We start from the raw sequence: 72,089 nt of genomic DNA, 5'->3' as shown, positions 1-72,089 counted from the left end.
TCGTCTCCCCCTCCTCCCTCAGGTTAGGGGGCCTATAGCATACTTTCAGTATTATTTTCCCCTTAGATGCATCCCTTTGGAGCTCTACCCATAAGGATTCCACCTCCTCCCTAGCGCCCTTAGTGATGTCATCTCTCACATTCACTTGTACATTATTCTTGATATATAGGCATACTCCTAGTAGGCTAGGGTTGGGGTTTGGCAGGGGTTAGGCTAGGGTTAGGGTTAAGCTGGGTTTAGGGTCTGGCTGGGGTTAGGGTTAGGCTAGGGTTAGGCTGGTGTTAAGGTTTGGAGGAGTTAGGGTCTGGCTGGGGTTAGGGTTTGGTTAAGGTTAGGGTTTGGTAGAGCTTAGGGTTCAGCTAGGGTTAAGTTAGGATTAGGCTAGGGTTTGGCAATGGTTAGGGTTAAGCTAGGATTAAGGTTTGGCAGGGATTAGGATTAGGTTTGGTGGGGGTTAGGATAGGGTTAAACTAGGGTTAGGGTTAAGCTAGGTTTAGGCTAAAGCTAGGGTTTGGTGGTTGTTAGCATTAGGTTATGGTTAGGGTTAAGCTGGGGCTAGGGTTAGGCTAGGGATAGGGTTAAGCTGGGGTTAGGGTTTGACGTGATTAGGATAAGATTAGGGTTTGTCTAGGACTAGGGTTAGGGGTAGGGTTTGGCGGTGGTTAGGATTAGGCAAGGTCTAGGTTTAAGCTAGGGTTGGATAGGGTTAGGGTTTGGTAAAGGCTAGAGTTTGGCTACAATAAGGGTTAGGCTAGGGTTAGGATTAGGCTAGGGTTAAGTGGGGGTTAGGGTTTGGATAGGGTTAGAGTTTGGCGGGGGTTAGAGTTAGGCTTGAAATAGGGTTTGGCTAGGATTTGGCTAAGGTTACTGTTTGGCTAGGGTTAGGGTGTGGCAGGGGTTATGGTTCAGCTAGGGCTAGGGGTTGGTGATGGTTTGGATTAGGCTAGGGTTAAGCTAGGGTTAGGCAAGGGCTAGTCTAGGGTTAGGGTTTGGCAGGGGTTAAAGTTAAGCTAGTGTTAGGAATAAGCTAGGGTTAGGGTTAAGCTAGGGTTAGGGTTTGGTGTGGTTAGGATTAGGCTAGGGTTAGGATTAAGCTAGAGCTAGGGTTAGGGTTTGGTGGGGATAAGGGTTTGGCTAGATTAAGCATTTGGCTAGGGTTAGAGTTTGGTTAAGGTTAAGATTTGGTGAGGATTAAGGATAGGCTAGGGTTAGGGTTTGGCAGGGATTTGGATTAGATTAGGTTTGGCAGGGGTTAGGGTTTGTCTAGGGTTAGGCTAGGGTTAGGGTTTGGTGGAGGTTACCATTAAGCTAGAGCTAGGGTTAGGTGGGTGTTAGGATTAGGCTAGGGTTAGGGATTGGTGGGGGTTAGGGTTAAGCTAGGGTTAGGTGGGGGTTAGGTTTAGGCTGTTTTGGTGGGGGTTTGGGTCTGGCTAAGGTTAGAGTTTGGTGGGGGTTAGGCAGGGGTTTAGGGTTAAGATAGAGTTTGGTGGTGGTTAGGGTTAAGCTAGGGTTTAGGGTTAAGCTAGGGTTAGGGTCTGGAGGGAGTTAGGATTAGGCAAGGGTTAGGCAGGAGTTAGGTTAGGGTTAAGGTATGGTTTTTAGAGTTGTTTGGTGGGGGTTAGGGTTTGGCAGTGGTTAGGATTAGGCTAGGGTTAGGGTTTGGCGGTGATTATGATTAGTTAGGGTTTGGCTAAAGTTAGGGTTTGGCAGGGGTTAGGATTAGGTTAGGCAGGGGTTAGGGTTAAGCTAGGGTTAAGCTAGGGATAGGGTTAGGTTTAAGCTAGGTTTAGGCAAGGGTTAGGGTTTGGCTAGGTTTAGGTTTTGGCTAGGGTTAGGGTTTGGTGGGGTGTGGGTTAGGTTTAAGCTAGGGGATCAATGGAAAGAGCCCTGAGACCAGTGGGTCAGGCATGCATGGTTTCCTGCACCGGGGCCCTGAAGGTTCTAGTTACGCCTCTTATGAACCTGTACCGAGGTATAGCCTGGAGCTGGCTAAATTGTCTGTGTTATCAGAGTACACTCTGTAGCACCTGCCACAGCATGGCTGTTCCCTCTTGTGCTCAGCTTGAACTCTGCCTTGCCACATCCTGAATGCAAAGTGAGAGCTAAGAGAGGAGCAAAGGATCTTGGGACATGTAGTCTAAAGAGCCAAGTTTTCACCAAAGTCAGACTGTTATAGATTACAAATTCCAGCCAGCTGGAGGGAGAGAACAGAATGCCTGGAGAGGAGCATGAGTTGCTGTTGCAGCCTAGGCAGCAGGGAGAGCATCTGGCATGTGTGTGTGAGGGATGCATTCATTCATGTCAGCTTCCTGCTGGTCCGGTGACAGTTGGGGGTCACCTTCATCAACCTCAGTACAGATGAAAGAGCAGCAAGGCGTGCAACTGGGAGCATTCATCTGGGTACAGATTCTACAGGAGCCTGCTCCAGGATCAGTCTCTTCTTATTCCTGTGAGCCTGGTATTGTTTGGATTGGTGAGCAGGTGGAAGCCCACACTCTGTTTACCCTAGAGACACTGCATGCATACACCTGTACTCCATTTGCTTTACACCATGGTTCTAACAAGGAAACACTTTGAATCTCTTTCTGGGCCATGATTAAGCTAGCTGAAGATACAGAACGTCTACACCTCAAGGACACCTTCACCCCCCTCCCACTTAAAGGACTTAGTGCACAATATTTAAACCCATCTAAGGGAGAACTCTTCCAAAAAGTTCTAGTGTTATCTGTGTTTTTGGGCCTGTGGTGCCAGGGGTTGAAGTCTGATATCAAAGGTCATTCTACCTCCTTTCACACCTGTGGTCATAGCCTCACTCTCAGGTTGTCTAATCACTTTGATGAACTTGTCATTTATGTTCTTTGCAGTTCTGTGTTAACGGTACTAATTTAATACTGAGAATAATACCTGCTTAAGCTATTACTGTTCCATATACTTAAAGAACTTTATAGTAAGTACACTTGGTTACTGTATCACAGTTTGGTGTCTGTTATAGCAGTGCTATCTTTGAAACAGGTCCGAACTCAGGGTGTCAGAGGTGTCGGGAGGCTTGCAGGGCTAGGGCAATCTTTGGGGTCAGTCATCGCCTAGTGGCCCTCACAAAGGGTGGCAGCACTACATTTGGGGGCTCGTCCTGGATATCCCTCATGAATTACCCTATGTCAGGGCTGGGCCCAGCCCTTCCTTCTCTGAGCTGGCCACTCAGCTGTCAGCCAATTGCCAGCTCCTATCTCTCTACAGTGACTCACCTGTTGATGATCCTGCTCGTCGGTCCTGCCTACTTAAGCCGTCCAGTCCAGATGATCTCTGCCTTCACCTTGGTCACATCTCTAGAGACACTCTCCTGTGTTCCAGTTAAAGACTTGCTTGGCTGACATTCCTTCTGGCTCCCTGACGTTTTGGCTTGTCTGACTATCCGTTCCGGTTCCTGAACTCTGGCTATGTTTTGATTATGTTTACTCTGTTCACCTTTTTTTATTATTATTAAACAAGTGTGATTTAATTGTATTTCTGTCTCAGTCTGATTCATGGTTTCTGACACCCTAGCAAGCTGTGTAATGAGCCAGGAGCTGAAAAATAGGATGGACTCCATTGCAGCAGACGCTTGCGGTCAAGAGCAAGGCAATAGGCTGGAGTTGTGTACAGTAATAGAAATACTTGGAGTGGAGTGGACTGAGAAGGAAGTGCTGCAGCTGGTAAGGAAGGTAGTGCCCGAACAAGGAGCCCATCTTGTTGATATGTGAACCGAGTTCAGCCTAGTTTGCACTTGTGTCCTGTTAGAATGGAGAGTGGCTATATCTGTTTCCAGAAAGATGATGTGTGTTTGGTGGAAGGGCTAGAAGCTCAAGTGATACTGTTATTACTGGAAAGGGATCTGGAAGAAGATTGCTTGCAGTTTGGATCGATCAGCCCAGTATCAGAGGAAGCTGAGGTACCTACAGCTAACTTGCCTCCTGCCTCCTTCTACACCAACATGAGTAATTTGTTAGAAAGCTTGGTGAAAAATAGTACAGCTTCAGTCCATCAGGGTTACCGTAAGTTTCAGTTCTTCTCAGGGCGGATTCCAACCCCTACAGGAGAGGAAGAGTTTGAAAACTAGATGGATCAGACCATACAAGCTGTGGAAGAGTGGAATGCTCAGGAGGTGGTGAAAAGACAGAGGTGAAAGTCTTAGAAGCCCAGCAGTAGACATAATCTAAATTCTGTGAAGGGGAAAACCAGACTGTGTAGCAATAGTGTACATTAAAGCCGTGTGTGCTGTGTATGGCAGAATGGAGAAGCTTCCAGACCTGACGTTCAAACACTCCTATCAGTGTAGGGGTGAGAGAATCTGATTACGTTGCCGAGTAGATCGGATCCTGCATCAGACCCCCGTGATGCCGACAAAGTCTGCCTAGAATGAATTCCGTGGTGTGCTAGGCCCAATCACCAATAGTGGCCCTACTTACTCTGAGCTAGTGAGAGAAGAGGAGGCTTTGCTAGATGAAAAGAATCAGGGATCTAAGGAACTGCCGAGATCTAACCCCAAAGCCAAAAAGGTGTCTACACAGATGACTCAGGTCAAGAAGAGTATTCGGGGAGAGGATAGCGATGTGGAGACAGAGGAATACTTTAGCTCTCCCATTGTCAAGTCTGTCAGTGAGACTGCCCCAGTTGAGTTACTCACCCAAAGTAGTTAATGCTCAGGATAAGATGCAACAGACCTTGCTATGAACAATGGAAGTTCAAGCTTACAGGCAAGTGGTGAAACCTGATCCAAGAAGGTTCCAGGCAAGTGGTGAAACCTGATCCAAGAAGGTTCTTTCACTATGAAGAACCGGGACATTTGAAAGCCCAGTGCCCTCAGAAGAGGGTTGAGCCAGATCTTATGACTGAAGTGCTGAATGCCTTACAGAAACTCTTTCTCGCTCAGAAGGCAGGAAACTTCAATGAGCCTCTGTCGGAGGTTCCCAGCTGGCTCCCTCACTAAGTCAAGAGCTCCGAAAGTAGAAAGGATTGGAGGACCAGATCAAGGCACCTGAAGAGGGCCTTGGGGCATGTAGCTACCCCCCCCCCGCCTGAGATAGGCAGCAAGCCATCTATATTGGGAAAACAGGCACAGAGAGGCAATGCTCCCCCACCTCCCAAGGCTACTGTCAGGTCTTCTCAGCGGTTAATAAGGGAAGGAGGGAAGCTAGCGCACTCCTTCTCTTACCAAAAAATGTCAACCTACCAGAAAGGCCTAAGATTTATAGGCCCTTCCCCCATTGTATCAGTGCAAGTGGAGGGTGTCTATACCAAAGCATTACTGGACACCGAAGTTCAAGTGACATTACTGTATCGGAATTTATACGATAAATACCAAAGCATATCCCCCTATGCAAGCTGGAAGAGTTGGAGATCTGGGGAATTGGGGCTGAGAAATTCCCATATGATGGCTACATCCAGATCAAGATCACTTTTGGCCAAGAAGACAGAGATGTTTGACACATTGGCTGTGGTGTGCCCTCGACCCCTGGGAGCTGAACAAATTTCTATGCTCATCGGTACAATCACTGACTTGGTGAGGAGGCTATTGATTCTGTTGGCATGGGAGGAAGATTCTGGGCTTAGAAGAATACACCCCCAGCTACAACAAGCTTTTAAGCAAGCAGTTTAGGAACAGAGTGCCCCTATGGAGAGTGTAGGGAGACTATGGAAGCTAGGAGCCAAGGGGAACGCGTTGCAACCAGGCCGAGATAGTTTGTGTTAAGGCTACTGTCAAGCTGGGATCTTGGGATCAACCAAAGCCCTTTGTCATTTTAGAGACAGACACACAACCGAGTGAAGCAGGGGTGAGGGTAGTCCCGGAAGTAATACCCACCAAAGCCTGGTCCCAGAACGGAGGGAAAGGTGCCTGTTAGTCTTCGAAATGTCATGGACCACCTGGTCATACTAGGGGCTTGCATGTTGATTGGACGACTGAGTTTAGCTACCCTGGTGACCCCAGCGGAGATGGCCAAGGAAGAGGATAACAGAAAACTGAGAAAAGAGTTCCTCTCTTCCTTTGGGATGTTTGTTACCTTCTGCGTGGCAAGGAAGAGTGCAAGAGAAGCTGTCTAGGTAGGAGAAGATGTTTTCCAGGAATTACTTTGAGATGGGCTGCAGCAAGAGTGCTCAGCACCAGATTTGGTTACAGGAGGACAGACCATTCAGAGAAAGAGCCCAGCGGGTTCCACTCAGTGACCTGGAAGACCTTTAGGGAGTAGCTGGCTGAGCTAAAAAAGTTGTGACTCATCCAGGAGTCCAGAAGCTCTTATAATAATAAGAAACTGTACAGCGTTTGCCTCACCACACCTAGTTGTCAGATTAATTAATCTGTATATGATAACTCTATATCTGTGTTTGGACAGATGACTTTAAGTGGACCATTCTGTGCTATTGTAATCCATAGTTAAATAAATAAAATAATCCTGTGAATGTGTGACTGCTAAACCAATGATGAATATAATTAAATTAATAAATAAATGGATAGGGCAATAGTAAATATTAAAAACAATAATTAATATAATATATAGTGACTAGTGATGATACAATATTGTGACGTGGTACATGTGCAGACTATGCCTCACCACACCTAGTTGTCAGATTAATAATCTGTATGTGATAACTATATATCTGTGGGACTTTATGTGGACTGTTCTTTGCTATGTAATCCATAGTTAAATAAATAAACGAATCCTGTGAATGTGTGACTGCTAAACCAATGATGAAAGCAATTAACTTAATAAATAAATCGATAAGTCAATAGTAAATATTAAAAACAATAATTAATATAATATATGTAGTGACTAGTGATGATACAATATTGTGACATGTGGTACATGTGCAGACAAAGTCTATTTACAGTGGATATCATGATGGGACAGGACCCCCCAAAAGTAGTAACTATGGATTACATAGCACAGAACGGTCCACTTAAAGTCTCACAGATATATCGTTATCACATACAGATTATTAATCTGACAACTTGGTGTGGTGAGGCAAGTGCTTTACAGTTTCTTCTTATTATTTTTAGGTTCCCTCCCAAGGGGCAAAGCACTCACAGCAGCAGGCCAAACAATTATTCCATGCTCTTATGCCTCAACTATCATGGTGGTAAGGAAGAAGAATGAGACACTTCAAATGTACATTGACTACCACACCCTGAATAGAAGGACCATCCCTGACCAATACAACACCCCTTGTACTGAAGATACCTAGAGTGGACACTACCAGATCCCTATTCACCCCAATGATAGGGAGAAGACAACATTTAGTTGCCCACAGGGGTTCTATGAGGTCAACATGATTGTGCCTCAGGTATTATCGGGAGCTCTGGCCATGTAACAGCGGCTGATGGAGCGTTACATGAGGTTGATTGAGGTCCTGGTGTATTTGGATGACATTATTGTCTTTGGAAGGACCCTAGAAGAGAGTGAGGCAAGGTTTAAGAAAGTCTTCATGAAGAGGGGCTGAAGTTGTCATTAGAAAAGTGCCAGTTCTACCAAACCTCAGTAACCTACTTGGGGCATGTTGTGTCCACAAAGGGCATTGCCATGGACCCTGAAGAAACTAAAGGCAGTCACCACTTGGTCCTGGCCGAGGACTGTGACAGAGCTGTGGTCTTTCCTCAGATTCTGCTACTCTTGCCAGAAGTTTGTGGTGAATTCCGCAAAGAATGACCGGCTTTCAAAACAAGTTAGTCCAGACTGAGATGAAGGACAAAGGCCACAAGCTGTCAGGCGAGACAAGGGGCCTGGAGGCTGAGGGAGTAAATTCAAGAGCAGTAGACTCCCCACTGTGAGGAAGCTTTTCAAAGCCTCAAGAGAAGCCTCAGGGAAGCTCCAGTACTGGTCAATGCAGACCCAGCCAAGCTCTACGAACTCTACGAACTTCAAGGAGGTGCTAGGTGAGACAAGGGGCCTGGAGGCTGAGGGAGTAAATTAGAGCAGTAAACTCCCCACTGTGAGGAAGCTTTTCAACGCCTCAAGAGAAGCCTCAGGGAAGCTCCAGTACTGGTCAATGCAGACCCAGCCAAGCTCTACGAACTCTACGAACTTCAAGGAGGTGCTAGCCAAAAGGGACTGGGGGAGTCTTGTACTGAGAGCAGGAAGGTGGAGTCGAAGCATGACCCAGTCCGAAAAGGATAATACTGTGCACAAGCTGAAACTGAAGTGGGCTGTAGTGGACAAATTGAAGGATTATCTGTATGGAGCCTCTTTCGTGACGATGGATGACAACCTTTTAACATACTTGTTGACCTCAACCTTGCTGGATGCAACTGGGCACTGATGGTAGCGGCCCTGTCCAGGTTTCAGTTCAGCCTGAATTACTGACCTGGGTCAGGAAACAGACACTGATGCTCTGTCACGCAGGCCTCACAGACCAGTCAGAGAGTCAGAGGATGTGACCACGGAAGGAGTGCAAGCTCTGGGTCAGGGCATTGCCCAGAGAATCAAAGGGGCTGTTGGAAACGAACATATAGGAGCTACACCTTCTGTGATACTGAAGAGTTACTGAGACTTGACCCAAGTGAGAAGTGAAAAGCATCCTCAGTTCTCCAGGAGAGATCTGCAGAAAGATTAGAGTGAGATTCTGCTGTGTCAGTTGACTTTGAAAGCCTTGACCAAACAAAAGCCTGGTCTACTGCTGAAGAGTACCATCATGAGGTCCAAGATAGTGCACCGAAAATGGAATAGATTGCAAATGAAAGACAGGCTGCTGTACAGAAGGGGCCCCTCTGAGAACCTTGAAGAAAAATGGCAACTGTTCCTTCCGGAAAAACGCAGACAGACTGTGCTGGCTGCACTCCAGATGCACATGGTCCATTTAGGCCCAGATAGGACCTTTAGATTAGTCAGAGATAGGTTCTACTGGCCTAATATGAGAACTGAAAGAGGGAGCTAGTGTCTCTCCTGCCTGCCATGCATCCAAAGAAAGACCTTGCCAGTCAGAGCTGCACCCATGGGACACTTACACAGTCAAGGGCCTGTGGAGTTAGTTTGCATTGACTTTCTGTGCCTGGGACCTGATGCTGATGGAGAAGCAATGTCTTGGTAGTGACCAATCACTTCACTCTATACGCTCAAGCTTATTCCACCAAGGACCAACAGGCCACCACTGTGGCGAAAGTCTTAGTGGAAAAGTTCTTTATGCACTATGGCCTGCCTGCACGAATAAATTCAGATCAGGGCAGAGACTTCGAGAGCAAACTTGTGCATCAGCTGTGCCAGCTGCTGGGCTTAAAAAATCCAAAACCTCTCCTTGCCACCCACAGGGAGACCTTCAGCCTGAGAGGTTTGACTGTACCTTACTGAACATGCTAGGAACCCTACTGTCTGTGAAGAAGCAGCACTGAGGCAACTACATTGCCGCCATTGTCCATGCATACAACAGCACGACGAGTGATGCCACCAGGTACTCCCCCTACAGACTAATGTTTGGCAGAGAGGCTTGACTTCCTGTTGACCTAGCCTTTTGAAAGTCCACAGACCATACTTCCCTAGCCTCCTACAAAAGATATGTTGACAGGCTGTGGAAAAACCTGAAACAGGCTTATGAGAAAGCAATAGGGAATGCTACTACTCAAGAGCAGAGGAATAAAAAAATTTTGACCTGAAATTAAAAATGCAAGACTTCCAACTGGGAGATCATGTATTGTTGAGGAACCTGGAGGTGCCAAGAAAACACAATTTGGCAGATTGTTGGCGAACTCAATCCTATATTGTCTGCAAGAAACTCCCTGGGCTGCCAGTCTATCAAATACATCCTGAGGGGAGGACAAGCCCTTTGAAAATGTGGCATCAAAATCATCTGCTCCCTCTATCTAATGCTGTCTGAGTACCTCAATCCATGACCCCCCCGGTGGTGAACCACCATCTCTTAATACCCGATTGCACCGGCAGAGCTAGACCAACCAGCCAACTGGGACAACAGATGACAGTGATGAGGAGAAGATAATGCCTTGCTGGTTATGGCCAGTAGATCAGGAAGTTGGCCCTGGCCTTCATACATTTGAGGAGGAGAGTCAAAGTCCTTCAGGGCCAGAAGTGGAGATTCTACCTTGCACCAAAAGGGTGGGAGAGGTCAAAATCAAGTCAGTCAGTACATCTCAAGAAGAGAGTTTTGAAGACCTAATCAACTTCAAGGATGAAGATTGTTTGCACCCGAGGTTAGACGGACCTCTGGCAGCTGGAACGTCACTTGCAGAAGATAAGGTATACTATCATGAGAGAAGGGTTTGTACAAATCCTGGTGACAACATTACTGGGCTTTCGTGCCCTGAGCTGGAGTCAATTCAGCCACCCTTGGAATCTTTCAGCACTGATAATATCCAAAACATGAACTTGAACTTTGAATCTGTGTCTGACAATTTCTCGCCTGTTTAGTTGAGGAGGGAAAATAAACCCTCCTAAAAGACTAACCTATGACGTTTTAGGGGAAAGCTCTGATGAACTTATACCCACCATTCAACGACAGAATGTCATGCCAGACCCCACTACCATCTATTGGGTAGGGGGTGACCTTGACCCGCCCTCTGACACTACAGGGTGGGCCACACCAATAGCCCTGGCCTATAAGCAAACTGATTATGAGCTAACTGAAAATGTATATAAGTGGTTTCAAGAAAATCCAGATATATGGAAATACCTGCTGAATTTAGGTTATGGTTGATGTTGTTATAATTCGTGTGTCTGCTTTATCACTAATTACTAGTTAAATAGAACCTTGTAAAGTTTCTACCTCTTTGAAGAACCAAAGATTTCCTTCCCTGGGGTGAGGATGTAGCCAGGAGCTGGCTAGATTACCTGTGTTGTCAGGGGACACTCTGCAGCACCTGCCATAGTGAGGCTGAGTGAATCGGGAGAGGAGCAAATTATCTTGGGACATGTAGTCTGAAGAGCTAAGTTTACACTGAAGTCAGATTGTTGTGGACTACAAGTTCCAGCCGGCTGGAGGGAAAGAACAGAATGCTAGGACAGGTGATATATAGCCTTTGCTGGGAAGGGATCGCACTCTTGTGATCATGGCCTTATGCTGAAAGCAGAGCCTAGGTTGGTCGGAGGAGCTTGAGTTGCTGCTGTGGCCTAGGCAGCAGGGAGAGCATCTGGCGTGTGTGTGTAGGGACACATCCATCCCTCCGGTGACAGTTGGGGGTCACCAGATTCTACAGATGCCTGCTCCAGGATCAGTCTCTTCCTATTCCCATGAGTCTGGTATCAATTGGATTGGTGAGCGGGCGGAAGCTTATTCTCTGTATACCCTAGAGACACTGCATGCAGACACCTGTACCATTATACCATTTGCTTTACACCAAGATTCTAACAAGGAGACACTTTGCACTTGCTACTTACAGCATTGAAGCGATTATACAGGAATCTCTTTCTGGGCCCAGATACAGAACTTCTACACTTCAAGCAATCCGTCACCCCCCTCCCCACATACACACACACACTTAAAGTGTGACTCAGTGCACAATATCTATACCCATCTAAGGGGGTATTCTTCCCAAAAGTTCTAGTGTTACCTTTCTAACTGGTTTTAAATTTGTTTTTGGACCTGTGGCACCAGGGGTTGAAGGGAGCAGTCTGATATGTGGTCATAGCCTCACTCTCAGGTTGTCTAATCACTTATTTGCATTGCAAATGGTGTTCATGGTACTAAGTTAATATTGAGAAAAATGCTTGCTTTAGCTATTACTGTTCCAAACACTTAAAGCACTTTACAGTAAATACAATTGGTTACTGTATCACAGTTTGGGGTTTGTGTTATTTCATTGCTAACTTTGAAACATGGGGTCACAATCTTTGGGGTCAGTCATCTCCTAGCAGCCCTCACGAAGGAGGTAGTGCTACGGAAGGATTTGCTCTATTACCAACCCCCTATTACCCTATTTTAAACAGCAGTAACTCCTCATTTTGCACTTTGCAGACCAAAGTTCAACAAAAGAGTTTTAATATCAGATTTCAACAGCATGTCACACTTTTTGTGTGATCTAGATTTCCAGTCCCTGGAATATCCAATATAACTATTGAATGTATTAGAAGCTATATTAAATGTAAATCTGTTTTTAAAATACAATAGTGCTTTGAGAACTGTCATCACAAAACCCGGGTAAAGTTTGTTTTAATGATTTCTGTTCTGCTTTATTTTTATTAGCTATATAGATGTGATATGTAGCTATCTAACACTGGAACCATTGCTCAGTGAATACTAAAAGTTATAATACAATATTTTATAACAAATTTTAAAATATTATTTACAAAATAACACCTAAAATATGCCTATTCCCTGACCCGAACAGTTACAGGGCTGGTTCCCGCATCACACCTCTCCTGCAAGCAGTTCATACTGCCTTCTGCGAACTGCTGTGGGTGTCATTACAGAGTTACCAGATTGGTTCACAGATCGCAGTGCGTACTGTGAACTCGCACAGGAATCAGATCGCATAGGTGAGAACACCCATGCGATCCGATTCTAGTGCGGGGGAAAAACAAGTCCCTGGACCTTTTTCTGTGCGAATTGAATGTGAGTTCAGCCATACCACTGTACAGACATCGCATGTGATCGGCACCTGCGGTGCGGGTGCAAATCACATGCGATGTCAGGGAACGCAGTAGTGTGAACCTGGGCTAAAGGTCAGAACCCTCTGTGACCCTAAGGGGTCCATTTATAAATGGTTTTCCACAAGATTTAAAGAGCATTTACCCAAGATTCTAACATTGAAATCCAATTAAAAAAAAGTGTGAATTTTGAGTAAAAACTGGCAAGAGATGTGACAGGAGTCAGAAACTACGACTGTGCTGTGCTGTTCAAAAGAAGCACAATATGCATATGATCAAGTATGTCTGGACCCCATGTACATGTATAAATACATGCTAAATAAATTGAAAAACATTATTAAAAAAAGGTAGCCCATGTTAACATTATAATTTACACTTATTCTGGTTACATACATATGTTTAAAAAAACAATTAAATAGTCAATCATTTTACTGTAAGTACTTTTTTCAAGTTTAAAAAATTAGCACATCCAAAGTTAACCAACATCTTCTGGTTTCACAGGTTCGGGAAGTGGAATTATGGACTTCTTCTCTGTGTCTCTTGAGAGCGCTTTCCTCATATCTGTAAAAATACATACAGTTTAATCTTCAGATGTATTAAGAATCACTGCCCACTTTTTAATGAGGAAGTTATAAAATGTAGGCTGGTCTAATATGAAAAAAAAGTTATAAAAAACAGCCTTAGAGCCTGCATCCTTAACCCCTTCATGACCAAAGGTAAAAGCTTAAGGACCAAAACCCAATATTGCAACTTTGACATGTGTTAGTAAAACTGTACATATGATCGCAACTACTTTGTATATCCAGGTGGATTACCCCACCAAAGAACAACCCAAAATAAATTCTGCTTGTGATGATCGCGGCAATATCACATGTGTATGTTATTTGTTGTTTGTACCTGTAGTAGGGCCCAGAAACAATAGTGCTATTTTGCTTTTTTTTATCCTACCTAAAACACAGAAACACTAATGCCGCGTACACACGACCGGTTTTGTTGTCGGAATAAACTCTGAAGGTTTCTCCGACGGAACGCCGACAGAATTCCATTCAAGCGGTTGGTCTTGCCTACACCCGGTCAAACCAAGGTCCGACCAAAGTCCGACCGTCCAGAACGTGGTGACGTACAGCACGCACGACGGGACTAGAAAGAGGAAGTGCAATAGCCATTGCGCCACCCTTTTTGCTCCTTCTGCTAACCTCGTGTTAGTAGAAGTTTGGTTAGAGACGATTCGCGCTTTTCAGACTCCAGCTTTTTCAGATCGTTTTACTGCTGTTCAGTTTGTGCTTGTGGGTTTGTATCTGGTTTTCAGTGCGTGTAGTCATTTCGTATCTGGTTTGTCAGTGCATTCTGGTCCGCTCGTTGCTGATTTTAAGCTCACTCTTCACAGGCCTTGCTGTGCTTCAGTGCGTTCTGTTAAAAGTTCATTCTGACCAGCCGACTGTTTTGAAGCCATGTTGCGTGTACGTACTCGTCTTAGAGTTTGCGCTGTGTGGGGGCTTGGTGTTGGGGTTCATTCTTTGACCCAAGCCCAGTCCATGAACAGGGTGGGGAGGAGTTCATGGACCAAGAATTGGTTGCTCCAGCGTGACCAATTCTCGCACATGCCTTTGCTCCGTGAGAATAATCCTGATGATTTCAGGAACTATCTCAGGATGACAGACCCCGTTTTTCACCGTCTGTTGGCTTTGCTGACCCCTTTTATCAGCAGGCAGGATACCTGCATGAGGCAAGCCATCACTCCGGAGCAGAGGCTAGTCGCCACCTTGTGGTACTTGGCGACTGGGAGAAGCCTGCAGGACCACAAGTTCTCAACAGGCATCTCCCCCCAGGCTCTGGGGATCATTATTCCAGAGACCTGTTCTGCCATCATTCAGGTCCTGCAGAAGGACTATATTAAGGTAATTTTTGTATTTAATGTTTGCTAATGTATTGCGTTTCTTTCATCATTCCCTAATTACCATGATTAGAATATGCGGTGAATGTCCCCTTTATCCTCATGCATGCTGGAAGCTTTTAATGCTCTTTTTTGGCCTACATGCATATTTTCCTTCATTAACCTCCCCAGCATGCTATCCTGGGCCCATATACGCCTATAGCCTAGTCTCTTTACAATGTATATTGTCAGCTACATTGTACTGCTTTCCCCGAAACACCCACTAAAATGTGTCCAAATGTTATGTGTGTCCTTAAATTCATTTATCACCCTCCCCCACCCCCCCAAAATGTGTCCAAATGTTATGTGTGTCCTTAAATTCATTTATAACCCCCCACCCCCCAAAATGTGTCCAAATGTTATGTGTGTCCTAAAATTCATTTATAACTCCACCCCCTAAAATGTGTCCAAATGTTATGTGTGTCCTTAAATTCATTTATAACCCTCCCCCACCCCTAAAATGTGTCCAAATGTTATGTGTGTCCTTAAATTCATTTATAACCCCCCCCCCAAAAAATGTGTTCAAATGTTATGTGTGTCCCTAAATTCATTTATAACCCCACCCCTAAAATGTGTCCAAGTGTTATGTGTGTCCTTAAATTCATTTATAACCCTCCCCCACCCCCCCTAAAATGTGTCCAAATGTTATGTGTGTCCTTACATTCATTTATAACCCTCCCCCACCCCCTAAAATGTGTCCAAATGTCAGGTGTGTCCTTAAATTCATTTATAACACTCCCCCACCCCCCTAAAATGTGTCCAAATATTATGTGTGTCCTTAAATTCATTTATAACCCTCCCCACCCCACCCCCAAAATGTGTTCAAATGTTATGTGTGTCCGTAAATTCATTTATAACCCCACCACTAAAATGTGTCCAAGTTTTATGTGTGTCCTTAAATTCATTTATAACCCTCCCCCACCCCCCCACCCCTAAAATGTGTCCAAATGTTATGTGTGTCCTTACATTCATTTATAACCCTCCCCCACCCCCTAAAATGTGTCCAAATGTCAGGTGTGTCCTTAAATTCATTTATAACACTCCCTCGCCCCCTAAAATGTGTCCACATGTTATGTGTGTCCCTAAATTCATTTATAACCCTCCCCCACCCCCTAAAATGTGTCCAAATGTTATGTGTGTCCTTAAATTCAGGCAGAGTGCTGGAGGCTTTTTTTTTGGCTTCCAAAGTCACCTCAATCCCCCCCCCATACAATTTTATCAATGGGCCATCAGAGGGGGTAAGGGATCTGATAAGTGGGCCTTATAATTTTGTCTTTAAATACTCCTTAAAATAAATGTTATACTGATGTTGTGCAAGAATGTTTTTCTGTGTAATCTGCTTGCAATGTTATGTGCCAAAGTACTAGTATTTTTTTTCCTTGTTTGATTCCACAGTTTCCTTCAAAGCCACAGGAATGGCAGACTGTGGCCTCCCATTTTGTTGACCATTGGGACTTTCCCAACTGTGGAGGGGCTATAGATGGGAAGCATGTCCACATTGTGCCACCACCCCATTCGGGGTCTTACTATTATAACTATAAGGGGTTTAATAGTGTAGTGTTAATGTTGGTGGTGTCGGCACAATATGAATTCCTGTATGTGGACGTGGGGAAGAATGGCCAGATGTCGGATAGAGGAGTCTTCGCCCAGAAGGAGTTTTACCAGCGTCTCCAGAGTAGTGACCTGGCATTGTCACCTGATGCGGATAACGTGGAAGGACTCCCCTTCGTCTTTATTGCAGATGAAGCTTTCAGTCTGGGTGAGCACCTGATGAGGCCATTCCCCCAAAGGACCCTCACCCCAGAGAGGAGGGTTTTTAACTACCGGCAGGCCAGAGGGAGAAGAGTTGTTGAGAATGCCTTCGGGATAATGGCCAGCCGGTTTTGCCTGTTTCTGACAGCAATCCATATGGCGGACTACAAACAAATCATCCTATCATGCTGCATATTGCACAATTATTTAAGAAAAAATTCCACTAATTATCTAGCCTCAGTTGGGCCTGAGGCCGGACTTATTATCGATAATCCTCTGATGGGCCTGGATACTGGCCATACTGGCTTGGCCCCCCAAAGCGCCCGTGAAGTTTGGAAGAAATATGTAAATTATTTTATGGGTAGGGGGGCCATTGCAATGCCAGACAATGTCTAATTTTTATTAATAAAAAAAATGATCAGATAAAATCTTGAAATTTCTTTATTGCTTGCTTTTCTTTTTGGCTGTCTCCTAGGTTCAACTATTGCACTTGTAGTGCCAAGTGGATTTTCCTTTTGTAAATAGCCCCAAAACACAAAATCACTTACAAAACTGGTATTGAGCATTGGAAGAAGAAGCCACACATTGTTGTTTTTCAACATTTTTACTCTGTGCACATTCACATGTGCATTTATAAAATATTTACTTTTTTTTGTTGTTGTTTTTTTCTCAATATTTTTTTTTTTTTTTTTTACAAACAGGCATGTTTTAAAACATAACATACACAACTCTTGAACTTACAAAGTTCAATGTTTAAAAACTGAAGGCAAGATCAGACATTATAGTGTCAAAAATTGCTTGATATTGCCTTCATCAGATGGGGTGATGTCACCCCTGTAAATGCCAAATTTTGAAGATGCACACAACTTGGGATTCCAAATGGGTAATGTCAACATGTGCTATCTCCCATCATGGGGGATCAATGGACATTTTTTGGGGGTGCAACCCCTTCCTCTCACCTACTAGAGTTACGAGGAAGGGGTTGCACCCACAAAACGCATACATTGAGATCCCCTGATGGCAGATAACACATGTTGACACACCGTGCGCATCTTCAAAATTTGGCTTTTAAAATGTACAATAACTAACATTTATGGGGAATCTAAAAAAATAAAAAAACAGGATGTGATTAGGGAAAACTTTAGATTCTCCCCAACACATCTATCATGTTCTTCATTTGCTGTTCCATAATGTTAAGTCTATTTCTAATATAGTCGATTTCCCCATTCCATTTCATTATTTCCTGGATGAGGCTTTGGGCGCTGGCCCTAGTGAAAGGTTTCACCGCTTCCTCTTCCACAACCAGCACATCACCTAAAAATTGGTTAAAAAACATGTATTTAGAAATATGCAGGCATACATAGATTACCTGAAGCTGGGGTGTCAAACACTCACCCGTTGGGGTGCCCATCTCGCCCACTTCCTCCACCTCTCCTTCCTTCAGATCCTTGGGGGGGCTTGGGCTAATTTGCCAATCTGGTTGGCGATGTCAGGGGTCCCGGGTGTCTTCTGAGTGCTGTCTGAGTCTTTTCTCCCCTATGAGAATGAAAAAAAGGGTATACTTAGCACACAGATATTTGAGTCCAGAAATAGGAATATGAAACATTGCTTTGAAGTGGTGCACAATTGTCTGTTTGGGCAGAGATGCAAGTTGAAGATATGATTAATTCCCTTTTAATCAAGCTGGAATACTTACCTATTTTGACCAAGTTTCGCAGACGGAGACACCCCAAGTATCCACTGGAGCACCTGTGTGGGTTACTGTAAAAAATGTGCTCTGGTGTCCCACACTAGTGCTCCTGAGTCCAGATGTGTAAACAGCTGCTGAGTGTCCTCTCCTTACATTCCACTGAATCAAGTTTGCAATTCATTCATGTTTCAAAGACATCTAGACAACAATGTCCTAAACTTCTTTTAATAAGACAAATTAGCATGACCAAAACTTTTAAAGGATATGAAAAGGATGAAGGAACAGATATCCATGCAGGCTTCCAAAATGGAGGAAATGGAGAATAGGAGTCGAAGGGAAATGTGAGGCTGGTGGGCTTGCCTGAAAAATTCTTGGAAAAGTGGCTAGTTGAGCTTTTTGGAAGAGAATCTTTTTCATTAATGTTTTCAATTGTAAGAGCACACAGAGTCCCTTTTAGGGCCCCGCCAGCAGGAGGATATCCTAGACCATTAATAATGAAGTTTCTTAATTATAAGGACAAGGTGAGGTTGCAGCAAAAAACAAGAGAAGCGGGAAATATCTTTTTCAACTGTGTTAAAATATCGTTTTATTCTGACTTTTCACCAGAGCTGCAGAGACGTAGAGCGGAGTTTATACAGTCCAAACGCACTCTACAAAAATATAAGTTGACATATGCCCTCCTCTACCCTGCAAGGCTACGTGTAACAGCTCTGGGGGGGACTCAGATTTTTGACTCCCCAGCAGGGGTGGAGAAGTTGCTAGAGGAAAACAAGGGAAAATTTAAAATATTTAGGTTGAGAGGGGGGGGTGGGGGTGGAAGGGGGTAGTAAAGCACAGTCGTTGTATAAGGTGTGGTGAGTGGGAATGAGTTACGTGTGCAAATGTGTGGAACAGGTAGGATGGGATCTGGTCACCTTAAAAACCCCGGGGGTTTACCTGGTTAGGTGGAGGGAGGGAAGGGGGGAGGGGAGGAGGGAGGGTGAGAGGGGGGAAGGGAGGGTTTTTCGGTTAGGTGAGGGGTATTGGGTTGGGGGAGGGGAGGAGGGAGACACTATACGCATTGCCGAGACACCGATAATAGGGAAGGTTGGTTTAAAAGCACTTACAATTAGGAATATTAGAACACTGAAGAGGATCATTTGTGTTGGATCTAGGAGTATACACAATCTAAGGATCATAGGAAAATATTTGAAACCCACACTGGTTATGTTGGATACACTATTTAAAATTAATTTTAATTTTGGAATGGAGGGGCCAGGGAATGCCCGATTTAAAATATTATATAGAAGAGGGGTATCAAGTTGCCCACATTATTTAAAGTCACTATGGTTTTTAGTGGGAGAAGTGATTGGAATACACGGGTTAGAATATTGCATAGTAGAGGGGTGTTAAGGTATTATATTTTTAATGAATTTGGTCTTCTTTTTTTTCTTTTTGATGGATATGCCTTTTAGATTAGTACTTGTTTTCCTCTGGTATTTAGATGCAAGCTAAAATAATAAAAATAGGATCCTGGAATGTCAGGGGATTAGGCACTCCGCGCAAAAAGATGGCAGTTCTGTCCACAATGGAGAGCTGTGGCGTGGAACTGATCTGCCTGCAGGAAACTCATTTAACTAAAAACTCACTTCACCAATTAAAGTCAAAGAAATATCATTGTCAGTTCCACGTGGTTCACTCCTCCTATAGCAGGGGGGTAAGCATTATGGTGAAAATGGGGGTGAACTTTTCCTTCAGGCAGCTCTGTATTGATGAACTGGGCCATTATATTTTCATTCATTGTTCAATTGATAGTAGTATGTACGTAGTGGCAAATATATATATTCCTCCCCCCTTTAACTTGGATGTAATGTTTAGATTGAACGAATTCCTGCTAGATAAAGAAGGGGTGCCTGGAGCCTCCAGATACTGGATAGAAGGTTGGATAGATTTCCCGTACGGTCTCCTATTGAGCTTAATGTGAAGAGCTGCCTGCGGCAATTTCTGGATGAAGTGGGGCTAGTAGACCTGTGGAGGGTGAGGAACCCAGAAGCTTTGCAATATTCATGCTATTCTGCCTCGCACTCCATGCTATCCAGAATAGACCTGGTTCTGGGAAATAATAGAGCACTACAGATTACTGATAGAATTTCATATCTCCCAAGAGGTATATCAGATCACTCTCTGGTTGTGGTGACACTGAAATTAGGAGGGAACAAACTCCGGAAGGAGTGGAAAATTAACCCGTACTGGTTTGAATTATTCAAAGAAACGAACGGGGATCTCCCTAAATTGAGAGATTTTATAGAAATCAATGACGGAACAGTATCTCCTATAGTGCTGTGGGATGCCCTGAAGGCCTTTCTTAGGGGGTACTAATTAAGCAGGTGGCCAAATTTAATAAAGAGCCTATGAACAAGGAAGAAAAAATTCAGAAAGAAGTGTTTGAGGCAGAAAGCAAGTATATAATGGATCCAACTCCTGAGAGGGAAAAAACATGGCTAGACAAACAGCAAGACTACAAGGTAGTTGTCATGCAGAAAGCAGAGACCAGGTGCCTCCTACAACGACAGGTCTCTAGGGTTGAGGGAGAAAGAGTGGGAAAGCTACTGGCAGAGGTGGTAAAGTCCAATTCTGCCCCGTTGACGGTTCTTGCTGTCAGGTCCTTAGGTGGAGATACATTAGCAAAGACTTCAAAGATATTGCAAGTATTCAGGGACTATTATAGAAATCTTTATTCCACTCAGAAAAAAGGTATGGACGGGGTGATGGAGAAGTTTTTGGAGGGCCTGGCAATACCGACCATCTCGCAAGCAGAAAGAGACTTATTGGAAATGCCAATTACACTTGCAGAACTCCAGCAAGCAATAGCCAGTATGGCAAATCAAAAATCCCCTGGCCCTGATGGGCTCCCAATTGAGGCCTATAAAGAGTATGGCGAAGTATTAGTCCCAGAGCTACTAAAAGCCCTGGGAGGGGCGATTAGGGGGGGCCACTTGCCAGCGTCAATGTTGGAGGCAACTATCATAGTAATTCAGAAAGAGGGGAAGGATCCCCTTGATGTGTCCGCCTATAGGCCAATTTCTCTTTTGTGTTCTGATGCCAAGATCTTAGCTAAGGTTTTGGCATGTAGACTAAATAAAGTTATCTCTAAGCTGGTCCATATAGACCAAGCGGTTTTTATTGCCAGCAGATCCACAAGCTTGAATATTAGAAGGGCCTTCTTAAACTTACAGTCCCCAACGGATAATGAAGGCTCAAGAGCGATATTGATGTTAGATATGACTAAAGCATTCAACAGTGTGGAATGGGGTTACATCTGGCGAGTGCTGGAGAAATTTGGTTTTGGCCCCCGTTTTTATTGCATGGATTAAAATGCTTTATGATAGACCCAAGGCAAGACTAAAAGTTAATAACGACCTATCAGACTGGTTTGAACTAGAGAGGGGAACCAGACAGGGGTGCCCATTATCCCCCCTGCTCTTTTCCTTGGTGATGGAACCCCTGGCTATTTCTATAAGAGCGAGTTCTGAGATGTACGTGGACGATATCTTGCTTTTTCTAGGGGATACGAGCAAATCACTGTTAAAGGCAATGAGAATGATGGAGTTGTTCGGCAGCTTTTCAGGACTTGAGATAAATTGGGAAAAGTCTGAGTTATTACCCATAGACCCCATTGATTTGATAACAGTGCAAGAAATGCACCAGTTGGTAGTAGTGGACGCATTGAAATATCTGGGCATCATCATCACTAGGGATCCTAACCAATACATTAGTAAAGACCTTCTCCCACTCTTGTCGAAATTCAAACAAAAGATAGGGATATGGAAATGTTTTCATTTATTAGTGGCAGGAAGATGCAGTTTGATAAAAATGATTTGGCTGCCACAATTGCTCTATGTCTTGCATAATTCTCCAGTGTGGATTTGCAAGAAGTGGTTCAACAAAATCGAGAGCCTGTTCAGGGAACTGATATGGAGAGGGAACCAAGCTAGAATACGTCTACGGGTACTTCAGCTCCCGCTACGGGAGGGTGGATTTGCTCTCCCTCATCCTCAGCGATACTTTTTATCTTCCCAACTGCAGCAGTTAATGGGGAGCAGAGTCCCGGAAGGGGGTACCCCAAATGGTAGAATCGTATTAATGGGAGCCTCACATAATACATTAATAGAAGCTCTAAAAGCAAACTTGTTCCACGACACCTATCCAACAATTATAATGTTAACCAAAGTATGGAAAACAGTCAAGAACCAGATGAGATATAATGGGTGTAATGAATATACTCCTATTTGGAACAACCGAAATTTGCAGGAAATCCATAAGATAGGAAAAGTAAGAGAGTGGGAAGATCGAGGTATTAAAAAGTTGAGACAACTGTATAATGGTAATACTCTGAAGAAATTCTCAGAGTTGGAAAGTGAATTCAACTTGTCCTCGGGCTCCTTCTATACGTACCTTCAGCTAGAACACGCTCTTAAAACTCAATTTAGGAACTACAGTTTAGTATGGAATGAAAGGCCCCTACTCCATAGTATATTGCAGGTAGCCCCGACTAAGTGGTCAATATCCAAGATATACAATCAACTGAGTGAAGAAGCCAACAGTGAAGACTTACTTAACGGTGTAAAAGCCAGGTGGGAAGAGGATGTGGGGGTTATAACACAGGCTCAGTGGAAGAGAATCTTAGAGATGGGATCATTGATATCAGTCTCCCCCCCACAGAAGATATCACACTTGATGTTGTTAAACAGAGCTTATTATACACCTAAACGTCTCTTTAAGTTTGGAAGATGATCTGATGATAGATGTCCTAGATGCCGGGGGACGGGGGACCTCATTCACATGATGTGGAGATGTCCCAAGTTGTTTCGCTTCTGGGAGGGGGTGATTGATAGTTTGAGAGATATATTTGGGATCGTATTGGAGAAAGAGGCTAAAGTATGCATCTTGGGGTATAGACGTATACAGGGGGAGAGGAAGAGTACCACACTGGCAATTCTGAGAGGTCTATTCCAAGTAAGGAAAACTATCACATTAAGATGGCAATCAAAGGAATCCTCCACAGTGAGAGATTGGATGGTTATATTAAAGGAAACCCTTTGTAGGGAAAGAACAGAGTATATTAAGAGAGGCAAGGAATTTGATAAAATGTGGAGACCATGGCTGGAAAAGGTAGGAGGCTCTTAATAGGAAGTGAAGAATATAACAGTGTGGGATTTAACAATGAAAGCCCTAGGCAGCCAGGGATTGGGTCTATCAGTACATAACCTGTTGGGTACTTGTCTATATCTGAGATGTTGGGAGGGGTGGGGATGAGAGAGTAATGCCGCGTACACACGGTCGGACTTTTCGTCTACAAAAGTCCAACGGACGCCGACGGACTAAAGCTGGCTGGTAATCCGATCGTGTGTGGGCTTCTCCGGACTTTCAGCAGACTTTTTCAGCCTCAAATCCGACGGACTTTAGATTTGAAACATGCTTCAAATCTTTACGTCGTAACTACGACGGACCCCGAAATCCGCTCGTCTGTGTGCTAGTCCGACGGACAAAAACCCATGCTAGGGCAGCTATTGGCTACTGGCTATGAACTTCCTTATTTTAGTCCGGTGTACGTCATCACGTACGAATCCGTCGGACTTTTGTGTGGTCGTGTGTAGGCAAGTCCGTTCGTTAGAAAGTCTGCTGCAAGTCTGCCGAAAGTCCGCCGGAAGTCTGTCGGACAGGCTGTCGGACTTTTGTAGACGAAAAGTCCGACCGTGTGTACGCGGCATAAGGGGAAAGAGTGATGGAACTAAGTATATATACATATATCAATCTGGATAATATTGAAAATGGCTAGAGGAGCGGACGTGGGAAGTTCCTTAGTCTCTGTTATTATTGGCTTTGGACTGGTTATATGGTACCCGCATCGAGACTCTATAGGTACATATCAATTGGCAGTGAATTAATTTCTAATTTATGATCCTGTGTAATTTCAGCTCAAGGCTCAGGAACTATGTTGAGGGGTAGGGGGGGGAGTGGGAATAAGAAAATTTTGCCACTATGATGTGAATTTAAGAGGTCTGTAAATGAACGTCAAGCTGAATACGTTTCCAGACACTATTCTCTGATGTGGAAAAAAAAAAAAAAAAAAGTTTCAAAGACATCTAGACAACAATGTCCTAAACTTCTTTTAATAAGACAAATTAGCATGACCAAAATGTAGTTTAAACCCTGTATCAGCTAAATACATCGTATCGTACAACAATTTTTCCTACGAACAATGTTTCCTACGAACAATTACTGTGTCCACACACATGAAAGTAGCCATTTAAAACTGTACAACAGTAAAGAAAACACATGGAGCAGCATACAAGTTAATAATCATAATAGGAACACACGACAAGTACTTACTTTTTTGAAGCACCTTCTTTATTCTTCGATACTGATCCGGCTCCCTCAGTTTAAGGTCAGACCAGCATTTCCTTAAATGGTCTTTGGAGCGTTGTACCCCAAAATTCTGTTCCAGAGTGTTCACAACTGTTGTCATGATTTGGTCCTTGCGCAAATTGGGATGGGTGTACGGCCCATGTTTCCCATCATAATCCTCCCTCCGCAAGGTGTCCACCATCTCCACCATTTCTTCAAAGGCCATGTTAGTTGCCTTAAATCTCCTTCTCCTGGATCTGGACATTTGGGGCTTCGGGCTTTCCTCCTCGCTAGTTGAAAAATTAGCAACCACCTGTGCCTCCGCCATGTTGCTCCTACTGCGCACCGAAGAGAGAAGGGGCAGGGAATATGCTTGAAAAAGAACATCAGGGGCGGAGTTTCACGCATGCGCAGTGTATGTAAAGCTAACACGCATGTGTCGTACGTACGATCTGTGTGTGTGCGACGGAAGTGGCGAGTGTGCTAAACAAAGGAAAAATTTGAACTTGGCCCATCACAGTGGCCTATGTTGCTTCAAGATTGAGGCCTATATTGGGATAAGATAATGAGAGTTTAGGCTGACATTAGTGTTTTTGTCTTGTGTATTGTCTTACAGCAAAAATGAATCCCTTTATCATATTGTTTAATGTAGGAAGATTTAATCTTGTTTTATACTGTGTTGTTTGTTGTATGGAATTGTTGAAAAACTATAAATATTATATAAATAAAGAACTATGGCCACATCCATAATCAATGCATTAATCTACTTCTTGATCAGTCCTAAATGCTGTTGGTGGTGATACATTGATATATATAGACAAATATAACTACACTGACTTTTATAGGCAATAGGCATGGACTGGTCATTATGAGGTATACAATAAATACATTGTTGTATTTATGTGAAAATGGAACAATTCTGTGGAAATGCAATAATCCTGTCTTTATGATTTGAGATTTTCATTCAAATACTAAAGTTTTGATTATGTCATTAAAATTAATATATTTCTAATAGTACTTATATGCCCATAGGTTATTCTTTGCGAGGAAGCACCTTCACAAAAGCCCCATTCTTTTATTCTTTTTTTGACATACGTTTAAGGGAGGAGTCACTGCTTTGATGACACTTTTGAGTTCTGAAAACAGTGAGCTTCTTTCAGCAAGGCTAAAAACGAACCATGCTAATGTGAAATGGGGATTAGAGCTCCACCTACTGGCTATATCGAAGGCTAAATAATATCAATTTGTAGTATTTTTAGCCAACTAAAAGAAAAAAACAATGTAATAAACAAGGAAAAAAATGTAAAAAACAAAAAAAGACAAAAATAACCTACTATACATTCCCTTTAAACAGACTTTTCCCATCATTCTCCATGTCTTTACTACTTACCATAGGCATCTTCATCTGGCTCACCACTGCTGGTTGAATAGTACTTTAACACTGTCCGGTAAACACTATATCCCAGTTGTTTATACGTATTAAATGCAACCTGATTGGAGACTCTTACAAAGAGATCCACAAAAAAACCTCCTTTCCTGGGTGAAAAGAAAAGTCAGCAAGTTAGCAGAAGATTGATATGCAGTAGAGGTCACACTGCATTATAGTGAAAAAGTGACATAGTCACCTCTCAGAAATCTCTTCCAGAAGTTCCATTAATTTGGCGGCTAAGCCCAGGCGTCGAAATTCAGGCGCCACAGATACTGCGGTGACGTGTCCATGCCACTGTTCTCGAGCCATAGAGCCCTCAGCTTTTCCCATTACTACAAAGCAAACATTTATATAATGTGTACAGACTGTTCAACACAACCTTACAGTAAGTACAAAATACAGTCTCCTAAGTTTGGTCTATGAGCTCTTGCAATGCTATAAACATTATCAAAAAGGCAGAAAGATGATTAGAGGTTCTGTACTTAGTGGACTGAGACAGGGTGGAGGGTCTATGTATAGATACTGATAACAACTATATGTGCCACTAAAACTGTAAAGGTTTCACGGCACTAGTCTCTAAGGTTGGATAATGGAGAAACCTCCAATAGACTGCATAGGAAAATGTAAGTAGCTGCATCTCGACAGAGACAGAAATCTGGTTTTATAAGGTTACAACAAAGAGGGTAATCAAAATATGGGTGCCACATCCTCAAATAGTTTAAAGAGTAACCACTTTCGTGGGGGAAAAAAAAGCAAATAAAAAAAAAATAATATAGTATATACAATTGTGACTCAAGTCATATTGTAATTGAATGTTATTAAAAATGACCTTTCCTTTTCAATCTGCAGCTCTGTAATTTTCTGTAAAATGCTTTGCAATATGGCAACCTGGAGGTGTTCTGTACACAGAATGTGTACAGAACGCCCCCCAGAAACATCATTTCCTGCTTGTGTAATTGGCTCATTGATTTTCCACTAAGATACAAGTCAGATTTCCGGCTTCCACTGCAACAAAAATCTAATTTTTGGTGAGATACTCCCAATAGGAAATCACGTCTAAAGGGATGTAGACCCTGCAATTTTCCTGCTTAGAGTCCTGCAGGTGCAGCAGCTGATTTATAATTATGGAACCACTCCCATTAGATACACTTTCCACATGGACACAGAGAAACACACAGGGATTTCTTCAGAATAACAAAAGGTAGGAATCTGCAACAAAGTTTGTTAAAATCCTTGCAATGTATATAAATCACCCAGAGGGGAATGTTTTTTTCTCAACAAAAGTGGAGTTACTCTTCAACAGATTAGGGGTGCAAACATTTGGACTTTTAAGACACCACACGTGAAACTCCTATAACATTGATATTTCTTATTTAAAAAGGCAAGACAGTTTATTGCTACAGTGCATTAAAAATATATAAAAGCAGCACTGCCAGCTGCAAAATGTGTTGAGCCGTGTAGGCTACAAACTGATGTGGACAGTACTATGAAGATTTATCAGTTTGTAATGTGCTTAATGCTGCAAAAATAAACAGACCTCATCATTATCATGGTGATATAATAGAGCATTATCATGTATACAAACTACATGATGTCTTACCTTTTTAACCACCTCAATAATGGGCACTTTCCCTACCTTCCTTCCCAGACGAATTTTTAGCTTTCAGTGCTCTCGCAATTACTCAGTCATGCTACACTATACACAAATGAATTTTTTATCGTTTTGTTCACACAAATAGAGCTTTCTTTTGGTCATATTTATTCACCATTGTGTTTTTTATTTTTTGCGATATAAGTGAAAAAAGAGCAAAAATTTTGCAAAAAAACCCAATATTTTCTACTTTCTTTTTTTTTTAATCCAATAAAATCAAATTTAATCATAAATTTAGGCCAGAATGTATTCTGCTACATGTCTTTGGTAAAAAAAAAAAATCCAGAAACCTGTATGATAATAAGTTTGTGTGAAAGTTATAGAGTCTATAAGCTATGCTATGTATCATTGAAAATGAAAATATCATTGAAAATTGATCAACCCTGATGTACTGACTGCCTAGCTCATTTCTTGAGGCCCTAAAATGTCAGGAAAGTACAAATACCCCCCAAATGACGCCTTTTTGTAAAGTAGACAGTCCAAGGTATTTAGTAAGAAGCATAGTGAGTATTTTGAAGTTATAATTTTTTGCCCACAATAGTTTGGAAAATGAAGATTTAAAAAATTTTTTTTTTCCACAAAACTAAAAGTTATTTCTCACACATGGCATAGCTAAACTTGCAATTACACCCCACAATACATTCTGCTACTCCTCCTGAGTATGGCAATACCACATGTGTGAGACTTTTTCACAGCCTGGCCACACAGAGAGGCCCAACATGCAGGGAGCACCGTCAGGTGTTCTAGGGGCATAAATTACACATTTAGCTTCCTGACTACCTATCACATTTTTGAAGGCCCTGGAGCACCAGGACAATAGAAACGCCCACAAAATGACCCCATTTTGGAAAGCAAACACCCCAATGTATATTCTAAGAGGCATAATGAGTCTTTTGAACATGTCATTTTTTCCATAAGTTTGTGGACACAGCCGTCATGTGATCAGGAGGGCCAATCACAGAGTGACGTTGCTCTGTCTCTGGGGGACATAAGCACATTGGGATCCCTACTACTGCTCCTACCAACTCTTGCTAATTCTACATCCATATACTGATAAAACCGCAAGGACTCTGAGGCATGTTCCTTAAAATAAATCACACTACAACATTACCTCCCTCAGCCTCCTGCTTCTCCTAACTTCTGGTGACATAGCCCCAAAATCCTGGGCCTCCATCATTTGTCTTTGCCCAATGCTCCCATCTCGCTACACCCTCTGGCAGTAGCTGCAACCCACAGAACTTAGTCTCTATTCCTCTTCTTCCCAAAACCAGTCTCCCCTTTTCCTGTGCCCTCTGGAATGCCAGCTCTGTCTGTAAGAAACTCACTGCCCTACATGACCTCTTTATCACAAATTCCTTTAACCTACTTCCCATTACCAAAACCTGGCTTCATGAATCTGATACTACTTCTCCCGATTCCCTCTCCCATAATAGCCTTCTCTGGACTCACGCCCCCAGACCAAGTGGATGAAAGAGAGGGGGAGTGGGAATCCTTCTAGCCCCATGCAGCACCTATCAGGTACTCAAAAGCCCTGCAGCAAATGTCATCCGAAGTCTGAGGAGGGGAAAACCAGACTGTGTGGCAATGGACTACATTGAGGCCTTGTGTGCTGTCTATGGAAGAGTTGAGAAGTTACCTGATTGATGTACAATTTTGAGCACACTCACCAATTCAAGGGAGGAAGACTGTCTGACTATGTTGTCAGAGTGGATCAGATTCTGCATCAGACTGTTGTTACTAAAAGGGACACAGGTGGTCCTGACCTGTCCAGAACTTATGAAGCTGGCCAGAAAAGAAGAGGCTCTGTTGGATGAGAAGAATCAGGGATCACAGGAAATGACCAAGACTTCCTCCAAGACAAAGAGAGCGTCAACTTAACCAGTTCAAGTGGAAAATGGTGTGCAGGAGGCCGACAGTGATGAGGAATCAGAGATGGGGGTGTACTCTGGGACCACCATTGTACAGCCTGGCACTGAGGCTGCCCCTATTGAGCTACTTGCACGGGTGGTTCAAGCCCAAGATGCAACACACTCTGCTGCGAGTGATGGAGACCCAAACTAAAGCACAGGCAGGAAAGGCTGACTCCAGCATGTGTTTTCAGTGTGGAGAACCTGGGCATTTCAAAGCGCAGTGCCCCAAGGTGGAGAAGGAACCAGACATCTTCTCTGAACTATTGAAGGTGTTGCAGAAGCTGCTGTTGAGCCAGAAGGAAGGAAACTTCAAGGGGTCTCAGTGAAGGAGCCCGCTGAGAACCCCAAGGAAAAAAGGAGCTCCAGAAAGAGGAAGAAAGAAGACTGGGAGGTAACGCAGGAAGAAAGGTTTGGGCCAACAGCCCCACCATCTCTTCAGTCAAGCAACCCGTCACTGGGGTTGGGAAAACAGGCACAGGGAGTCAATGTTTCACCAACACCCAAGGTCATTGTTAGGTCTCCTTAGCACAAAACCAGGGGAGACTACAGAAAAACCCACCCCAAGAGAGGCTCAGACTTGCCAGAGCAGCTGGTGTGGCCATCCCAGATTGTGTCTGTGCATGAAGAGGGCATTTACATTAAAGCACTGTTGGATATAGGCGCAGAAGGTCACCCTACTGTACAGAGATTTTTATAATCAGTATCTGAAACATATTCCCCTATGCAAGCTAGAAGAACTGGAAATCTGTGGAATAGGGACTGACAAGTTTCACTACGACGGATACATTCCCATCGAGATCACATTTGGGCCAGCTGCCATGGGAAAGGTGGAGACGTTTGATTTGAGTAAGCGCAGGGTTACTGTGTGAAACACATCTACCTGCTATTGTTCTGCTATCATTCTGTGGTGTTTTTTCATGTTTATATAATTGAATAAAGGGACTTTACATTATTGGTGTGCAGCCATCCATTTCTTCCTTGCAATTGTGTACGGCCAGCGAGCCGAGGCATGCGCCCTTAGGAGGAGTCCTTTCCCCAGCTCACCTGTTCATCTGTCTTTCATCACTCACCTGGAGTGGAGTTTCCTTTCCTGTTGGAGATGTTTGATACCTTAGCTGTGGTATGCCAAGGCCTCCAGGAGATGAACAGAACTCCATGCTGATAGAGACCAACACTGACTTGGTGTGAAGGCTGTTGATCCCTTTGATAGGAGGAGATGGCTCGGTGCCATGTTGGATACAACCTAAATTACACTCAGCCTGCAGATGGATAGCCCAAGACAAGAGGGCCCCAGCAGAAAGGCTGAGAGAGGAGATTCTATCCTGGTTAGAAACCCTACCCCCTGAATGGCAGAAGAGGGTGAAACTTCAACTGTCCAAGTGGGAAAAGATTTTTTTCTCGGGACAACTTTGATCTGGGGTGTGCTAAGAGTGCCCAGAATTGAATCAGGCTGCAGGAAGACAAGCCATTCAGAGTGAGGGTTCAACGAGTACCCCTCAGTGACCTGAAGGACCTCAGAGAACAGCTGACTGAGCTGAAGAGAACGGGAGTCATTCGGGAGTCCAGAAGCCCCTATGCATCTCCTATTGTGGTGGTGCAGAAGAAGAATGGAGCGCTGTGGATATGTATTGACTATTGGACACTGAACAGTTGAGCTGTTCCCGATCACTATTCCCTGCATCGAGGACGCCCTACAGTGTCTTTCTGGGGCCTAATGGTTCAGAGTAATGGACTTGAAGAGCGGGTACTACCAGATTCCAATGCACCCCAAGGACCGAAAAAAGACCGCTTTCATCTGCCCATTAGGTTTCTACGAGTTCAACAGAATGCCTCAGGGACTATGGGAGCCCCAGCAACATTCCAGCGGCTGATGGAACACACTAAGGAAGACATGAACCTGATTGTCCTGGTGTACCTGGATGACATCATTGTGTAGCGGTACCCCCATAAGGGTTGCTAATAGACTCTGTACCCCACTGATTACCTGGACTCTGCAAATCCTTCCTTACCTCTTACACCCTGGGTTCCATCATATCACCAGCTGTGGTAGTAAATAGAGACTCACACAATACTAAAGAAACAGTTCAAATATGTTTACTGTAGTATCAAAACACAAGATACATATATTTATATCAACCTTGTCAATAATGGAAACACTCCTGTATACACCGCCCTTTATCTCTAGCTTATCTAGTAAACACAATATATTGGTTTAAAGTTCCCTTAATTGTGAATGAACACAAATATTACCTCAATACAGGGACCTATGTGAACAGGTTAATAGGAGAGTAGACACCTGGCACAATATCGTATGTGTCAGATCTCTCCCTTCTGCCTCCTCCACTCAAAGGCCAGCAATGCTGCATAATATTGAAAACAATATAAACAATATTATATTCAATAGGATGGCTCCCTTTAGCAGTTCAATGCAATTTGAGCAGACAAGGAGAGAAAATTATAAAAAAGGTGAGAAAGTGTATTCCTTGAAATCCAGATATCTTCAGCTAGCCTCTTTTAAGCTGTAAATAAAGTAATCCAAAAAGGCAAGGTGTAGCAAAGTTAGCAAAGCTGTGATTTATCCTGGTAGTAATATAACTTATTTCTTTTTATAATTCTAAAGATGTCATCTGATATGGCTACTGAAATCAGTAATGTGTACTGAGCATAGGCATCTACTGGCTGTGTCCGTTATAATAGAGGGTTTAACTTCCGTGGGACTACAAGTACCACCAGCTAAACTGTGTGGGTGTTGTTTAACAGCAGTGTCCTTAACTATAACATGGGCTATGTCCGCTTACCACTCCAACTCTCAGATGAATTAAATAACAGTGCAAATGATGAGAAGACTCCAGCTAGAACTCTCTCTCTGTGTCTTTGCTCTGGAACATGGCGGCCACCACGCCATGCTGCAGCTCACTGGAATTTGAATTGCAGACGCCTCTGGATGACCCGAAACACCCATCGGTCACTGCACTGAAGAAGCAATACTGTCTGCAGAGATCCCTCTGGGTATAGCTGTCCGGCTCCCCGCTGTGTAGGCCACAAATCATCAGCAAACTCCCTATCACACAGACCTAGTGCTGGCAGAGTCAAAACGGTGTCCAGAGAGGCTGATCTAGGCCGCACCAGCCCTTTTAATATCCTCTCTCAGAAGTCTGTTCTGTGCACTCAGCATTCTGTTCCTTGTAGTTCAGATCAGTCCTGCTGGCAGTGTCATTTCAGCATTCTGAACTACACGTCCCATGATGCTTTGATCTGCGTCCTCACACAAGAAAAGAGGAAATGCACACATAGAGTCCAACAAACACTAGAGGGAGCCAACCCCACATTAACAACACAGAAAATGTATCTAACTTATAAGCATAATAGCTGACCTTGGCTACATTCTCCCCCCACTTGAACTCTTTGGTCTCCAAAGACATGGAGATATCCACCCTAATAACTTGTTGAGAAGAAAAGGTTACTAACAAATTTATAATAACATCAACCACAGTCTAAATTCAACAGCTATTGACAAACCTCTGGATTTTGCTGAAACTATTTATATACACTCTCAGTTAACTCAAACTCAGTTTTTGAACAGGCCAGGGCAATTGCTGTGTCCCACCCACTGGTGTCAGAGCAGAGTCACCCCTACCCAATTAACAGTAGGGAGTTTAAGCATGGGAGCTTGCCTGCAAAGAGTGTGAATCAGTTCATCAGAGTTCTCTCCTAAAATATCATAAGTGAGTCTCTAAGGAGGATTTACATCTCGTCTCAACCGAACTGGGGAATACTTCTCAGCAGGTTGAACGGGATTCTCTGTCGATCTCCTGGTATGATCAGGGCTGCAAGGCTCCAAAGGAAGATCCATGGCTGCAGATTCAGAACTTGGCAGTGGAGAGGAAATATCAACCTCCTCAAGAGAAACAGAGGGAGGTATCTGACATCCTCTATTCTCCATATCCATGCAAGGGTCTCCAACCTCAGCAGGGCACCTTGCTTCAGGTACAGGCAAAGGTTCATCAGAAAAATTTATCAAATCTCTAGTTTCCTTCTCAGAAGTTGAGCTGACACTCTCGATTTTTATTCTATCAGCTGCTCTGAAAGATGGCAGAATTTTCAATTCCGGGCTGAGACATCGGCGTGTAGTCTTAATCACTCCAGTTGTCCCTCCAGGCGACACTTTAGTTGGCATTTTTCCTCCCTTCTCATTCATAATCCTGGCATCAGGCTCATTCTCTGCAAGCCACAACCAAAAGGGCACAGCCACTACATCTTCTTCCTCTTCTTCATCATCTCTCCTTTTTCCTGATGATACAGTGGGACTAGGAACTCGCAGTGGAAATCTTACTCATCTTCATCCTCTTCTGATAAGACAGTAGAGATAGAAACTTATTTCTGTGAGTGAGTCCTGGGTGGAACTGGCTTTGGAGGAGACGTCAAAGGTACTTGAGGTACTCTAACCGCATCAGACAATGGAAGCAGATGGTTTCGATGCCACATCTTCAGAGGCCCTAGTTCTCCCTGAGGTCTGATTTGCTAGACTGGTAGCCCAGGAAGCTGTTTACAAATAACATAGGGTTGTGGTCAGCATCGACCAGCCAGTTTTAGTTTCCCTGGTTCTTCGACACACGATCTCCGGGTTGCAAATCGTGTATTCTCACTTTTAAGTCAAAGTTCCTTTTGTTTCTTGATTCCCTAGCTGAGGTATGTTCCATAGCTTTCTCATATGCTTGCCGCAGGTCCTTCTGTAATCTGTCAACATAACCTCTGTGAGATGTTAAAGGAGTATTATCAATTGAGGCACCAAAAACAAAGTCAACAGGGAGATGGGCTTTTCTCCCAAACATGAGGCGATATGGAGAATAACCAGTGGCGTCACTCACAGTACTGTTGTAAGCATGTACCATGGCTGCAATATGATTTCCCCAGTGCTGATTCTTTTTTTGGGTTAAAGTCCCCAACATATTCAACAAAGTTTGATTAAACCTCTCAGGCTGAGAATCCCCTTGTGGGTGGTATGGCGTGGTTCGAGATTTCTTTATGCCCAGCAGGGTGCACAGCTGATGAACTAGTTGACTCTCAAAGTCTCTTCCTTGATCAGAATGAATTCGGACAGGCAACCCATAATGCACGAAAAAATTTTCAACAAGGACTTTAGCCACAGTGCTCAGCTTCTGGTCTTTGGTAGGATAGGCCTGAGCATAACGATTGAAGTGATCAGTCACCACCAGGATGCTGTTTTTTCCACCTGTACCAGGTTACAGGCACAGAAAGATAATGCAAACCAACTCTAAAGGCTCTTGAATCTGAAAATGTCCCATAGGAGCAGCCCTGACTGGTAAGGTTTTACGCTGAATACATGCTGAACAGGGAGTGACAATAACTCTCTACCTCTCCTCTCATTTTAGGCCAGTATAACCTATCTCTGATTATGCAAAAAAGCCCTCTCTGTCCCTAAATGCCCATGATCATCATGCAAAGAGGTCAGAATGGTTCAACGATGCTTCTCAGAAAGGAATAACTGCAATTTCTCTTCTCTGTCTTCTGAAGGGCCTCGCCTATACAACCCTCCATCCCTTAACTACAATCTGTTCCATTCCCTATGTAGAACCTTCGCTCCATTCACAGGGCTTTTCAACAGTAATCCAGGGTGCTGCTTGTTCAGGGCTTGAATAGCCAGATGGCATAGCAGATCCTGATCCCTCCTTAAGTCTCTTTTAGACAGCTGATGTAGGCCCTCACCTCGGACTTGCGTCAGCCCACAGTAGCACCTGGGTATCCCAGAGGGGTGAACTTCGATAAACTCAGCGGCAACACCTCCCTTTATCTTCTGAGCCAGGCCCTGGCACAAGGCCCGCACACCTTCTTCAGTCACGTCGGCCCAATCCTCCGACTCTTCTTTCCTATGAGGTCTGCTAGACAAAGCATCTGCATCTCGATTTCCTGCACCAGGTCGGTACTTCAAACTGAACTTGAACCCAGCCAAGGCTGCCAGCCACCTGTGCTCTGTAGCATCTAATTTGGCTGATGTCAAGAGGTATGTTAAGGGATTATTATTCATCTTTACAACAAACTCAGCTTCATACAAATAATCCTTTAGTTTGTCTACTACTGTCCACTTTAGGGCCAGGAACTCCAGCTTGTGAACAGGGTAATTCCTCTCAGATGGCGTAAGGCTATGACTCACATAAGCCACAGGTCTGATACCACCATTCTGTTCTTGATAGAGAACTCCTCCCAGTCCCCCTCTACTGGCATCCACATGAAGTTCATAAGGCTTGCCAGGATCAGCATAAGCCAAGAGCGAGGCTTCCGTGAGACTCTTCTTTAATTGCCAAAATGCTCTTTCACACTGAGGAGTCCATTGATCCTGGACTGACTCTCCTTTCCTGCGACCACCAGACTTCTTCGCCCTGACTCCATCCTCTCCTTCTCCTGTGGCCATTTGTAACAGCTCATTAAGGGGCCGAGGAATCTTGGCGAAGTTTGCCACAAATCGCTGATAATAAGAACAGAACCCCAAGTAAGATCTTAGTTCAGTCACAGTCCTTGGCCTGGGCCAGGTGGTAACAGCCTCCAACTACTGTGGATCCGTGGCAACCCCTCCTGTGGAGACAACATGACCCAGATACGTGACAGAGGTTCTGTAAAACTGACACTTCTCCAAAGACAACTTCAATCCTTCTTCATGGAGGCATGAGAAAACCTTCTCTAATCGAGCTTCATGTTCTTCCAATGTTCTTCCAAACACAATGATGTCGTCCAGATACACTAGCACTTCCACTAGATTCATGTCTCTTACCGTTAACTCCATCAGTCGCTGGAAGGTCGCAGGGGACCCTGATAATTCTTGAGGCATTCGGCTGAACTGATAGAATCCCAAAAGGCAAATTAATGCAGTTTTTTCTCGATCTTCTGGATGCATGGGAATCTGCTCTTCAAGTCAAGTACGCTGAACCATTTGGCCCCAGTAAGACACTCAAGGGCATCTTCAATGCAGGGAGTTGTCTACTGGTCAGGGATGGTGCAGTGATTTAGATTCCGGTACTCAATACACATGCGTAATGATCCATTCTTCTTCCGCACAACCACAATAGGGGATGCATATGGGCATGGAAAATCTCTCTCTGTGTCTTTGCTCTGGAAAATGATGGCCGCTGCGCCACTCTGCAGCTCACTGGAATAGGAATCTGAATTGCAGGTGCCTCTGGATGACCTGAAACACCTGCTGATCACTGCACTGATGAAGCGATGCTGTCTGCAGAGATCCCTCTGGATATAGCTGTCCGGCTCCCCGCTGTGTAGGCCACAAATAATCAGAAAACTCCCTGTAACACAGACCTCCTGCTGGCAGAGTCAAAACGGTGTCCAGAGAGGCTGATCTAGGCCGCGCCAGCCCTTTTTATATCCCCTCCCAGCAGTCTGTTCTGTGCACTCAGCATTCTGTTCCTTGTAGTTCAGATCAGTCCTGTTGGAAGTGTCACTTCAGCATTCTTAACTACAGGTCCCATTGTGCTTTGCTCTACGTCCTCTCACAAGAAGAGAGGAAATGCACACATAGAGTCCAACAAACACTAGATGGAGCCAACCCCACATTAACAACACAGAAAATGTCTCTAACTTATAAGCATAATAGCTGACCTTGGCTACATTTGTGTTCGGAAGAACCCTAGAAGAACATGAAGCATGGCTGGAAAAAGGTCTTTGAGAGACTCCATGAAGAAGGACTGAAGTTGTTTCTTGAGAAGTGTACATTTGACAAGACATCAGTCACCTACCTGGGCCATGTCATCTTGGCAGAAGGTATAGCCACTGACCCCAAGAAATTGGAGGTGGTCACTACATGGCCCAGACCCAGAATGGTGACTGAGCTACGGTCTTTCCTAGGCTTTTTCTCCTATTATCGAAGATTTGTGGTGAACTTTGCCAAGATCGCCCAGCCACTTAACGAAATGTTGCAATCCACAGAAGAAGATTAAAAAGGGCAAGCCAAACCTGGAGAAACGTGGGGCTTGGAAGAAGGGAGAATCCATTCAAGATCAATGGACCCCTCACTGTGAGGCAGCGTTCCAGGGACTAAAGAGGAGTCTTACCAAAGCCCCTGTGTTGGCTTATGCTGACCCGTCTAAGCCATATGAACTTTATAAAGATGCCAGTAGAGATGGGCTGGGTGGAGTCCTTTACAATCTCCTGAAAATCACCAAAGAGCTAGCTAAAGACAAGGTTTTCTTTCCTGCAAAGGGACTACACCTTGCCTCCCTTCCCACAAGGTATTGATTTCCGTGGTGCCATAAAGGCCCTATTTTCACATAGGCTCCTATTTATTATAATAGTGGGTTAAAGTTTTAAAGGTTAAATTGTTTGTGTTGAATTAAGTACAATACTATATATTCTCTGGATCTGTGGTATCGAGGTACAGAAGGAAGTGGTCTGACATAAGTAAAGGTCATTCCTCTGCCATTCTTCTGCCTGTCCCCATAGGTCTCAACCTAAACAGGATCTTAACCTTGAGTAATTGTTCATTATATTTTGCAATCAGTTATTATCCTCTTTTATTACTGTTTTTGCCGTTAGCATTATTTGTCAGAGTGGAACTCCAATATAAGACAAACTTATGTTACCAAACTCTAATTCCTTTAATGCCTCAGTAAACAAAGTTCAACTGTTTTACTTGAGTTGTGTGTGTGTCAGGGAAACCAGTGGGGTACAGTTTCATTAAGCAACCCTCAGGGGGGTAGCGATACAGTGTATATATGTCCATACGTGTTGAAATGCATTACAGACCCCTTTTTACACAGGATCATGCTGCCAGCCAGATCCCTCAAAAATACTGAATGGCCAAGCGCATGGGGACAAAAACTTTGGCTGGCATTCTAATACATGTCTTCTCTTTGCCAGGAGTCATAGATATTTGGCAGGAGCACTGTGATTTCATGCAATCATCTAAAGGATCAGTTAAATTTCGGTCTAAGCGTGTTCATCCGAGCACTAATACACTGCCCAACAAGAATTCTCTAGCCTTTGTCGCGCTCATTCCTGACACACAGGCGAATGCTCTGCTCTTTAGGGGTACCGTTAATTCTCAGTGCAATTTAAAAAAAAAAAGGTCGGGGACTTCTTTCCCTGCATTTTTGTGGGTAGGGAAGCCCACTGAAATGAATGAGCTGCCCTACACGCAGCACGCAGCCACACAGATGTGAACCAAGGGCTTGTTCACATGTCAGGTTGGAGGGGCAGTAAAACCACATGGTTAAGCTGTTTTTACCACCTCCAACTTCTCCCCTTTAGCTGCAGAGGGAGCAGCTGGGGGTGTACACATGCTGTGGCTGCAGCAGGAGGTATACCCAGGCTGAATGGGGCTGCACTGCAACTATCCCGCAACTGTGTGCATTGCACGGTTGCAGTATAGTGATGCTGCATTTACGGGCTTAAAACAGGTGGTGAGGAGGCAAAATAATGCCTCTTTACCGCCTGTCAAATGCCTCTGAAAAGCGATCTGTGCATGGATTGCTTTTAAGACGAGCAGCAGTCCTGGCTGCTGTCACAAACAAGCCCTACAAAAGCAGTTCTGATGGTACAGGAATCGGGGGGGGGGGCAGATTAAAAGTAACATACAGGCATACATACACACAGACACATACACACATACACATACAGACACATGCATACACATACATACAGACACCTGCACCCGCACACACATACAGACACATGCATACACATACATACATACAGGCACATGCACACACACATACATACAGACACATGCACACACATACAGACACATGCGCATGCACACACACACAGACACATGCACACACATACATACAGAAACATGCATACAGACACATGCACACACACACATACAGATACAAGCACATACACACACATACACACACATGCACACACATACAGACACATGCACACACATACATACAGACACATGCATACACATACGTACAGACATACATACAGACACATGCACACACATACAGACACATGCACACACACACACACATACAGACACATGCACACACATACATACAGACACATGCACACACATACATACAGACACATGCATACACATACATACAGACATACATACAGACACATGCACACACATACAGCACATGCAGACACACACACATACAGACACATGCACACACGCACACACACATACAGACACATGCACACACACACACATACAGACAGACACACATGCACAGACACATGAATAAAGCCCTTTTAAAATGAATCTAGCTTCTAGCACAGTACAGTACCTTTCCAGCTTCCTCATTTAGCCGGGTACTGCACTGTAGGGGGAAGCAGAGAGCACAGCACACTCCCCTGCACTTTACTTTCACCACTGAGGCTGACGGAGCTTCTCACAGTGCTGATGTACAGTTCGGCAGGGGATTGGGCTCATCTGACAGCCCTGATCCAGCGGCACACTGGCTGAGAAAGGCTGGTTTAGATAACCAGGCGGGCCATTCAAAACTGGACCGCGGGCCGGACTTTGGACATGCCTGGTCTTAGGTGATACACAGAGATTAAACAAATCCTCCTACATATGTTGTACCTGTTAATTTGCAGTCTTCTCTTCTCTACAGCTGTTCAAATTCCAGGATTTATAAAGCTTATCTGAGCGGTCAGAAAAAGGGGTCTGAGACCCCCCTAGCTGAGGCTGTCAATCAGCTGGTGGTCCATCCCTGTCACCATTTTTTCTCTTGGTGTCAGGAAAACTTGTCAGAAGCGATTAATGCAGATAGCACAGGAATGGAGCAGCAGACAGAAATTACACTTAGTGCTCTTAAAGATATGTTACTAGTTCTAGGGAAAGCTACCACATTCACATCCTGAAATTGGAGAATGTGGGTAAATTGGGAAATTATCCCATAGCAATAGGACTTTTTAGGATGCGGAGCTCCGCATCCTAAAAAGTCCTATTGCTATGGGATAATTTGACAATTTGCACACATTCTCCAACTTAGTGCTCTTAATTGAGACAAGTACACACTATAGAGGGATATGCTTTGTTCATATTTCATGTCTGAGGTTTACAACCACCTTAATCACCTAATAGTTTGTTCTGTCTTGCAAAAACTTCAATGGTCAAATCTGTGCACTTCAGATCATGAATAGAACAAATGAAGAGGTGTACAAAGAATGCAATAGGAAAAGAGGGAAGATTAGAGGAAACAAGTTGTTGAAGCAGCAGGAGAGGCACTTCCATGTAGTTGGGAAAAACCAAGAAGGATCATAGAGCTGGGTTATCCAAAGGAATTAGGATAAACTTTTGCTTTGCACATGCAGGTCCTCCAGCAACACATACCATCCAATGCTAGTCGTTTGCTCAATTTAGCAACCAGGAGTGAGGAGGAAAGGAAACCATGTAAAAGCTTAGATCTTCATTTCTGACTTCCAAAAAGCTGTGGACTTTCTTCCCACCACTAAATCTATGACTAGGCATCAACACTTTTCCATAATGCTAATAAGGAGTAGGCTCATGTCTCTTGATACCTGGAAGTATTTTTTTTTTTTCTTGGTAGAAAGAGTCAGAGCAAAAAGGGCCCTTAGGTAGTTCGATTGGTAGAGGCGCCCAATGTTTCCACTACTGCAAGTTGTGTGACTTGACACATGTGAAGTCGCATAACAAGTCAAAATACATGTATTTCAATGGTCCCCATTCTAATTGGAGCGACTCAAGTCGCAGCAGCTCCAAAAAAGGTTTTTGTACTACTTTGTTCTGACTTCGGTGCAACTTGTTCTCCAATGGTTCTCTCCAGTCGCATGAAATCGCATTGCAAAATCTCACTGTAAATCGACATCGACTTTGGGGCCGTAATAGTGGAAACCGAGCCTTACCAGAAACCCATGGCCAGCTACTCAGGATCCTTCAGTCCATGATCTACCACCACACCCTGTTTTTTTTTCTTCACTCTGAAAAGCTGACAATAGCATTGGTGCTTGTTGGGGTAAATAACACAAATCTGTTGTGTTGCCCACCTTAGGCAAAATACAGGTTTGCTTTAGAAAGCCAACAAGTGCAAACCACCAGACAATACCTGAAACATATTGACTTCAGCATGCTGTGGGACAGCTAATACCATGATAATAACTCTTAAATTCTTATTTTGACTTTACAATTTTGAATTAAAGAAGTACTTACTGTAGCCCATAAGTTCTCCTCCAGGAGCCTCTGCAATGATGCAATACTCTGGCCAGTGTGACAGGTACTCTAAATAGAAAGGAATTCTATACTGGAAATTTTATTAAGGAAAACCAACAATTTCTAACAAAACAAAGTACCTTGTAATTAAAATCCTAAACATTAAGGTTCTTTAAGTTGCATTCTCTGTACTTTGTAATTAATAGAATTATAGTGCAAGAGATTCAGGAAGGATACAGTTTCTGTGAGGGGATCCAAATTTCTGTAGAAAAAATAATAAATTATATAAATGGCATGTTGAAAAAGAGTCACATGAACTCCTAAAAATATATACAGTACAAGTACTTCTTATGAAAGGAGCGGAACTCCTGATCATGAATTACAAAACCATTACGCTTCACCGAGGAATTTCATGATCATTTTTATGTACAAGTCAACAGCACATTTATATGGCTCAAAGAAGACCATAGTCAATCATAATATTCCTTATTGCAGGAGGTAGATAATCCCTTACAATAGACTTAAGTTGGCCATACACAGTTCCGTTTTCTTTGTTCAGCCAGCGGACTGAACGAAAAAAAACTGAATCAATCCCCCCCATCCACACATTCAGGGTAGATGGGGAATCCTCCCCACTGCAATATTGTATTTTGACAGTGAAATACTCCCCCACTGTCTAAATACACAGATCAGTGTTGCAGCCATTGACTGCAGCTGTTGATTGAGTGGTTTCTATCCATCAGGGTGGCTGAACAGAAGTCGATTGATAGATCGACTTCTGCTCAAATGCAGTGGCCATACATGGATTGAAATTCGGCTAGTTCAGCAGGGACTGTCCAAATTCTGATCCATACGTGGTCACTGCAGTTGAACATACACTCACCGGCCACTTTATTAGGTACACCTTGCTAGTACATGGTTAGACCCCCAACTTTGCCTTCAGAACTGCCTTAATTCTTTGTGGCAAAGAATCAGTAAGGTGTTGAAAAACATTCCATAGAGATTTTGGTCCATACTGACTGCTCTATTGGATTGAGATCTGGTGACTTTGGAGGCCATTGGAGTACAGTGACCTCATTGTCATGTTCAAGAAACCAGTTTGAGAGGATCTGAGCTTTGTGACATGGTGCATTATCCTGCTGGAAGTAGGATAAGTTGTTTACGCCAAATTCTGACCACACAATCTGAATGTTGCAGCTGAAATCGAGACTCATCAGACCAGGCAAGGTTTTTCCAATCTTCTATTGTCCGATTTTGGTGAGCCTGTGTGAATTGTAGCTTCAGTTTCCTGTTCTTAGCTGATAGGAGTGGCACCCAGTGTGGTTTTCTGCTGCTGTGGCCCATCTGCTTCAAGGGTTGATGTGTTGTGCGTTCGGAGATGGTATTCTGCTCACCTTGATTGTAACAAGTGGTTACAGCATTTAAGTTACAGTTGCCTTTCTATCATCTCGAACCCATCTGCCAATTCTCCTCTGACATTAACAAGGGATTTTTTGGACCATTCTCTATAAACCTTACAGATGGTTGTGTGTGAAAATCCAAGCAGATCAGCATTTTTGAAATACTCAGACCAGCCCGTCTGACACCAACAACCATGCCACGTTCAAAGTCACTTAAATCCCCTTTCTTTCCCATTCTGATGCTTGGTTTGAACTTTAGCAAGTTGTCTTCACCACATCTAGATGCCTAAATGCATTGAGTTGCTGCCATGTGATTGGCCGATTAGCAATTTGTGTTACCGAGCAATTGAATAGGTGTACCTAATAAACTGGCTAGTGAGTAAGTCGATCTACCGACTGACTTCTGATCAACTGCCCTGTTGGATAAAAGATGCATGATCAGCGGCTGCAGTGTTGGTACTGTGTATTCTGACAATGGGAGTTCCCAGCTGTTGGAATACAATGGCACAGTGGGGAGGATCCCCCCTTCTACCTTGAATGTATGGCCATGTATGGCCAGATTTAGCCTGCGCTTTAATCAGTTTTAAGCAATCCATAGACACAAGGCTAGCTTATAACTAGTCACCAAGACCACTATGATGGGTGACCTTACCCTCCCATTATACAGTATGTGGCCCCAGAATGGACTGGATGAGTTACTTGTTAAAATCCCCCCTTAGATGTTCAGTTAAGTATTAAGGTTTGGGTTACTTTGAGGTCAAGTCTTAAAAGATTGCTTTAGAGGTTAAGAGTAGGAAAAAGTTAAGTGTCAAAGGCTTACTTTAGGAGTTAGATTAAAGCTGAACTCCAGCCTTACCTTCAGTCTTGCACAGTTGTGCAGGCTGAAGACTGTCCTGTACTAAAAAGTCTGATTTCACTGCACGCTGTAAGCTTCTCAAAGTTTGTTCTATAAACTACATTAAATCACATAGAGCCTGCCTCATTTGCTGACTGGGGGATATTCAGCATCATTCATTATGCAATGGCAGAATGCATCCATGACAGTAGCATTTGCAGCTTAAAGCGGAGTTCCACCCTGAAATTTTTTTTTTCAGAATCGGACTCCTCTAAACCTATAAAAACACATTTGGGGAAATTTTTTTATATACTTACCAGAATCGCCCTGTTGCTATGTAGTCCTCCTAATCTGCCACTTCCTGGTCCGCGGAGCTCCTCGTCACTTCTTTCCTGCGTCTTTGCTCCTGGGAAATGATGTGTCATCATTTCCCAGGAGTCTGTGGGCAGTACTGTGATGTTGCCATCACAACGGGGTGGGACCTTCCTCCATCGCCGCCCATTGTTATTGCAACCTTAGAAACAATCGGCGCTACGGCCGGTGAATCGCGCATGCGCGAGATCGAGAGGTGCATGCTGGTTACCCAGCACGCACCTCTCTAAAGCTAATACAGGAAGAGATATCGATTGGGCTACACATGGCCACAATCATGATGGCAACGGCCACAACAGGAGGGACAAACTTGTGAGTATTACATTTATATTTTAGCAACATCCACTATTAACCTTGTATAATCGTTTTTTTTTATGCATAACGCATTATGCTCGGATCAATAAAAAAAAAAAAAAATGTGGCCGGAACTCTGCTTTAAAGCTCTGCCTTTGCATTGATTTTTATAAGGCACTACATTCAGATATCTGAAGAGAGGAATTTATCAATCTGCTCTAACCTACAGAGATTTAACTGGCCATACATAGTTCACATTTTAGCCAAATCCTGTGAATTTGAGCCACGAGGGCCTTGCGGATACCACTCAGCTTGACCAACTTCTATTAGGAAATAGAAGGAGCCAGGTGGAAAAAGTTCAGCTGACTGCAGCTGACAATAACTGACAGCAGGACATTCGTCCAACCAATCCATTTCTCTCATTCAGCGGGCTGTCACTGTTCAGGGGTTCTGATGGTTGCGGGGTGCCGGCTGTCCCAGTACAGCAGCTAGCAGTGATCCATTCATTCATCCACACTGTTGATACAGTGTGGATAGGGGAATCTATAGATTTCTTTATGAGAAAATCTGGGGAAACCTTTCCTTGTACGGCCAGCCTTAGCCTCAATTATATGTCTAACATGTATATCCTACCTTAGGTTACACAAATTCTTAAAGTAAATGTAAAGCCAAAACACTTTTTGCTAGTTTTGGTTAGATTATGTATATTTAAAGCCCTTGTCGTGCTATGTTTTTATTTTTTCTTGTGTTTGGGAGCTTTCTCTTCACTTCTTGCCCGGGAGATACAGCAGGAAGTAAGAAGGGATCTCTTCAAAGAAAGGGAAAATTCCCGTTTGAACAGTTGTCACCAGAACAAGTGTTTCCACTTACCTTCACCTCCTGTTTCTATGTCACATCTAAAATGTGAATTAACCATCATTTTCAGTACCAGAGACAATGGTCACCAAGATTAATAGTGATGATGAACCTCCCCAGAAGGGACACAGATAGCAATAAAAACCTGACAGGGGTGCTAATCCTTCTACAAAATTATCCAAAAATAAAAAGAAGTTTTGGCTTTGCATACATGTAATTAGCCACAGAGAATGAAGAAAAGATAAAGTAGTGGTTCATTTGTGCTAAATACACAACATATGGTTGTATATGAGTGTGATATATGTATACAGGTAATTAATGGGTCTTCTTTTTTAATTGTTATATATTTCCCCATTTCATTGCACATATAGCAGTCTATTCTTTAACCACTTCAGCCCCGGAAGGATTTGCCCCCTTAATGACCAGGCCATTTTTTGCGATACGGCACTGCGTCGCTTTAACTGACAATTGCGCGGTGGTGCGACGTTGTACCCAAACAAAATTGACATCCTTTTTTTCTGCACAAATAGAGCTTTCTTTTGGTGGTATTTGATCATCTCTGCAGTTTTTATTTTTTTGCTTTAAACAAAAAAAGAGTGACAATTTTGAAAAAAAAAACTATATTTTTTACTTTTTGCTATAATAAATATCCCCCCAAAAAACTAAAAAAATAATAATTTCTTCATCAGTTTAGGCCAATATGTATTCTTCTACTTATTTTTGGTAAAAAAAAATCGCATTAAGCGTATATTGATTGGTTTGCACAAAAGTTATAGGATCTACAATATAGTGAATAGATTTATGGCATTTTTAATATTATTTTTTTTACTAGTAATGGCAGCGATCTGCGATTTTTAGCAGGACTTCGACATTGCGGCGGACAGATCGGACACCTTTGACACTTTTTTTTGAACCATTGACACTTGACGATCAGTGCTATAACAATATACTGATTACTGTGTAAATGTCACTGGCAGGGAAGGGGTTAAATGTGTTCCCTCATGTGTGTTTCTAACTGTGGGGGGAGGGGACAGACTGGAGGAGGAGACAGATCGCTGTTCCTAATTACTAGGAACAGCAGATCTGTCTCTCCTCCCCTGTCAGAATGGAGATTTGTGTGTTTACATACACAGATCCCCGTTCTGGCTCTTGTTCCCACGATCGCGTGTGGCTGGCAGACATCGCGGCCACGCGCATCGGGTCCCCTGCCGCCCAGCGGGCACACGCGCACCTGCTAGGGCTCTTAAAGGAGTCACTGTACAGTTACGGCGATTCGCGGGAACAAGCCGACCTGCCACTGTATAATTACACAGTTTCAGTGAAGGAAAAAAGTATTTAATCCCCTACTGATTTTGAACATTTGCCCACTGACAAAGAAATGATCAGTATATAATTTTAATGGTAGGTTTATTTTAACAGCGAGAGACAGAATAACAAAAAAAAAAAAAAAAAAAATCCAGAAAAACGCATTTCAAAAAAAGTATAAATTAATTTGCATTTTAATGAGTGAAATAAATATTTGCCCCTTTCGCAAAACATTACTTAGTACTTGGTGGCAAAACCCTTGTTGGCAATCACAGAGGTCAGACATTTCTTGTAGTTGGCCACCAGGATTGCACACATCTCAGGAGGGATTTTGTCCCACACCTCTTTGTAGATCCTCTCCATGTGCTTCTTCTTGAGCCACTCCTTTGTTGCCTTGGCTATGTGTTTTGGGTCATTGTCATGCTGGGATACCCATCCATGACCAATTTTCAATGCCCTGGCTGAGGGCAAAAGGTTCTCATCTAAGATTTGACGGTACATGGCCCTGTCCACAGTCTCTTTGATACAGTGAAGTTGTCCTGTCCCCTTAGCAGAATAACACCCCCAAAGCATAATGTTTCCACCTCCATGTTTGACAGTGGGGATGGTGTTCTTGGAGTCATAGGTAGCATTCCTCCTCCTCCAAACACGGCAAGTTGAGTTGATGCCAAAGAGCTCGATTTTGGTCTCATCTGACCACAACACTTTCACCCAGTTCTCCTCTGAATCCTTGAGATGTTCATTAGCAAACTTCAGATGGGCCTTGTCATGTGCTTTTTTGAGCAGGGGGACCTTCCCGGCATAGTGTGTTACCAATTGTTTTCTTGGTGACTATGGTCCCAGCTGCCTTGAGACCATTGACAAGATACTCCTGTGTGTTTCTTCTATTTACGAATAATCGCACCAACTGTTGTCCCCTCTCATTAAGCTGCTTGGCGATGGTCTTGTAGCCCATTCCAGATTTGTGTAGGTCTACAATCTTGTCCCTGACATCCTTGGACAGCTCTTTGGTCTTGACCATGGTGGAGAGACTGGAATCTGATTGGTTGATTGCTTCTGTGGACAGTTGTCTTTTATACAGGTACCAAGCTCAGATTAGGAGCACTCCCTTTAAGAGAGTGCTCCTTATCTCAGCTCATTACCTGAATAGAAGACACCTGGGAGCCAGAAATCTTGCTGATTGATAGGGGATCAAATACTTATTTCACTCATTAAAATGGAAATCAATTTATAACTTTTTTGAAATGTGTTTTTCAGGATATTTTTGTTGTTATTTTGTCATTCACTGTTAAATCAAACCTACCATTAAAATTATAGACTAATCGTTTCTTTGTCAGTGGGCAAACTTACAAAACCAGCAGGGGATCAAATACTTTTTTCCCTTACTGTATCATAAATAATCAATATATGTGTGTTGAATGTTTGCTTTCTATAACCATCAGTTCCATCTAGTGGGCCGAGTGCGGTATTTTCCTGGCATACCCCAATAGGGAAAATACCACATTATGGCCACTAGGTGGAGCTAATGACTACAGAATGTAAACATATCGCACAAATTATGGTGAGTAGCTGTGTGAATGCTTGAGAATTTTTTATAGATAGACCCAACCTACTTTATATCTAATTTAATAATATGTCTTTTTTTAACCAATTTATTGTATTATATACAGTGTGCATGTGGAACTTAGCATTACCATGTGTTTTTATTATCTTTAAAAGAATTCCAAAGAATTCCAAAGATTCCAAAGAATTCCACCAACTGTCACTAGAAAGCCTATGTAGGCAAATGCAACTGAACAATATTCTGCACGTCAACAATAAACAGGGCTTTTTCCCCTCAGAGAATAGGTGCAGGTCCTTGCCCCCTATGCGCCTCAGAGCACCATTCCTTGGTTTCTCCCCTTCCCACCTCTCAGTGGTGCCCCTTTTAGAGAATACAGAAACAAGTATCCTTTTGTGGTGCTAAGTAATATGTATGAAAATCCTCCCACCCATAAACAAAAGATCCACTCCAGCAACATCTCCCAACAGCCAGCATCAAAAGCCCTGATGATAAATGTACTATATCAAATATAACAAATTTTGCACAGTTATAAGTACTTGTACCATGCAAAGTTGTGAATAGAGTGAAACAAAACAGAGTGCATTGATCTAATACTCTTGTGGCACAACCAATACTCCTAAAATTTGTGTCATTCTCTGCAAATCATGCTGATCAGATCACATATGTTTATTGAAACCTGCAAAAACAGTTAAACTTTAAAGCGTTGAATAATTCAACAGAATTTGCTGTTTACATAAAACCACTGAAAAGTCTTCTTATCTGTTTGCAAAATGTATATGAAGTTGCATGTATTTTAAAGGTTAGTCTTCATTTATAATGGAAGTGACATTACAAATGGTTATTCCAAATATCTCCATATCCTTACATGTTGTTGAATCGGAAGAGATCATCACAGATGAAGGGTCTCAGGGAAGTCATCCTCTGGACAGAAGGGATTCACTGGTATACTTATTGGAGTGGCACTTGCACAAAGTCAGAATGGAAGTTGGATCCTGGCAAACTACAAATTCACCATGAGTGGTGTTGGCACTGCAAGTGAAACTCAGCAGCTGATAGGTTGGCTCAAGCTAGAGTTTGTGCTTCCCTTTCTATTCTGGTCGTTCCCCCTGCTGCCATTTATCACGGACAGCTGTCAGGTGGACTGCTATGTCAAGATTAGCACTAGCTAAATGCATGCAGACATTTCTGAATGCCTGGGAACTTTTGACTTTGCCACAATTAACGTAGCATTTTATCTGGGGATTTTTCGATGAATATACTGTAACTATATAAACAATGTGTTGTGCTGTTAAATTCAATAAACAATTAAGTGCATAAATACAACACATTCTGATTTAAAATGGTTGTACACCCTGTACAACCACTTTTACCTGCAGGTAAGCCTATATTAAGGCTTACCTGCAGGTGCTTGAAATATCTCCTAAACCTCCACGGTTTAGAAGATATTTACTAAAAAGACGAGCGCCGATAACTATGGCGCATGCGCCGATTTAGAAAGGGCACATCGTGCCATTTCTATTAAGGGTCATGCGGCGACTTCCGGCCAGTCACAGAGCCGGAGTTCCCGGCCCCGGAAGGAAGAGGGGCGAAGATGGAAGCTCCCTGCTCGTGGGTTAAACGGCAACAGTGCGGGCTTCTGTGTCAGGTAAGTGACACATAATGGGCTACTATGCGATGCCTCTTTAAGTTAGTTGAATGGGAGGTGTATTCAGGTGTAGATTTATGTGGGAGAAGTTGATCTCTGAGCTCCTTAATCTCTGTCAATATTAGACAATCTCACCCTTTTTTTATCTACAAGGAAACCCAAAAAACTGATACCGGCCTCATTAAAATAACAAAACCATGTCTCAGTCTCCAAGTCTCCCTGTTGGAGGTGCATATCCCATCGCAAACCCCTAGGGCCCATATGCTCCTTAGAATATTGCTCCAAGAAGGCTATGTCCCACTCAAGATGGATCTCTGCAACCATGAGGTTTTGAAGTCTCGTGAAGAGGCCACCTATCTCAGTATTATATTTTTTATTTTATTTTTCGGTCCGTTGGCGGAGCCATAGAAGATGAATGGACTTCTTGGGACATTTTTATTTTTTTATTTTTTTAATAAATGACTTGTCCCAAGGTGTGTCTTGTTTTTTTTTTAACATTTTAAAACTTTTTTTGTGAAATGGTACGGGTACCCGTTACCATTTCAAACGGGGGGGCCGGGATCTGGGGGTCCCCTTGTTAAAGGGGGCTTCCAGATTCAGATAAGCCCCCTGCCCGCAGACCACCACAACCACCGGGCTAGGGTTGTGGGGATGAGGCCCTTGTCCCCATCAACATGGGGACAAGATGCTTTGGGGGGCTACCCCAAAGCACCCTCCCCATGTTGAGGGCATGTGGCCTGGTATGGTTCAGGGGGGGGGGCGCTCTCGTCCCCCCTCTTTTCCTGCAGCCTGCCAGGTTGCGTGCGTGGATAAGGGTCTGGTATGGATTTTTTTTGGGGGGGACCCCCACGCCATTTTTTTTTTAATTTTGGCGCGGGGTTCCCCTTAAAATCCCTTCAGGTCTGGTATGGATTTTGAGGGGGACCCCTATGTCATTTTTTTTTAAGAATTTGGCGCAGGGTTCCCCTTAATAGCCATACCAGACCTGAAGGGTCTGGTATGAAATTTGGGGGGACCCCCACGCAATTTTTTTTTTTAATTTTGATTCGGGGTTCCCCTTAATATTCATACCAGACCCAAAGGGCCTAGTAATGGACTGGGGAGGATCCCATGCCGTTTTTTTCAATGACTTTTATCTGTATCGCCGGGACCTGACAATTCATTATAGCCGCGAGTAGCTTTAGAAGACTTTTTTTCCTTTAGAAATATCATTTTGTGCAGGGACTTTTCTAAACATGGGAAAAACGCGCCACTTTACAGGCATACTATAGACACCCCCCAGGTACGAAATTTAAAGGAATATTTCACTTTTATTGTTTCACTTTAAGCATTATTAAAATCACTGCTCCCGAAAAAACGGCCGTTTTTAAAACGTTTTTGCATTGATACATGTCCCCTGGGGCAAGACCCAGGTCCCCAAACACTTTTTATGACAATAACTTGCATATTAACCCTTAAAATTAGCACTTTTGATTTTTCACATTCGTGTCCCATAGACTTTATCGGTGTTCGTGTGTTCAAACTAATTTTTTGCCTGTTCGCATGTTCTGCTGCGAACCGAACTGGGGGGTGTTCGGCTCATCCCTAGTTTACATCAGTTGCATTGCAGTGTCCACTGATAGCGGACTTCAAACAGTGAGGTAGGGGCGGACTGGGCCGGGGGGGCAAAAATCTTTATCATTTCTATCAGTGCAGCCGGCTGGTATTGTATCAAGATCCCATTACATCACAGTGTGGATGATGCAGCAGTTAGGAAGCTGCAGTGCTAGGAGTATGTGCCCCATGCCACACTCCAGGGAGTCTTTGCCTGCTTGTGGTACTTGTTGTGGTACCTGGTTTTCTGTGTAGTGCTCATTCCTCCCTACTGCACTGCTGTCATAGAGCACTGTGAGGATGTGACAAGTGATCACATCGTCCCAGAGTTCTGAGTCAGAGGAGGGAAGGCAGCCGCTGCAGTGAGGTGTTTTTTTACACAGTATGATGGGGCATTAATCCTTTTCCCATGTTTGAGTTAGTGGCTACACTTGGTTAATAATAGGGATGCACCAATAGTATTGTTTAAATACAGAGTAAAAGTATCATACATTTTGCCAATACAGATATTTTTTGTTTTGTGACCGGTTTCAAGTACAGTACATGGAAACTTGTAAATTTTTAGTAACACATATGTCTAGGATTTCAATGTTTTGGTGAAATCTGGGCTTAATGCTGCAAACTAAAAGTTTGCCACATTTTATATTTTTAAACATAAAGCTAACAGTGTTCACCAGGTAAACGCAGGTGGCATACAATGAATGCCTTTTGTCACTGAGACACTTATGCCATGTACACATGATTGGATTTTCCGACAACAAATGTTCGATGGGAGCTTGTTGTCGGAAATTCCAACAGTGTGTAGGCTCCATCGGACATTTTTAGTTGGAATTTCCGCCAAACAAAATTTGAGATCTGGATCTCAAATTTTCCGACAGCAAAATCCGTTCTCGTAAATTCCGATTGTATGTACACAATTCCAACGCACAAAGTTCCACGCATGCTCTGAATCAATTACCAGACGAAAGCGCTCGGTCTGGTAAAACTAGCATTCGTAATGGAGATAGCACATTCGTCACGCTGCAAATTTTTCAATCTTTTTAGAAAAAAATATTTCTTTATTATTTCTCGTGATCTCCTGAATATTTTTTTTTTTCGTCAGATCTCCATAATAATGTTTTTAATTTTTGTTTATACTGTTTTTTTAATTTTTATCAAGATCTCCTGTTTTTTGTTTTTTTTCTAGTGCTCTCCATAATATTGTTTTTCGTTTTGTGTGTCAAGTTACCACAACACCATAATTATCTTGTATTTTTTTAACCTCAAGGAGGTTGGTTGGTGTTGGTGTCCCTTGTTAATTTGACATTGTATTTAGGAAATGTACCTGCCTACTCACAAACTGTCCTTTTTTAAGCAAAACACATAGGCAAGTATTTGTGAATGCAAAATAGCCATTTATTATGGGTCATAATAACCCCTTCCCGCCGACCGTACGCAGATATGCGTACTCGGCTTTCCGGGGTTATACCGGGATGACGCCCACAGCTGCAGGCATCATCCCAGTACCGTTGTTTAGAGCGGGCGATTGGCTACCCGTATATAACAACCGATGCGGCTAAAAGCCGCTCGCCTGTTATACCGGAGGAGCGGGAGGGGATACTGGAAAATGACAAGAATGCAAATTTAAAGCAATTTCTGCGCCGTATGATTCTAGACCTACTTTCTACGATACCTCAGCAACAGCTGGTAATAGACAGGGCACACAGGCTGCCAAATCCCTCTCACATACTCCAAAATCACAAGATTATTTACAAATGGGGATTCCCCACTAAGCTAATGATTGATCGAAACAACACCTCCTATACAATATACTCAATCGAAGGGGGTCTGAAAATCCTCAAATCCCGAGGGCTACTGCCAGATGACGAAGCTAGTGGCACAAGCAAACACTTCCCAAAGAAGATCTCCCAGCAATGGCCAGGGCTGGATTTAGAACATCATGGGCCTGGTGCTGAGGATTTTGGTGGGGCTTTTTATAAAATAAATAAATAAATACAAATGCAAACAATGTTTTGTTAGAACAAATTAAATTAAATAGAGAGAGGGAGGATGAGAGAGAGAAAGGGAATGAGAGAGGGGTGAGGGGTAAGGGGAGGATGATAGAGGGGGGGTGAGAGAGAGAGATGATGCGCATGAGCATGCATGGAATTGACAGCAACACAGCTGGGCCAAGGCAAAGCACAGAACCCAGAAAGAAGACCAGGTAAAGATGGAAGCTCCCGGGATCCGCCGGATTGATCACAGTGCAGTGCTGGCGGGTTTAATCTGACAGGTAAGTGTACTCTAGTGTGCTAATATACTGTGCATACTTGTACATTATGGCATAACCTACCTCAGGGCCTCTAAAAAGTAGTAAAGTTAGCGAAGTTTACTACTGCTTTAATATCACAGGATCCCAGGAGCCTCTCATGGGGCCCCCTACTGACCCGGTGGCCCTTGAGCAGTGCCTAAGTACATAGTTGCCAACATTTCAAAAATATTTTCAGGGTTACCTTTTTTTACCAGTGGTATATTTAGAGTAGCTGGCATCCCCTATGTTCCTCTATACATCACAATATTAATCACAAAATTAGATGAGTACTAATAATGGGCATAACAAATATGAAGACTGAGAAGATTTCCTTTAGTTGAACAAGCAAAAGTGTGCCCATTCTAGAACTGGTAACATCGAGGATATTTAATATAATTTTAAAGAATTGTTTTTGTGGGTATGAGGCATAGAGGAGGAGTATGGATGGTATAAAAGTGGGAAGTATGTGCAGGTGAGGGAGCAGGGCCGGATTTGCCATAAGGCCACCGAGGCCAGGCCTCGGGGCGGCAGTGGTGCAGGGGTGGCACCGCTCCTGCGGCGACTTCGCGGCCGCCCCCACCTTTCGGGCTGCTCGTTAAAGATGATTAAGGGCACCGGTGCCCTTAGAAAGGATGGCCGCGAGCTGCCCACTACTGCGTATGCGCAGTTCTGAAGCGGCCGGGCTCAGGAAAACTCGTATGCGCTCGGCCGGGCGGCGCAGTAGCGTGATTTCGTGCCCGGCGCCATTTTTAAAAGATTAAGAAGTAATGTCAGCGGTGCGGCGGCGGGGGGAGAGAGATGACATCTCTCATTGCCAGCACCGCTGTTCCGCCCTCCTTCATCTGGTGGCAGACAGGCAGCATGGCAAGTGACATCAACATCTGGTGGCAGCGTGGCAAGTGACATCCCCATCTGGTGGCAGCGTGGCAAGTGACATCAACATCTGGTGGCAGCGTGGCAAGTGACGTCTCCATCTGGTGGCAGCATGGCAAGTGACATCCCCATCTGGTGGCATTGAAGGACCCGGCCTTGGGGCGGCAAAGGGAGTAAATCCGGGCCTGTGAGGGAGAGGAATGTGGAGGGTATAACAGTTGGCACTATGTACAGGAGAGGAGTGTGGAGGGTATGGCAGTGGGCACTATGTACAAGAGAGGAGTGTGGAGGGTATACCAGTGGGCAGTATGTACAGGAGAGGTGTGTGGAGAAAAAGACAGTTGGCAGTATGTACAGAAGAGGAGTGTGGAGGGTATGACAGTTGGCAGTATGTACAGGAGAGGAGTGTGGAGGGTATGATGGGGCAGTATGTACAGGAGAGGAGTGTGGAGGGTATCACAGTAGGCGGTATGTACAGGAGAGGAGTGTGGACGGTATGATAGTGGGCAGTATGTACAGGACATGAGTGTGGAGGGTATGACAGCCGGCACTATGTACAGTAGAGGAGTTTATGAAAGTGGGCAGTATGTACAGGAGAGGAGTGTGGACGGTATGATAGTGGGAAGTATGTACATGAGAGGAGTGTGGAAGGCATGACAGCCGGCACTATGTACAATAGAGGAGTTTATGAAAGTGGGCAGTATGTACAGGAAAGGAGTGTGAAGGGTATGACAGTGGGCAGCATCTTCAGGAGAGGAGTGTGGACAGTATGATACTCAGCAGTATGTACAGGAGACAAGTGTGGAGGGTAAGACAGTGAGCAGTATATACAGGACACAAGTGTGGAGGGTAGGACAGTGGGCAGTAAGTACAGGAGAAGAGTGTGGAGGATATGACAGTGGGCAGTATGTACAGGAGAGGAGTGGGGAGGGTATGACAGTGAGCAGTATGTACAGGAGAAGAGTGTAGGGGGTATGACAGTGGGCAGTATGTACAGGAGAGGAGTGTGGAGGGTGTGATGGGGACAGTATGTACAGGAGAGGAGTGTTGAGGGTATGATAGGGGCAGTATGTACAGGAGAGGTTTGTGGAGAGAAAGACAGTTGGCAGTATGTACAGAAGAGGAGTGTGGAGGGTATGACAGTTGGCAGTAGGTACAGGAGAAGAGTGTGGAGGGTATGATGGGGCAGTATGTACAGGAGAGGAGTGTGGAGGGTATCATAGTAGGCGGTATGTACAGGAGAGGAGTGTGGACGGTATGATAGTGGGCAGTATGTACAGGAGATGAGTGTGGAGCGTATGACAGCCGGCACCATGTACAGGTAGAGGAGTTTATGAAAGTGGGCAGTATGTACAGGAGAGGAGTGTGGACGGTATAATAGTGGGCAGTATGTACAGGAGAGGAGTGTGGAGGGTATGACAATGGGCAGTATTTACAGGAGAGGAGCGTGGAGGGTGTGACAGTGGGCAGTGTGCACAGGAGAGGAAGGTGGAGGGTATGACAGTGAGCAGTATGTACAGGAGACGAGTGTGGAGGGTAAGACAGTGGGCAGTATGGACAGGAGAAAAGCGTGGAGGCTTTAACAGTGGGCAGTATGTACAGGAGAGGAGTGTGGGGGTATGACAGAGGGGAGGTTTGTACAGGAGAGGAGTGTGGAGGGTATGACAGTGGGCAGTGTGCACAGGAGAGGAATATGGAGGGTATGACAGTGAGCAGTATGTACAGGAGACGAGTGTGGAGGGTAAGACAGTGGGCAGTATGTACAGCAGAAAAGCGTGGAGGCTTTAGCAGTGGGCAATATGTACAGGAGAGGAGGATGGAGGGTATGCCAGAGGGTAGTATGTACAGGAGAAGAGTGTAGAGGGTATGACAGCGGGCAGTATGTACATGAGAGGAGTGTGGAGGGTATGATGGGGCCGTATGTACAGGAGACGAGTGTGGAGGGTATTATAGGGGCAGTATGTACAGGAGAGGAGTGTGGAGAAAACGACAGTTGGCAGTATGTACAGAAGAGGAGTGTGGAGGGTATGACAGTTGGCAGTATGTACAGGAGAGGAGTGTGGAGGGTATGATGGGGCAGTATGTACAGGAGAGGAGTGTGGAGGGTATGACAGTGGGCAGTGTGCACAGGAGAGGAATATGGAGGGTATGACAGTGAGCAGTATGTACAGGAGACGAGTGTGGAGGGTAAGACAGTGGGCAGTATGTACAGCAGAAAAGCGTGGAGGCTTTAGCAGTGGGCAATATGTACAGGAGAGGAGGATGGAGGGTATGCCAGAGGGTAGTATGTACAGGAGAAGAGTGTAGAGGGTATGACAGCGGGCAGTATGTACATGAGAGGAGTGTGGAGGGTATGATGGGGCCGTATGTACAGGAGACGAGTGTGGAGGGTATTATAGGGGCAGTATGTACAGGAGAGGAGTGTGGAGAAAACGACAGTTGGCAGTATGTACAGAAGAGGAGTGTGGAGGGTATGACAGTTGGCAGTATGTACAGGAGAGGAGTGTGGAGGGTATGATGGGGCAGTATGTACAGGAGAGGAGTGTGGAGGGTATGACAGTGGGCAGTATGTACAGGAGAGGAGTGTGGAGGGTATCACAGTAGGCGGTATGTACAGGAGAGGAGTGTGGATGGTATGATAGTGGGCAGTATGTACAGGAGATGAGTGTGGAGGGTATGACAGCCGGCACTATGTACAGTACAGGAGTTTATGAAAGTGGGCAGTATGTACAGGAGAGGAGTGTGGACGGTATGATAGTGGGAAGTATGTACAAGAGAGGAGTGTGGAGGGCATGACAGCTGGCATTATGTACAATAGAGACGTTTATGAAAGTGGGCAGTATGTACAGGAGAGGAGTGTGAAGGGTATGACAGTGGGCAGGATGTTCAGGAGAGGAGTGTGGACGGTATGATACTGAGCAGTATGTACAGGAGACAAGTGTGGAGGGTAAGACAGTGAGCAGTATATACAGGACACAAGTGTGGAGGGTAGAACAGTGGGCAGTAAGTACAGGAGAAGAGTGTGGATGATATGACAGTGGGCAGTATGTACAGGAGAGGAGTGGGGAGGGTATGACAGTGGGCAGTATGTACAGGAGAGGAATGTGGAGGGTATGACAGTGAGCAGTATGTACAGGAGAGGAATGTGGAGGGTATGACAGTGAGCAGTATGTACAGGAGAAGAGTGTAGAGGGTATGACAGTGGGCGGTATGTACAGGAGAGGAGTGTGGAGGGTATGATGGGGAAAGTATGTACAGGAGAGGAGTGTTGAGGGTTTGATAGGGGCAGTATGTAGAGGAGAGGTTTGTGGAGAGAAAGACAGTTGGCAGTATGTACAGAAGAGGAGTGTGGAGGGTATGACAGTTGGCATTGTGTACAGGAGAAGAGTGTGGAGGGTATGATGGGGCAGTATGTACAGGAGAGGAGTGTGGAGGGTATCACAGTAGGCGGTATGTACAGGAGAGGAGTGTGGACGGTATGATAGTGGGCAGTATGTACAGGAGATGAGTGTGGAGGGTATGACAGCCGGCACTATGTACAGTAGAGGAGTTTATGAAAGTGGGCAGTATGTACAGGACAGGATAATAGTGGGCAGTGTGCACAGGAGAGGAATGTGGAGGGTATGACAGTGAGCAGTATGTACAGGAGACGAGTGTGGAGGGTAAGACAGTGGGCAGTATGTACAGGAGAAAAGCGTGGAGGCTTTAACAGTGGGCAGTATGTACAGGAGAGGAGTGTGGGGGGGTATGACAGAGGGGAGGTTTGTACAGGAGAGGAGTGTGGAGGGTATGACAGTGGGCAGTGTGCACAGGAGAGGAATATGGAGGGTATGACAGTGAGCAGTATGTACAGGAGACGAGTGTGGAGGGTAAGACAGTTGGCAGTATGTACAGCAGAAAAGCGTGGAGGCTTTAACAGTGGGCAGTTTGTACAGGAGAGGAGGATGGAGGGTATGCCAGAGGGTAGTATGTACAGGAGAAGAGTGTAGACGGTATGACAGTGGGCAGTATGTACATGAGAAGAGTGTGGAGGGTATGATGGGGCAGTATGTACAGGAGAGGAGAGTGGAGGGTATGATAGGGGCAGTATGTACAGGAGAGGAGTGTGGAGAAAACGACAGTTGGCAGTATGTACAGAAGAGGAGTGTGGAGGGTATGACAGTTGGCAGTATGTACAGGAGAGGAATGTGGAGGGTATGATGGGGCAGTATGTACAGGAGAGGAGTGTGGAGGGTATGACAGTAGGCGGTATGTATAGGAGAGAAGTGTGGACGGTATGATAGTGGGCAGTATGTACAGGAGACGAGTGTGGAGGGTATGACAGCCGGCACTATGTACAGTATAGGAGTTTATGAAAGTGGGCAGTATGTACAGGAGAGGAGTGTGGACGGTATGATAGTGGGAAGTATGTACAAGAGAGGAGTGCGGAGGGCATGACAGCCAGCACTATGTACAATAGAGGAGTTTATGAAAGTGTGCAGTATGTACAGGAGAGGAGTGTGAAGGGTATGACAGTGGGCAGGATGTTCAGGAGAGGAGTGTGGATGGTATGATACTGAGCAGTATGTACAGGAGACAAGAGTGGAGGGTAAGACAGTGAGCAGTATATACAGGACACAAATGTGGAGGGTAGGACAGTGGGTAGTAAGTACAGGAGAAGAGTGTGGAGGATATGACAGTGGGCAGTGGGCAGGAGAGGAGTGGGGAGGGTATGCCAGTGAGCAGTATGTACAGGAGAAGAGTGTGGAGGGTATGACAGTGGGCAGTATGTACAGGATAGGAATGTGGAGGGTATGACAGTGAGCAGTATGTACAGGAGAGGAATGTGAAGGGTATGACAGTGAGAAGTATGTACAGGAAAAGAGTGTAGAGGGTATGACAGTGGGCAGTATGTAGAGGAGAGGAGTGTGGAGGGTATGATGGGGACAGTATGTACAGGAGAGGAGTGTTGAGGGTATGATAGGGGCAGTATGTACAGGAGAGGTTTGTGGAGAGAAAGACAGTTGGCAGTATGTACAGGAGAGGAGTGTGGAGAGAAAGACAGTTGTCAGTATGTACAGAAGAGGAGTGTGGAGGGTATGACAGTTGGCAGTATGTACATGAGAAGAGTGTGGAGGGTATGATGGGGCAGTATTTACAGGAGAGTAGTGTGGAGGGTATCACAGTAGGCGGTATGTACAGGAGAGGAGTGTGGACGGTATGATAGTGGGCAATATGTACAGGAGATGAGTGTGGAGGGTATGACAGCGGGCACTATGTACAGTAGAGGAGTTTATGAAAGTGGGCAGTATGTACAGGAGAGGAGTGTGGACGGTATAATAGTGGGCAGTATGTACAGGAGAGGAGTGTGGAGAGTATGACAATGGGCAGTATATACAGGAGAGGAGCGTGGAGGCTTTAACAGTGGGCAGTATGTACAGGAGAGGAGTGTGGGGGGTATGACAGAGGGTAGTATGTACAGCAGAGGAGTGTGGAGGGTGTGACAGTGGGCAGTGTGCACAGGAGAGGAATTTGGAGGGTATGACAGTGAGCAGTATGTACAGGAGACGAGTGTGGAGGGTAAGACAATGGGCAGTATGTACAGGAGAAAAGCGTGGAGGCTTTAACAGTGGGCAGTATGTACAGGAGAGGAGTGTGGGGGGTATGACAGAGGGTAGTATGTACAACAGAGGAGTGTGGAGGGTATGATTGTGGGCAGTGTGCACAGGAGAGGAATGTGGAGGGTATGACAGTGAGCAGTATGTACAGGAGAAGCGTGTAGAGGGTATGACAGTGGGCAGTATGTACATGAGAGGAGTGTGGAGGGTATGATGGGGCAGTATGTACAGGAGACGAGTGTGGAGGGTATGATAGGGCCAGTATGTACAGGAGAGGAGTGTGGAGGGTAGGACAGTAGGCAGTATGTACAGGACAGGAATGTGGAGGGTATGACAGTGAGCAGTATGTACAGGAGAGAAGTGTATGACAGTGGGCAGTATGTACAGGAGAGGCTTGTGGGGGTATGACAGCTGTCACTATGTATAGGAGAGAAGTGTGGAGGGTATGACAGTGGGCCTATGTACAGGAGATGAGTGTGGAGGGTATGACAGTGAGCAATATGTACAGGAGAGGAGTGTGGAGGGTATGACAGTAGGCACTATGTACAGGTGAGGAGGATGAAGGAATCTGGGAAGGAAAAATGTAAAGGTTTGTGGAAGGATGTTTAGAGACTGCATAGTGGTTAAGCGGGCCATACATGGATTGAAATTAAGCCAACTAAGCTGAGGCCAGCCATAGTCAATCTATGTATGGGCTAGCTGGTTGTACACAAGTCAATCTATTATTCGACTAATCAACCAGCCTGTCAGGTTTTTCCCCAAAAAATAAGTGCTGCCAGCTATAGTTAGCAACACTGATCATTGTATTCTGTGGGTTGGGAAGGCTCCCCACTGGCAGAACACAATAACACTGCGGGAGTTATTCCCCCCATCCACAGATCAGCGTGTGAGAGGGTGTGTGGGGACAGGCTGGGGAGAGATGTCTGTCAGCAGGGGGGGTGTGAGGTGGTCATGAAGGGATATTAATCAGCGGGTGGGGGGAGTAACTGGGAGTGATATCTTTTGGAGTAGGGTCTGTTATCTGCAGGTTGGGAAATGGTCACCTGTGATATAAGTTGAAGGGAGGTGGCTAACATGGAAAGTGGTTACCTGGTTGGTGGGGAGTGTGAAATGGATGATGTGTTTCAAGTTTCTTACACATTTGTGTTAATGCTTACTGCCCTCTGAAAAGTGATCTGTGGTGGATTGCTTTTCATCGAGCGGTATAGCAGCAGCTGACAGGCAGTCTTAAGGTGCTACTGCCTCCTCCTTGTTTTTTTTTTACATTGCTGAATGGTAGTTTTACATTGTTGGACTGTGCTGCTACTGTGAGCGAGTTTGGCTTGCACATCCTAGTGAAGTTGGAAGCTGAAGACCCGCAAAGACCTCCATCGACACCCCAGATTTCATTCATGTGGAACACCCCTTTTCCGAGGCGCGACCGTCGCAGAACGAGCCATGAAGTGGGAAATCTGGATCCTCCTGACCATAACTAAACAACCTTACTTTTCTCTCTTTTTTAATTATTACTTTTCTACAAGTGTCAGAAACACCGTATCTCCCACTTTATTTTTTGTCATTCGCACTTCTCACCCCTTCATATCCACCAGGAATAAAGATGACAAATACTTATCAGATATAATTTAGGAACACTCAGGCAGCTATGGTCACTGTACAAACTTTTTCTCAACATTTCTGAGCTAATACTGCCATCTACTGCCCATTGTTATGTTCACCAGAGTCATTCCTAACTGGAAAAGTTTATGGTTTTTCTCCTTTCACATTTTTTCACGGGTAGACTATAGCTATAGATAGCTATACACAGACTGTCTTTAACTTATTTTTTAATTATTTCGGTTTTGGTTTTTGCTAGAGGAGTTACTTACCAGAACGATTTCATTGATAACAGTGTTTTATCTCTAGTTACCTGGTTTCAAATCTTCAACATGAAGGGCTATTTAATTTTACTATATAAGTTAAGAATTCTACAGTTATCTGAATTCTATATATAATGTTACCTGATATCCTTGGGTCATTCATGCTTTTGTTATTACTGATTAGCATACATTGTAAACCTTCTTTTTTTTTTTTTTTTAGGATTAACAGCAAGCAGGCCTAACCCGCCTGTGTCCGCATGTTCTTCCCCCACGCAGTCCTCCCCCCCGAATAAAACAGTTGGTCTGCAATTTCATTGGACCTGTTTTTTAGATACATGTCTCTCCCCCTTATAGGGTACTTGGTTCCCTTGGACACATAGCTTTTTCTGAACCTTTCAGTTTGGGAGCACTGAGTTTGAGATCTATAGATCTTGGTTGGTTCTTTTTGTAGACCAGAGTTGTTTTCTTCTCCTGGTCCCTACAGGTATTTAGCATCACTTCATTATCCTATTACATTTTTTCCATTTTTTTATCTTAAGGGTCGGCTCACACTGAGGCAGCACGACTTACATAGCGACTACCTTAGGCGACCCAGGACACGACTCAGCGGCGACTTGCAAAACGACTTATGTAAGAGGTCAATGCAAGTCGCCCCCAAAGTCGTACAGGAACCTTTTTCTAAGTCGGAGCGACTTGCGCTGCTCCGATTAGAACGGTTCAATTGCACAGAACTGGACGCTACTTGTCAGGCGACTAGGTCGCCTGACAAGTCGTCCCAGTGTGAACCGAGGCTAATTGTTTTTTACTTCAATTTTTTTGTGGTACTTTTAATTCACTGATTTCTAGTTGTACATCAGTCTTTTTGACACCATATGGTTATCCTTCTCCACAGACAGGTTCTTATGTTGCGGATAGATGGCAACCCCTGGCATTACTGCTAAGCTGCCCATCCATCATTATTTCTATAATATCCAACCGAAAGTTTGAGGTGGCCCCACAACCATGAATTGGACTGTATTTCCCATTATGTACAAGGGTTTAATTCCCCGCACAAACGCCATAAAGCATTTTTACACTACAAATGCCTTAGAGCTAAAATAGTCCTTCTACAGGAAACACATTTTTCACGAAATAATCACCCCTCCTATTTCCATAAATCTTACAATCAATATTTTTATACTCTCGGTCCTAGTAAGATTAAAGGGGTCGCCATCTTTCTACATCATTCATTATATTTACAGATCCAGCATGTTTATAAAGATATTGATAGCAGATTTCTTATCATAAAAGGCATTCTAGCAGGCGGGGATTTGTCTATAGCGAATGTCTATGCCCCAAATGATGGGCAATCCGCCTTTTTCCGATTTTTTTTTTTTTTTTTTTACATTTTACAAAAATACCATTCCATGTATATTGTCTTAGGGGGTATACAAAAAGGGGAATTGGGACTTTGAATGAGGCTATTGACTAGTTGTAGTTGTAGTTTGTTTGTATGTAGACACATTTTACTGCATAAAAGTACATGACAATATTATATCACATGTGTAAAAATAGTAACATATATATGCACACATGGCATGAACAACATCAATTCATATATATATGTATACACATGTCAGCTTCCCAACACATAGCAATATGGAATAAAAATTGTTAGTGTAAAGAAGTATAAAGTCATATATTTCCACATGTGAGCTAGGTGGCACATAACATCATAAAATGAATAGGTATAAAAATATAATTGATTGAAGATGATATATCTAGCTGGATCCTATTAGAGCATATAGCTACATCCTTAATGTCCAATGCGTTTTGTGTAAAAACACTTCCTCAGGTTGGATGCTATAGGGTATCTTAAAAAGACAAAGTATAATTGAGTCAAATGTTTGACTACGTATAACTGGAAAAGACAAGATTGTCAGTCCTGGGTACTTACATAATACAACAAATTATAAAGTGGGGGGGGGCAGGGCCAGACGGGTTGTCTGTCCCGGGAGTTGATGTAGTCTAAAGTCCCAAACTAAACAGAGTGCATACGCATCATCCCCAAAACACAGGTTGCCAATCTCAATAATGTATCAAAGTGATGAACAGAAGTGATAGCTGGTCAATGAAATCTGTAATGAATAAATAAAATATCCTATAATCACGTGTAGCACCCTGGAGTTTAGGCAGGGTTGCTCCTCACAAATTTATTTGCCAGGAATAATTATCCTGGTTAATTGTTAGAGAGCCATTGACTTGGTTGCACTTTTCTCTTCTACCACTAGGTGACCGGGTACTTGGTGGTACTAGATATGAGAAAGGGCAATGCAAGGTCAGATTATAGGTATATGGGGCATCTCAGCCAATGGGCAGGAGTCTTCTTGAATCTCTTGGACATGTGTTGTATTGCCCAGACTGCTAGGCTGGAGATTGGGCCTATCCCGGGCACATCTGGCTGCTAGGCTGTCTGAGGGCCTATGCAGAAGCAAGAGAGCCAGGGACCACAGTGAGTAACTGAAACAAGTTCCGGAGCAGTATTCTCACCAACTGGGGACGGTGAAAAATCGGGAAACTTCAGTGGGTTTCAAGCCAGGGACCCAGCCAGCGGAGGTAACGCTTGCAGAGCAGCCTTGTGTGTCAAGCCAGGGACCGAGCAGGCCAGTGGGGTGAAGCTTGAGAGGTATCTTGAGTGCCAAGCTAGGGGCTCAGCAGAGAAGCGGGGGTGACGCTTGAGGAAGATACAACTGTGAAGATTGGAGGAGCTCAAGGGATTCCGTGGCAGTGAATCAGTGGGTCTTGTGGGAGACCGGGAGCTACAAGGAGCGATTGTAGTGAGACTGAAAGAACTGTTACGCTTTGTGTTAGGAACTGTTAAAGACTGTTGCCATAGGAGGCAACATTTCTGCACATGCAGATCTGGCATCTTGCTGGATGCATTTCCCTGCATGGCTCTCCTCATATTGAAGTCTCGGAGTCTGACAATTAATCTTGCAACTACCTAAGGGTGTCCTGGCCCTAACCCTCTCTCCCCCAAAAAGTTTAAGAGAAATAAACTTTCTTTTGCATTCAATAAGTGTCTGGTGCCCAATAACTTTAACTACTCTGCACCCACCATGCCTCACAACCCACTACATACAGAAGGATGTCAGCTATCCCTGGCCCTGGAGGTTCTCATTAGATCAAAGGAGGCCTGGGACCTTGCTACACACATGACGAATATGAAAGTGAGATGAGACTGGGTGCTTATCTTATTATCTTAGGCAGAGACTTTAACTTGTATCACAACCCGCTTTGGATAGGAGTAAATCTACCCCACACTCGGGTGCCTTCCCCAAATCGATGTGTACACAACTTAACTCCTATCAGCTCATCGGTTCTTGGAGTGCTCTGAACGTGGTCGCACGCGATTACACCCATTATTCACACCCTCATGATTCATATGCCAAATTAGATGACCTTTTCGGCACCCCCATCATTCTGGCAAACTCCCAAGATGCTTCCATTCATGTCTGTCCTTGGTCAGACCATCATATAGCGGCGTTTACAACTTCCATGATAGACCTTGCAAACACCCCATTCTCATGGAGGCTTAATGAGTCCCTAATTTCAGACCCCGCCACACAACAAATTATTAGCGCACATATAGAAGAATATTTTAGGCTTAATTCCACCACAGATATTCCAGTCACAACATTATAAAATATGAAGAAGCTAAAGCAGCTTATGAATTAATTTAAGAAAACAACTTTTGTGTACAGGATCCCCCCCAGCGCCCCGCAAATACTTACCTGAGCCTGATCTTGATCCAGTGCTGTGCCCAAGAGCAGAGACTTTCCCTGCATTCTCCTCAGACAGAGTGGCAGCAAAGAGAGCTATTGGTTCCTGTCACTGCCAATCACAGCCAGTGAGGGGGGAGAAGGTAGTGCCAAGCCACACTGTGTGTGTCAATGGACACACAGAGTGCAGATTGGGAGCGAATACACATGAGTACCCCCATAGAGAGCAGCTTGCTATGGGGGCACTTGGCAGGAGGAGGTGCTGATGAGGATGATTGGGACTGCTCTGTGCAAAACTGTTGCACAGAGCAGGGAAGTATGACATGTTTATTATTCAAAAGGTGTTTTTTTTCCTTTGCGATCACTTTGGCACCAGAACATGCGAACAGGCAAAAAATTTGGAAGAACACACGAACACCGTTAAAGTTTATGGGACACGAACATGAAAAACCAAAAGTGCTCATTTTAAAGGCTTATATGCAAGTTATTGTCATAAAAAGTGTTTGGGGACCTGAGTCCTGCCCCAGGGGACATGTATGCAAAAAAAAGTTTTAAAAACTGGCCTTTTTTGGGAGCAGTGATTTTTTAATGCTTAAAGTGAAACAATGAAAATGAAATATTCCTTTAAATATCATGCCTGGGGGTATCTATAGCCTGTAAAGTGGCGCATTTTTCCCATGTTTAGAACAGTACCACAGCAAAATGACATTTCTAAAGGAAAAATTGTCATTTAAAACTGATCGCGGCTGTAATGAATTGTCGGGTCTCGGCAATATAAATAAAACTCATTGAAAAAAAGAGCATGGGGTCCCCCCCAGCCAGTCCATTACCAGGCCCTTTGGATCTGGTATGAATATTAAGGGGATCCTTGCGCCAATTTTTTTTTACCTTATTTTAATTTTCAGGCATCGGATGCCATTCCCATGGTTGGCCACTAGATGGCAATATTTAATTAAATGAATTGGAAGCACATTGATATGGAGATAGGTGATCATACGGATGCCCAGGGCGTCCTCTCCGCCAACCAAATAGGAGGATGTTGGAATTATCAAGAACTGTTTGTGCCTGTTCTCCATCTTATAGGCTTAATTAGGGACACTTGAGAAGTATATATTGCAAGATGGCGATTATATCCTGCACACACCCAAGCGTTGTTTTTCTTTCTTATAACTATATATGGTAATATTCTAAGATTGTAAGGTTTGCTGATGCAGACAATACAGTTAAAGTGGTTGTAAACCCTCTGAGTCAACTTAATCTTAGCAGATAGTAGATAACACAGGCAGCTGATCGCTGCCTGTGAAAGTGCACTTACTTGTGTAGTTTCAATGTAAATCGTCTGTTTATCTTTGATGACGTCATGCACGATTGCGCAGTATGCTCTTTCATTTACGGCATGTAAATTGTGCCGTTTCTGTATTTCCTGCATGTCGGGAAATTACTGTGAGCGAGATTCCCCTCTGAACGGCACAGAGGAGAAGTCTCGCGATGCAGCAATGATAGTCATTTCATGTTCTCATTGAGAATGCTCTGTTGCCGTAGTAACGGCAATCGAGATCGAGGCCTGGTTATGGCACATGCACAAGGTTTCAGCAGGGATACGAACTAAGGGCGGAAATTACGTCCGCATCAGCTTCGGAAAACAGAAGAAAGAATGACGCGGACGATACCCGGAAGATACTGCAAAATCAAATGCATAAAAAGGGTACTTCTTATGCCCTGTACACACGGTCAGACTTTGTTCGGACATTCCGACAACAAAATCCTAGGATTTTTTCCGACGGATGTTGGCTCAAACTTGTCTTGCATACACACGGACACACAAAGTTGTCGGAAAATCCGATCGTTCTAAACGTGGTGACGTAAAACACGTACGTCGGGACTATAAACGGGGCAGTGGCCAATAGCTTTCATCTCTTTATTTATTCTGAGCATGCATGGCACTTTGTCCGTCGGATTTGTGTACACACGATTGGAATTTCAGACAACGGATTTTGTTGTCGGAAAATTTTATATCGTGCTCTTAAACTTTGTGTGTCGGAAAATCCGATGGAAAATGTGTGATGGAGCCCACACACGGTCGGAATTTTCGACAACAAGGTCCTATCACACATTTTCCGTCGAAAAATCCGACCGTGTGTACGGGGCATAACGCTCGTTTAGGAGTATTTTATATATCTCTTGCTTGGCAATTTAAAAAAACATTGAAATATTAGAAAAATAAGACATTTTTTGTGGGGTTTAATGCCTCTTTAAGTCCTATGAGCTGTCAGCATACACCTAGAGACCTATGACTCCTGTAACTTCCTCTTTTCACTACTATTAAAGGCTGAGCCCGTGGTCACCGGGTGTGACTCCTCGCTTGAATCTATGCATGTAAGGATTTCACCCATATGTATCGATACCTATGAATAAAGCTTCTTCCTTGCTACGGACCGGGAGTCTTGATTGATCTAAGGTGACCAGGAGATTTTTCTGACATCATGGGGGCTCGTCTGGGATCAGACCATCGGGTGCCATTGTCCCTGGACCTCCGGTTGATCGGTGAGTAATTTGAAAATATTCACCAATAAAAGACCCCAGGTCAGACTAATCGTAAACAGGGGCCAATCGGAGACCGGATATTTGGTCCGAGGTCCAGATCCGTTACCCATAGATCTTGTCCTCCCACTCCGAGTAAGGTAAGAATCTTTCTTTTGGCTTATGATTGTAGGTGAAATAGCAGCATCTTGTGGTCTTCTTGTAGCGGTGATTTTTCCTATGTATGATAATGATAGTATTAGTCAAGTTGTTTTTCTTTGTGCTCTTTCTTGGTTTAATAACATTAATTGAGAGAGAATAAGAGTAACGGTGACCCCAGTAGGATTCTGTAGAGGGAATCTCTGGGGTGCTGAAGACAGAACCATTTGGACCAGGGCCAAGGTAACTAGAACTGAGTCATCTGCCTAGGTAGAAAAAGACAGTTTTGTCACAAGGGAAGAAATATTGTGAGTCAGCGCTGTATTGTTAGTCGGTTCACACTGAGGCAGCACGACTTCCAGCGCGACTGCCTCAGATGATTTAAACACGACTGCAGCGGCGACTTGCAAAACGACTTCTATATAGAAGTCTATGCAAGTCGCCTCAAGTCGCCCCCAAAGTAGTACAGGAACCTTTTTCTAAGTTGGAGCGACTTGCGTCGCTCCGATTAGAATGGTTCCATTGTACAGAACAGGACGCTACTTGTCAGGTGGCTAAGTCGCCTGACAAGTCGTCCTAGTGTGAACCGGCTCTTAGAGTTGTCCGGACATCTAAAGTGTACTTCCTCTTTTGTGTGAGTGCACGTGCAATGTATGTGTGAGTGATTTCTGATCAGATGATTAATCTTACTGTTTTTTTCAACTAATTGCACTCTCTGTGGTGAAAAAGGTGAAGGTATATATATTTTTTATAATATTCTTGTTCGGGGAGTTTTGACTTTCTGTTTGTTGTTATATAGATTTTGGCAGGGTCCCAGAGTAGAATTACCAGTCTTGTATTCTAAACTCAAAACTGAAGCAAAAGAAACAGAGACATGGGGAACAATATCTGTAAAGGGGATGTGCCTGTCTCTGCTGCATCCCTGCAACTCCCTTAGAGGGAGACAAAAAGTTTATGCATAAAAAGGACCCAGCAACTGTTAAATACTGTACTAAGTGAGAAAAGGAGTTTGGGTTTAATAACAAGCTTAATGTTAAAAGGTGTGAGGAACTAGTTGAAAAAATTAGCAAGTTGGGACCCAAAGAACAAAAAAGTATGGTTTGGGTGCGGCTCAGAACTGGTTAGAACAGGCTAGAATGTGTGCTCAATGAGTGTCTAATGCCGCATACACGAGCAGACTTGCCAACGGGCTAAAATCCGTCGTCATTTCCAACGGAAAGATTTAGAACATGTTCTATATCTGAGTCCGTCAGAAATGCCGACAGAAAAAGTCCGATGGGACATACACATGGTCGGAATGTCTGACCAAAAGCTCCCATCTGACTTTTTCTGTCGGGAAGTCCGGCCATGTGTACTCAGCATAAGAGGAAGTTGCAAGAGTGCCTCCCCCTTTTAGACAAGGAAGATGATAACACTGTATTTGTCCAAAGGCCCCCCTCAAGCCCCTCTGCAGCCGCCCGATATGTAGCCCCAGAAGTGACCCTCCTACTCCAAATACATCCAGCCCCCTTAGACGGGACACTCCCCCTGAACAAAACTGAGCTCCCCTTCCACCCGTCTCACCAGTCCAAGTTGAAACCCCAAGGAGAGTAGGTGGACGAGGATCTCTCACTGACCTGTCGGTCCAGAGTCCGGAACCGAGTGCTAATGGTCTTATTAGGAGCCCATCCTTTTTTTTTTTAAACAATCAGGAGTGCTTTATTGAAAAGAAAAAATTCACAGTACAAAAACAGACAAGGGTATGCAGTTGTCACAGTGTCATGCAGATCACATATATATCTTCAAACAATATCTTTCCTCACTTGGTGTCCATCTCACAGTATCCAATTTATGTAAACAGAATAAACTTAATGCAGTAAGGGAATGTCACATTTATAAATCATACCAGCCAGGGTAAGGAGGAAAAGAATGAAGGGGGGGAGGGAGGTGGAAACAAGGCCAAGGAGATGAAAAAAGAAGCTAGAAGCATGCAGGAGGCGGCGAGGAAAAAGTTAATCAGTCCCAATATGACTCGCTGAGTTTCCAACATATCAACCAGTATGAAAGTTACTACAACCTCCTCACTAAGTACTCCAGGGTAACCAAACTTTATCAAACTTCCAGGGGCAACCCCGACTAATGGACGTCAACTTATACAAAGGCAGAGCAGCATTATTTCTAAGCATTAATTCTAAGCCCATCCTTAGATCTAACTAAGATGAGTAGATCTTTACAGGATACCCTAGCTGAAGGAAAATGCTAGGGGAAAGATTTATGAACCGAGAAGATAGGGATAGACATCCACCCTGCAGATATGAAGACGGAGATGGTAGCTTTATGGCACCAATGATAGAATTCCCCAACCCTAGGGCTGGACAGCTCATACCAGGTGGAGTTGGCGACTATCCCGCCACTATGGCGGTTTATCGGGCCAGGGACTGAAAGTGATATAGAAAAGGCCATGGAACATATAAAACACCCAAAACTTGAGCCAGGAGAATTTGCGGAAAATATCAGAAATTGACAGACGGTTATATATTAAACGGAATAGAAATAGAGCGAGCATTGAGAAGAATTTTGGGATCAGATTGGGCTACTGTGAAGAGATATTGGGACCCTCTACAGGCTGCCCCTGCAGTCGGCCAGTGGAGGGAGCCACTTGGGCCAGACCATGCAGATCTGATTCTCCGGTTAGATGCCCTACTTCAAAGATGCACAGCTAGATGGGTACAGAGGACAGATTGGCAAAAAGTTAGCATGGCTATACAAGAATCAAATGAGACTGTAAAACAATACCTAAATAGACTTAGGGACATTTTCAAAGTGTATTCAGGATTGCTGGAAGATGATAATCCAAACAGTGCGTATTAATAGCAACTTAAGATCGCTTTTGTTAATAGACTAAAGAGGGAACTGGGTGGTTATATTACTGTGTATGGTGACGTATAGGACGTATAGGCCCGAGAAGAGGAAGAGGTAGAAGAGGTAGAGGGAGGTTCAGAGGTAGAGGGCGTGGGGGAGAGGGAAGAGCAGGTAGATAGGATGGCTTTAAGCCATTGACATGCTGGACATGTGGTGGACAGGGGCACTTTGCTAGAGACTGACCTGAAAACCCAGGACCAGCATGGAAACAAGACTAACTAGAGAATGTATGTTTGGGACATTTGGCTGAAATGACTTATGGCAGCTCATTACCCCAGGTAGATTTGTTGGTAGAAGGAAGACTAGTGCAATTTTTGGTGGATTCTGAAGCATCTAGAACCCTGATACATCCAGCTGATATACCCCATGTTACTACATCTGAAAAGTCCATCACAGTCCAGGGCATCAGTGGCAAAACTGGGCGAGATCCACTGTCAAGTTATGTCACCATTGAGGACCCTGGTACAGGGGTCAAAGTAACTATACATGTCAGAATGTCAACAATATATCCAGATAACTTATTGGGAATAGATCTAATGACAGCCATGCATATATCCATCTGTGCAAAGGGTAGAAAGTTCCAAGTGAAAATAGGAAGTGAGGCAAAAACAAAGGAAAAGGCTCATTACTATTATTCACTTGATGTAAATTTAGCAAATCCAGGTACAAAACTCTATGTTTCCCTAATGTTTGATGAGATTAAAGAGATCTTAGAGGATATCACAGGGGTTCAGTTCCCCGTAGAAGAAGCAGTCCATTGCACCATATGTCCATATGTAACCATATAAAAGGGACCAGACAAG

At 44.0% G+C, this 72,089-nt stretch overlaps 1 protein-coding gene across 2 annotated transcripts; it reads right to left on the bottom strand.

Moving 5' to 3' along the window:
* Positions 1-12,912: 12,912 nt before the first annotated feature.
* Positions 12,913-67,182, bottom strand: LOC141141587 (N-alpha-acetyltransferase 20-like). 2 transcript variants are annotated; one of them, XM_073629170.1, is made up of 6 exons: positions 67,022-67,182; positions 41,704-41,728; positions 41,467-41,557; positions 25,948-26,083; positions 25,713-25,858; positions 12,913-13,121 (listed from the first exon to the last, which is right to left on the bottom strand). In XM_073629170.1, exons 1-6 carry the CDS (start codon positions 67,093-67,095, stop codon positions 13,036-13,038), a joined length of 558 nt encoding a protein of 185 aa, XP_073485271.1. In that variant the 5' UTR covers positions 67,096-67,182; the 3' UTR covers positions 12,913-13,035. The 2 variants fall into 2 exon arrangements, with proteins under 2 accessions (XP_073485271.1, XP_073485272.1); XM_073629171.1 differs by lacking the exon at positions 67,022-67,182 and adding an exon at positions 48,957-49,121.
* Between the last annotated feature and the right edge of the window lie 4,907 nt (positions 67,183-72,089).

Source organism: Aquarana catesbeiana, linkage group LG04 (assembly GCF_042186555.1).
Source record: "Aquarana catesbeiana isolate 2022-GZ linkage group LG04, ASM4218655v1, whole genome shotgun sequence".
Classification (NCBI taxonomy): domain Eukaryota; kingdom Metazoa; phylum Chordata; class Amphibia; order Anura; family Ranidae; genus Aquarana; species Aquarana catesbeiana.
This window is presented reverse-complemented; position numbering and strand designations above follow the sequence as displayed.

Coding starts and splice junctions, on each gene's coding strand:
- LOC141141587 (XM_073629170.1), bottom strand. CDS start 67,095: ATGAAAGAGCATACTGCGCAATCGTGCATGACGTCATCAAAGATAAAC. Junction 41,729..67,021: donor TTTACATTGAAACTACACAA/GTAAGTGCACTT, acceptor TTTTTTCTACAG/AAATTTGGATCCCCTCACAG. Junction 26,084..41,466: donor AGGAGAACTTATGGGCTACA/GTAAGTACTTCT, acceptor TTTGCTTTGTAG/TAATGGGAAAAGCTGAGGGC.